The sequence below is a fragment of the Phascolarctos cinereus genome, unplaced genomic scaffold, assembly GCF_003287225.1.
Source record: "Phascolarctos cinereus isolate Bilbo 61053 unplaced genomic scaffold, phaCin_HiC Scaffold_4;HRSCAF=312, whole genome shotgun sequence".
Classification (NCBI taxonomy): domain Eukaryota; kingdom Metazoa; phylum Chordata; class Mammalia; order Diprotodontia; family Phascolarctidae; genus Phascolarctos; species Phascolarctos cinereus.
The window spans coordinates 700181555-700253643 of record NW_027555847.1 but is presented as its reverse complement, the minus strand read 5'-3'; the positions used below and the strand labels follow the sequence as shown (position 1 = coordinate 700253643).

Here is a 72089-nt window from a genome sequence, read left to right as displayed (position 1 = left end):
GCAGAATGACACTGTGAATAGAGTCCTGTATTTGTATTTAAGAATATCTGGGTTAAAATCCAGCTTTTGGCATTTGCTACCTCAATTCACAATTTATTGAGAAAATTGAGGACATGGGTCATGAAGTTTGCTCTTTTCCCCTTTGCAGCATTTCAAAACCCATTGGCATTATCCACCATTCTCTCTTCTTTTACTCCTGGGTCTGATGAAGAGGGGGCCTTTCTCCTCCGTAAGGCCAGTCCCTCTACATGTATCCTTGATCTCACCCTTCCCATCTCCTTCAGCAGGTCTCCCCCATAACCGTCACACCCTCCCTAACCTTCAATCACTCTATGAATTCCTTTCCACTTGACTGCAAACACTTTCATGTTGACCCCATCCTTAAAAAGTCCTAAACTTCTCCAGACCCAACCATCCCCCCAAATTATCCTCCTGTATTTTCCCTCCCTTTTGCAACCAAACTCCTAGAAAACATATTTATACTTGTTACCCCACTTCTCCTCTCACTGTGTTCTAAGCTCACTGTATTCTGGCTTCCAAGCTTAGTATTCAGCTGAGTAACTGTTCTTTCCCAAATCACCAGTGATCTATTAATTACCGATTCTGAATGGCTTTTTCTCATTCTTCGTTCTTCTTGACCTCTATACAACATCTGACAGCACTGATCACCCTCTCTTCTCATAGATGCTCTCTCCTCTCTGGGTTTTCATGACACCATTCTTTCTTGTCTGAACCCTGCTTCCTTTTCAATTCTCTTTGATGGTTCATCATTCATATCAATTGTGGTCTACCCCACAGCTCTGTTCTGGGACTCTTCTCTCTATGCTATCTCCCTTGGGACTTAATTAGCTCCTACCAGTTTAATTCTTTCTCTCTCTCCTTTCCTTCTCTCTCTCTCTCTCTCTCTCTCTCTCTCTCTCTCTCTCTCTCTCTCTCTCTCTCTCCCTCTCTCTCCCTTTCTCTCTCTCAATATATATGTATGTACACACACACACACACACATCTCAGATTTATTTATCAAGTCCTAGATTCTCTTCTAGGACATCTAGGTGGCACAGTGGATAGAGTTCCCAGCCTGGAGTCAGGAAGGTTCATCTTCCCGAGTTCAAATCCAGCTTCAGACACTTATTAACTGTGTGACCCTGGGCAATTCACTTCACCTTGTTTGCCTCAGTTTCCTCATCTGTAAAAATAATCTGGAGAAGGAGATAGCAAACCACTCCTGTATCTTTGTCAAGAAAACCCCAGATGGGGTGTGGGAGAGTCAGACATGATTGAAATGGCTGAACGAGTGTCACCTCTGAGTTACAATCCTCCATCACCGTCTATTGTACATCTTCAGCTCAGCGTGTCCAGAACAGAGCTCACCCATCATCTTTACTGCCATATTCTTTCCTCTTCCTAACTTAGCTGTTTCCATTGGGGATGCCATCGTTCTTCCAATCACCTCAGTTCACAGCCTGGTGTTGTCTTTGACTCCTTACCCTCTTTCACTCCACATATCCAATCTGTTGTCAAATCTTATCACTCCTGCCTCCACAATATCTCCCCTTTGTGCCCTCTTCTCTCCCCTCACTTCGGCTTTCATAACCTCTCCCCTGGATGGCTGCAATAGCCTTTTGGTTGCTCTTCCTGACCAATCCATACTCCATACAGTTGCTAAAGTGATCTTCCCAAAGTACAGATCTGATCAGGTCACTGCTTCACCCAATAAGCTCCAGTGGTTCCCTGTTGCCTCAAGGATAAAAATATAAACTACTATTTGGCCTTTAAAGTCCTTTATAACCTGGCCTTAAGTACCTTTCCAGCCGTATTATGCATTCCTCCCCTTCTCGTCCAAGGAAACTGGCCATGTAACCTTTCATCTCCAGCTTCTTGCCTTTGCACTGGCCATGCCCCATACCTGGAATGCCCTCCCTCTTTAAATCTCTAGTTTCCTTCAAAGCTTGAGTTCAAGACCCACCTTGTGCATATCGCCTGATGTGAGCCTCCCAGTGGCTTATACTCTGCCCAAATTTGGATAAATTCTGTATATACTATTTACATGCAAATCGTCTCCCCGATAGAACGTAGGCACCTCGAGGGCAGAGACTGTTCCATTTTTATCTTTGAATCTCCATCGCCCACCGCATGGCCCACCACATACTAGGTGCTTAATAAGTGCTTATTGACTTATTTTATTAACTGATTGGGGAAGGCTGGAAAAATAGGTTAGAGGCCAGCGCGGTGAAGAGTTTTAAATGCCAAACAGTGGAAACTGTATTTGATCCCAGAGTTGATAACTACCGGAATTTGCCTTGAGATGCCAGGACATTTTTTGCCTTGGTTGTTTTTTTTAAAAATTAAATTAAAAATTTCAAATGAACAAAAATCTAGTTTCTCTCCTTCCCACAGGGGTAAATCCCTTGTAATAAACATGCATAATCAAGCAAAACAAATTCCCACATTAGTCACGTCCAAAAAGTATATGATTGATGTGACATTGATCATCTGTCATCATTAGCTTCCAGAATCGTGATTGGTCACTGTGTTGATCAGAGTTCTTTAAGTCTCAAACTTGTTTATTTTAATGGTGTTGGTATTATTGTATAAATTGGTCTCCTGGTTCTGCTCGCTTCACTCTGCCTCTGTTCATACAAGTCTTCCTAAGTCTCTCTAAAACTATGTCCTTCATCATTTCTTCCAACACAGTCGTATTCCATTGTATTCACACACCATTGCTTCCATCTACCTTCGTCTTCCTTCTCCTCTCCAGGCCTTACTCACGCGGGCTCAGATGCTGTATAAGAGGTTCGTGAAATCTACTGGTTTCCTGGGGGATGAGCAATGGGCCTCGATCCGTGTGGTGGAGCACCGAGTGTGTTTCTATCCAGTCGCCTTCTTTTGCTGTTGGGGTCCAGGTGAGCAGCTCAGGGTTCGAGGAGTGCCAGGGAAGAAGGGCTCCAGCCCAGAAAAAGGATTTGGGGGGAACCAGCCTGACAAAGTCTCTGAGGCCTTGAAAACTGCACTGTTGTTGTTCCATTGTTTTCGACTCTTCGTGACCTCTTTTGGGGTTTTCTTGGCAAAGGCACTGGACTGGTTTGCCATTTCCTTCTCCAGCTCATTTTACAGATGAGGAAACTGAGGCAAATGGGGTTAAATGACTCACCCAGGGTCACCTAGTTAGTAAGTGTCTGAGGTCAGATTTTAACTTACTTCTTCCTGACTCCCTTCAACTATACTGGATCTATCCACATCCCCTGGTTTCTCCACCGCCCCCCACCCCCGCTATTTTCTTTTTTTTCAACCCACTATTTTTTTCCGCTGTGTGCCTGCCCCCTTTAAAGAGAAGCTGAGGCACAAGTTGTGGTATAGTAGAAAAACCAGTGGACCTGGAGTCAGAATCTGGGTTTGAATCCTAGCTGTGTGACTTTGGGCAAATTACTTTAACTTTCTGGGCCTCAATTTCCTCTCCTGTAAAAGAAGGACCATGGCTTCTTTAGTTTTAGATCTCTAAACTTAAACCTCTGACTCCCTAGCAAACAATCATCCAGCTTTTGCTTGGTAAACTTAGATTGGGGGAACAGTATCTTCTTATAGGGAATCCATCCACCATTAATGCCCAGTCTCCAGTGAAATACATCAGAAAGGCAGACAGAAGACCTGACAGGTTATTTGTATCTTCAGACTTGAGGCTACATGTCCATGAAGCTCCCAGTTTCTTTTCCAGCGATTCTGTAGCCCATATTTTTATGCTCTGGGGTACAAAGGAGGGCCATGGAAACTTACCAAAAATCATAGACTTATCAGAATGGAAAGTGTCCTTGATGGTCATCTAGTTTCCCATCTCCTTGAGCCAGTTTCCTACCTCTAGCCTCTGCCCAAAGGCCCATTCAATCTTTATTTGAAGACTTGGAATGAGGACAAGAGGAACCCATTCCCTTCTGAGGCGGCTCACTTCATTAGGAAGTTTTTCCCAACATTAAATCTGAATTTGTTTTTTTTGGGGGGGGGCAGGGGTGCTCAGATTTCCTGGTTTCCAGTTGCCTTCTGAGGCCAAGTGGAACAATGCTAAGCCTCTTCTAGATAATAATCGCCTTCAAATACTTAAAGACAGTAATCTGTATTCGCAGCTGCCATCTTGGTGATCATAAAGCTGACCAGGCCAGAGAACACCCAGCTGCACATGGCCCTCTATGTTCTCCAGGTAACTCATTCCTGCCTCGTCCTTGCCCTTCTGCCCCTGCTTTCCTTCTTCTGCCCTCTGCCCTCCAGCCTCCTTGGTCCATATAAATAAATGTTCCCCACTGGCTAAACATAAACAGAATTGGCACCCTAACCAATGAGGAGACTGCTTCGCCAAAATGCCCAAATACATTCTAAAGAGTGCAGGATCCAGTTGGTTTCATTGACAGAGGAGCCTTGCTGGCAGCATGATGTAGTAAAGAGAAAGCCAGATTTGGAGTCAGGAAGATCTGAGTTTAAATCTTGCCGCTGACCTATCCTAACTGGATGACCTCTGGCAAATCATTTAACTTCTCAGTGACCCAGGCAACTTTCTAAGACTATAAACAGCTGATTTGTATCAATGCAAAGCGTTTTTACACTTGGAATTTCCAACGACAATGAAATCACAGATCTGGATCCCAAAAGAAGAATCCAAAAAATATCAATGAAATCACAAATCTGGACCCCCAAAGTAGAAGAAAAAATACCAATGATATCACAAATCTGAACCCCAAGAGAAGAATAAAAAAAATACCAATGAAATTACAAGTCTGGACCCTAAAAGAAGAGTTCCAAAAAATACCAATGAAATCACAAGTCTGGACCAAAATTTAAAAAAAAAAAAGGCAAAATGGAGAGGTGGGGTGTACATAAGAAAAAACAAAAGCTCTAGGCTATACTTTCATGAAATTGGGTAGTAATTAATATAATTATTTTTGGGGGGAGATAAGAATATTTGGGAGGAATTTAACTTCTGGGAAGCTTGAAGGTGGTGGTCTGCTTACAGGTAATGATCCTTAGGGATCTACTAGTCCAGAACTCGAAGTTTGGATTCAGTCAAAAGGCTGCACTTGAGGACCCGGAGGGTCCTATAGGGCCTTGGGGCGGCAGGTTCCCACCCTGGTGCTAGTCCCACTCTGTCATTTTATAGAAGAGGAAACTGAGAAGCAGGGAGGGTCATGCAGCTGGTGTCTGTCCGGGGCAGGACCTGAACCCAGCTCTCCCTGGCTTCACATCAGGCCTTCTAGAACTGTCTTTCTGCTTTTATGTACAGCCTGGGAATTAATCGTCCCTGTGAAGATTCAGCTTGGTACAGAGGGTGCTAAGAAGCCATTGACAAATTGGCAAACCCCATTTAATCCAACTCTTTCAAACTTCTGAAGCCTGGGGATGGGATGAGGCTGCTAGAGGGCTGTCCCCTGCCTCTCTCTGACCAGCACCCTGGTAGCACTGAGGTGGCAACAGGAAGCGTCCACTATGAGTTAGGACAGGGAAGCTGATGCTAGGGCTCAGTGAGTGAGCTTGAGGAAATGTAAGACCTGTAACAAGGGTGGGATAGTCAGAGTACAGTCTTTTGGGTGCTGAAATTTAGAGTGTATCAACACCACCACTGTGCAATGTGTGTGTGTCCCCATCCCCTGGCTCACCTCTCCCCTGCCTTCTCAGCAGTGGCCAGCCTTTCAGCAATGTAGAAATCTTGCGGTGTCCCGAGGCAAGCTTCTTTTCTCTCCTTGTTGGCCATTCCCTATGTAACCTCCACTCAAGAAGAAAACTCTACAAAGTAGAAATATCCTTTGAAAAGGCAAAGGCTGATGGATGGCTGAGAACAGAATAGTCCTCATTGGGCAAGGGTTGCTTGTGGGAGACTGCAAAGTAGACATCTTTACCCCTCTGTTTCCCCTAGGCTCTCACAGCAGCATCGCAGGGTCTGCTCAACTGTGGAGTCTACGGCTGGACGCAACACAGATTCCACAGGCTTAGGCGGGAGGCTCGGAGGGATGCAGACACCCAGACTCCCCTGCTACGCTCCCAGAAGAGGTTTTACACTGGTGCTCTAGGTGCCCCTGAGTCTAGACCTACTCCGGCAGATGCTACCTCCACTGTCTTCTGAAGCTTGAGAGGAATTGGGGCCACCAAGATGGGGATACTCTGCAGGATGTGCCTACCAGGCAGTGATGGCGAGGAGGACCGTGGGATACTGCCACCATGAGCTGCCCCTCCCAGTCCCCCCAACACTCCCGCCCTCAGAAGATTACTGCTACTGGAGCATGGACATTAGTGACTGGGGTGGTTTTATGTTCTCTTCTCAGTTATGTTTCTCCTTCTGTCACTGTCCATTTCTAGTTGTAAAGATCTCAGTTCAGGGAGATAAGCCCACCCCCACCTCCTGGGTGGCTATCATTACCTCAAGGAGGCCCAGAATTGTGGAACTCCCTTGTGGAAACAATAAAACCCCAGATAATTATTTATAAATGTTATTGTTAGACATGCAACTCTGTGGTCTTGGAGGTGGGGAGGAATAAACACTTATTTCCTCCAACACCTAGTCTGAGATTAACTATAACAAAGGCCTGAGTTTCCTTGCCTTGGGGGTGGGGGCTTAGGGGGTGTATGAAAGGGGGGCCCTCAAGAAGTGTGAAAAAACAAGGTCAAGATTGACCCCAAACCTGACTTGTCTGGAACTAGGGGGCTTTCAAATACTCTTCTATTTTCTTATTCACTCTATTCTGACGCTTGACCAGCCTCTCAAAATCACTACATGGTTTTAAGTGATAAGAAATGATCAGGAATTCTAAAGGATCAGTAACTGGGCCTCACTTCTGGGCAAGTTGGTTTCATATCACAGAATTATAGGACTGGTGACCTAGGGCTGGACGGGACCCCCAAAGTTACCTAGTCCAAGCCCCTCACTTCATTGTTGTTGTTTTTTTTAGGCAATTGGGGTTAAGTGACTTGCCCAGGGTCACACAGCTAGTAAGTGTCAAGTGTTTGGTTTGAGGCTGGATTTGAACTCGGGTCCTCCTGACTTCAGGGCCGGTACTGTATCCACTGCGCCACCTAGCTGCCACCCTCACTTTATTGTTCAAAAGTTTCAGTCCTGTCGGACTCTTCATGACCCCATTTGGGGTTTTCTTGGCATAGATACTGGAGTGGTTTGCCATTTCCTTCTCCAGCTCATTTTACAGATGAAGAAACTAAGGCACACAGGGTGAAGTGACTTGCTCAGGGTCACCCAGCTAGATCTGAACTCTGCAAGATGAGTCTTCCTGACTCCAGGCCCTACACTACATCCACTGTGCCACCTAGCTTCTCTTCCCCGCTCCCCCATTTTAGTGATGAAAAGAATGAGGCCCAGAGAAGGGAACTGGCGAGTAGTAAAAGGAGTTGGTCTCTTGGGTCCCCAATAACGTTTCCTGTTCTCTATTGACCCATAACATTGGAGAGCTGATGTCTGGGGATCAGAGATGCAGAGCTGGAAGGTGACTCCAGAGGTCAGCTACTCCAGTGCCCCCGTTTCACACAAGATGCAGTACAAAGAAGACTGTACTTGGAGTCAGATGACACAGGTTCAAATCCTGCCTCTCACACTTATTGTCTGTATGATCTTGGGCAATAGCTCGCCTTTAGATATCACTTTAAGGTTTGTAAAGCACTTTACATAAATTATCTCATTCGATTCTAACAACTCTGGGAGGTAGCTGCTAATCTTGAGCAAAACTCAGGCAGACAGATGTTAAGTGACTTTTGCTCTGGGTCGCACGGCCAGTCAGTGTCTGAGTTAAGATTCACACTCAGGACTTCTGACTCCAAGCCCAATACTACGCATCATGTCACCCATGGAGATACTTCACTTTTCAGGGCCTCAGTTCTTCATCTGCAAAATGAAGAGCCTGGGAATCTTGGGTGGGAGTGGAGGGGCAAGAAAAGCCAGGTTGGGTCTTCTGAGCCTCATCAGGTGCTGGGAATGCCTAGCCCACCTTCTCCTGAGCTTTCCAGCGACTACAGCTTGGTGTCTCCAACTGCAGGGTCAACACAGCTCAAGAGACAAAACCAGGCTGGGGAAGATCACACCATGGCCATGGAGTTAGAGGCAGAGTGAGCCAGGTGACTGCAATAGGATTCTGTGGGAACTCCTGGAGTTTTAGGTGCTTGCTAAGGTACCTGGGATCCCTTCTCCTCCCAGGGGGATTAATAAGGAGGCCCAAAGGTCTCCATGCCAACAGGTTCTTGGGAGGAGGTTGGGGGAATTCAGGAGTGATGCTTAGAGTCCTGGACAGTGTCACCCACTCCCTACTCCTGACGTCAGGAGGATCATCGATTTGGAGCTGAAGGAGACCTTAGCGGTGACTGACTCCAACCTTCTCATTTAACAGAGAAAGAAACTGAGGATGAGGGAGATTAAAGACCAACAGCTGGGATTTGAACCCAGGGCTTCTGTTGGCTTGACATCTCTGTTTCCAGAATGGCTCTTGGGCCCTCACTATTGTCCCCCCTCAGGAGATCTCATTTCAGGTGGGAACCGAATCAGGACAAGTACCTCACTCAAGAACTGGGCTTCTACTTACTTTTCCTATTGATGGCAAGGGGGCAGCTAGGTGGCGCCATAGCACATAGAATACAGGACCTGGAGTCAGGCTTATGTTCTTGAGTTCAAATCTGTCCTCAGACACTTTCTAGCTGTGTGACCCTGGACAAGTCACTTAACCCAGTTTCCCTCAATTTCTTCACCTGTAGAATGAGCTGGAGAAGGAAATGGCAAACCATTACAGCATCTTTGCCAAGAAATCCCCAGACGGGGTCATGGAGAGTTGGACAAGACTGAAACGACCGAACAACAAATTCATGGCAATACCTCAAGGATACGTGATTGGTCAGTGTAGATGGTGACATACATTGACACCTATTCTTGTCTCTCTGTCTAAACAGATGAACTTCGTGAGCTGCTGTAGCTGAAAAATTCAACCCTTGGTGGCCAGCCTTCTGTTAGTGGTCATCTCCACATTTAGCCAGGCTGTCTGAGCAGGCATTGGAAAAAAATTAAATATATGCATGCATGCATGTATGAACACACAAACATATATACATGTGGACATGTATATATGTATGTGTATACACATACATATACATATACATATACATAAACACACAGACACAGACATAGAAACAGACATAGACATAAGATATAGACATAGACACAGATGCAGAAACAGAAACAGAAAGACATGGACATAGACATAGACATAGACTTAGACACAGACACGGACATGGACACAGACACAGCCATAGACATAGACATAGACACAGACATAGACATAGACATAGACTTGGACATGGACATAGACATAGACATAGACATAGACATAGACTTAGACATGGACACGGACACGGACACGGACACGGACACGGACACGGACACAGACACAGACTTAGACATAGACACGGACACGGACACGGACACGGACACGGACACGGACACAGACATAGACATAGACATAGACATAGACTTAGACACGGACACGGACACGGACATGGACACGGACACGGACACGGACACAGACATAGACATAGACATAGACTTGGACATGGACATGGACACAGACATAGACTTAGACACAGACATAGACACAGACACGGACACGGACACGGACACGGACACGGACACGGACACGGACACGGACACAGACATAGACATAGACATAGACATAGACATAGACACAGACATAGACATAGACTTGGACATGGACATGGACATAAACATAGACATATACTTGGACACAGACATAGACATAGACACAGACACAGACACAGACACAGACACAGACATAGACATAAACATAGACATAGACTTGGACACAGACTTAGACACAGACACAGACACAGACACAGACACAGACATAGACATAGACATAGACATAGACTTGGGCACAGACATAGACACAGATACAGACACAGACACAGACACAGACATAGACATAGACATAGACATAGACTTGGACACAGACATAGACTTAGACACAGACACAGACACAGACACAGACACAGACACAGACACGGACACGGACACGGACACGGACACAGACACAGACACAGACACAGACATAGACATAAACATAGACATAGACTTGGACACAGACATAGACTTAGACACAGACACAGACACAGACACAGACACAGACACAGACATAGACATAGACATAGACATAGACTTGGGCACAGACATAGACACAGATACAGACACAGACACAGACACAGACATAGACATAGACATAGACATAGACTTGGACACAGACATAGACTTAGACACAGACACAGACACAGACACAGACACAGACACAGACACAGACACAGACATAGACATAGACATAGACATAGACATAGACTTGGACATGGACACGTACTTGGACATGGACATGGACACGGACATGGTCTTGGACATGGACATGGACATAGACATACCAGACACTGGGATGGTTCCTAAAGTCCTTCTAGCGTGGCAGAGCCCGCCTGAACCTGGTGATTGTAAGATCTTGTTCTAGAGTTAAAAGTGTCCTTGGAAGACATTTGGTCTGCCTCCTTTTACAGATAAGGACACAGGGGGGCTAAGGGAGGTCCTTGTTCAATGTCCACACAGGTGGTCAGCATTTGAGGTGAGAATGGAAGCACTGGCCACTGACCCCTCCCTCCTGTCCCATCATTGTGCTTGTTTGCTGCCAACCCTCTGAGGACCTCCACATCCTAGAATCTTGAGTTCTCATCAGGGCTCAGTTATGGATCCCCCTCCTCTACAAGGCCTTGTCTCATCTCCCCTCTCCACTGCCATCTGCTAATGCTCTCCCCTCATCTCCAAGTCTTAGGTAATTTTATTTTGTTTGGTTTTGTCCATGAGGCTAGGGAACTCACAGTGTGGAAACAGGTTGGTATTTCATTTCATAGACCTCGTGCTAGAAAGGACCTCAGAAGTCATGTATTCCATCCCACTCACTTTACAAATGAGGAAACTGAGGCCAGGGAGGGGACATGACTTGCCCAAGGTGACCTAAATGTTAAGTCTCAGAGATGGAATTTCAACCCAGGGCCTCCAACTTCAGAGCTGGCAATATATAAACATCTTATTGAAGAGTGGCCCGAGAGGCTTAGGTAGCATGGTGCCTGATCCATAGTAGGTGCTTAATAAATGCTGACTGACTGACTGACTGGGGTTGCGTAGCTGAGCATGGGGTCAGGGTAGGACTGCCCCGATCTGGTATATCCATTCCACCACACTGACTCTCCCTTGTATTGAAGCTGTATATGTTTTGTACTGACTTCTTTAGGAGAATGTAACCTCTCTGAGGACAGGGATCATTTCTTTGTTGTCTCTCTATCCATCACACAGTGCCAACCAGGCAGTAGGATGTGTGATCATGGACCTAGCTCAGGGCTTCTTGATCTTGTGTCCTGGATCTCTTGGGCAGATGGACTGGAGAAGTCTGCAGACCTCCTCTCAAAATCAGGTTTTTAAATAATTGTTTTTAAGGCAATTGGGCTTAAGTGACTTGCCCAGGGTCACAAAGCTAGTAAGTGTCAAGTGTTTGGCTTGGGGCCGGATTTGAACTCTGGTCCTCCTGACTTCGGGCGGGTGCTCTATCCACTGAGCCACCTAGCTGCCCCTAGATTTTTAAATAATTAAAGGCAATTTTAGAGTTCAGTTTGAGCTTAATATAGATACCATTTTTTCCCCATACAAGTTGACATCTCCCCTTCTTCCCTCTGAAATCTATCCACAGGCCCCAATCTAGAGCTGGAAGGGCCCTCTGAGGCCATCTGGTTTAACCCCCTCATTTTACAGATGAGGAAACTGAGGCAGTGACTCGCACAGGTAGTGTCATAGGTAGCATTTAAGTACTTGGACTCCAGAGTCAGTGCTCTAGAAAGAACTTGGCACAGTGCTAGGCAAACAGTAAGTGCCTAATAAGTGCCTATGGATTGATTCCACCATAAAACGCTGTTTCCTTGTCCTCAGATAGCTGAAGTAATAACAATAAAAACCAACATTTATATAGTGGTTTGTGAAACACTTTACAAACATCATCTCATTTTATATTCCAAATAACCCAAACAAATGTTATCTCCATTCTACAGATAAGGAAAAGGAGGCAGACAGAGGTTAAGTGAATTTGCTCAGGGTCACACAGTCAGTGAAAGTCTGAGGCTGGCTTTAAATTCAGGTTATCCTGACTCCAGTGGGCAGCTAGATGGCGCCAGAGTGCAAAGAGTGCCAGGCCTAAAGTCAGGAAGATTCATTTTCCTGAGTTCAAATGTGTGACCTCAGATACTTACTAGCTGTGTGGCCCTGGGCAAGTCACTTCACCCTACTTGGACCTGGAGAAGGAAATGGCAAACCACTGCAGTATCTCTGCCAAGAAAACTCAAACAGGGTCACAAAGAGTTGAGCATGACTGACATGACTGGACTGAACTTCCTGCTTTGCAGCCCAGCCCTGTACCAACTCGCTAAAGGCTTGAACTGAATTGAAAACCTTCTGTCAGTCACTTCTACACCCCATGAGGTTTCAACAGGACTTTAGTGGAAGTGATATGCATTCATTTTTAATTAAAAAAGAAACTGGACGCATCGCCATCTTCCTAGCAGAGCCTGGTGTCTTGCGGGGAGGAGAGGGGCTGATGGCCTTGCCTTCTGCTGGACTGTTACGAGTGCGTACAGAAATGAAAGGGCCCTGTGAAGCCGGGGGCTTGTGCCTAGCCGACCTCTCTATCCACTGAACTACCCTGAACCTCCAGCTCTTTGGCCTGGGCCTTCTCCATCTTCCTCCAGAAGCAAATCCCCACAAAGGCAATAGGCGTGAGCAGCAGGGCAGTGGCCATCAGGAGCCAGAACAAGGCAGCCAGCTTCGGGTGGATGGCCCTGACCTTGGGGGAGGGACCACTGTCCAGGCTGCCGCCTTGGCCCTGGGATTCACAAGTGGGCGGGCTGTAGCCGTAATCACAGTGACAGTTTTTGAGGTTGTTGCAGACCCCCCTCTCATGACATCTGACCAGGCTGCAGTCATGGTGGAGCGTGGCCTCAGCATCCACGCATGACTGGTTGATACAGATCTTCCAGGGGCCGCACGAGGTGCCATCTTTTACTGAGCCATCATTGGGGACGTCCAGGGCATTGTGAAGATCCGCCCCCCAGCACCATGTGTCTTCCATGCGGAACTGGATGAAAGCATGGTGGCTCTTTATATGGGGAAGCCTCTGCACATTCTCACAGTACAAGCTCCCGCACATGATGTCCTTGGGTTGGCACTTAATGAAGACCCTGACTGGCCCTTGCCACTTGCTGCCACAGTTCCCAAACCGGTCACCACGGGTGTTCATGTGATAGCAGCGGGCTGGAGCGGCTCTGGAGCCCTCACCAAACACCTCCACACACTGGCTCTGCAGGCTCCTGCACCGCCCCTGGTAGCAGTAACCTCCGCCACTGCACGGGGTGCCATCTTGCTTGTAGGTGTCAGGCTGGCACCACATGGAGCTGCCATTACAGTATTCGGGGAGGTCACACTCATCCACGCTGGGACGACAGGGTGTGGCTGCCTTCAGAAACTTGCACTTTCTGCAGCACGCTCCAAAACCGCAGTCTGAGCCTTTCTTCAGCCGGCAGGAGGGCAGGCAGCACGGGTCCTTCATGCAGGCGTGCTGACTGCCGCAGTCACATGCCTCCCCTTCCTCCACAATCTTGTTCCCGCAGTACTGCCTTCCAAAGGGGCTCCTCGGCTCTGGCTTGTTGTACAGGCAGCCCCCTTGGCCCCTGCCCAGCTTCTCATAGAAGTTTTCCACACTGCAGTTGCTGAAGCTCCCCTCCGGGGTGATGGACACGTGCATGGAACAAAGGAGCGAATCTGGGCAGGTGCAGCCTGGATGATCATGCTTCATGCCCAGGTTGTGGCTCAGCTCATGGGCCAGGAGGGCTGCAAATCGAGGCACGTCTTCGTGATGGAAGACCTCCACACCTGTCATGTTCCCAGAGGTGCAGATGCTCCCCACAAACGCCTGGCCTTGGTGGCTCCCGAGATCCTGCCCAGTGACCAGGTGAGCAGCATCATACCTTGCCCTTTTGGGCAGTTCTGAAGCTTGCCATCGGTTAAAGCCATAGAGTGTTTCTTGCAGGTCCCAAGAGATCTGCACCAAGTCCCTCTCAGACCAGATCTCCACCCCGGCCAACACTACTTCCAAGTTGATCTGCTTCATGCGTTGGTTGACCAGAGTGAGGACATCCACGAGTGTCTGAGCGGTCGTGGTCACGTTCCTGTCCCACATCTGGAACCGAATGTTGTCTACCACCATAAAGATCTCCAAGTACTTAGTCTGTGACCAGGCATAGGGGAAGTGTGCTGGGGAGAGTTCCCTCGGGCCAAGGCCTTTCATGCTTGCCCAGAACTCGTGGCTTTCCCTCTCCTTGACCCCACAGGCATCACGTGATACCTTAGACAAGCGATACACAGCGTGTTCAAATTTTTTGGAGGATTTCACTGGCAGGATGCCAAAGGCAATCGTCTGGATGATAAGGATTCCCTTGAGTCCTGAGCAGGTACTGATGGATGCGGAGGACCCCTGGTCACCTACTAGGTACCCGTCATAGTAGCAATCATCTTGAATAAAAGGCATGTCCAGGCCTGGGATCCCACTGGAGTAGGTATAGACTGGGAAATTCTGGACAGAGAGCCCTCTTTTCTGCTTCAGGCTAATAACATGCCAACTCCCTTTCATAAGGAATGAATAGTGCATTTTCTCTGGCTGGTCTTCTCTCCTCCAGCTCACCAATCTCCTGGGGATGATGATTTCATAGAAAGAGAAATACACTGATCTCTGAATGCAGTACATGCCTGGAAGAAAGAGCTCCACCAACAGTAAGAAGACCCCCAACTTGACATGGGAGGGACTGGGTACAAATCCCAAGCTTTCCATCTGGGGACCCCTGGATGCAAACTCTTTCTGCTCCTCATCCATGGCCTCTTGACTCTCCAGGAGGGAGCATAGCTGGAGACGCAGCCACGGATATGACCTGAGAGAGGCAGTTAATGATACTGGACCTCTGTCCTTCAGCACCTTGACTCAGCCCCCGGTCCTCTGGGTGACATGGCCCTATCTCACCCCCAAGTCTATATAAGCTGCGTGCAGAAGAGTTGGCTCTCACCCCCAGAGAATCCCCAGGCTCTCAGATGACCCACTTCTCTGCCGATGACCCTAACACAGGATCTGCTTTTGTGATATCCCTATGGCAACAGCAACCAGGGCTCTTTGGATCTCCTCCCTGAATGAGCTCCTTCTGTCCTTACAGTGGGGGTTTTATCACAGTACCCTAGCCTTGGATGGGACCCAGTGTCAAAATAAAAATCATGTCTCCTCCCCTTATCCCTCAGAACCATGGAAACCCCCTCCCCCACCACTCAACCATCCGTTGCTCTGCTGGCTTTGAATCCAACAGTTCCAGAGGTGGGGGCCGTAGGTGTGAATGGGAATAGAGCTCTGCTCTATTTCCCAAAGCAAGACCACTCCCTGGTCTGTTCCCTTGTGTTTCCCTCTGGCGCACAGCCTCCTTTCTGGGCCATCGATGGACTGATGACCTTGGACCTTGTCTAAACCAGAGCAGCCTGGCCGTACGCTAGCCTTCTCACAAGGGACCAAGTTCTGTTATGGAGATGGCCTCCAAAGCAGCACGGAACTAACCACTTCCCTGTCCCACTCTCTCCTCCTCCCACTGAAATTCCCCTACCCTCTGAGTGATGGAGCCTGCCCCTCTGGGCTCTGGTACTCCTTCACAGGTTCACAGACTGAGAGCCGGAAAAGACTTTAGACAGCATCCAGTTCAACTACCTCATTTTACAGATGAGGAAACAGGTCCAGGGAGGCTGTGGGACTCGCCTGAGGTCACGTAGGTAGTAAGTGTTGATGGGATCTTAGATCTAGAGCAGAAAGGGTCCACCTCATGGAACAGGTAAGCAAACTGAGACCCTGAGAGTTGGAATAATTTGTCCAAGTGACAGAATGAACTTTCAAATGCAGGTTCTCTGATTCCAAGGTCAGTGCTCTTTCTGCTACACTGTGTGTGTGTGTGTGTGTGTGTGTGTGTGGAGGGGGGCGGGAATGAGGACAGTTGAGGCATTGCCCGTTCTACCTGACAGGTGTCACCAATCATGATGTTGGTGCTCAGGCTGGCAGGAAGTAGAAACAGTAAAGTCTGGAGTATTGCAGGGGGTTCCTCCAGGTAGGAAGACAATAGGACAGGGTCAAGGAAGAGACCATGCAGGGATCTGGTGCTTTGGTATGGGAAGAAGAGAATTGTTTCTGGTGATCAAAGATATATCCACTCACATTCAGTGCTCAAGCATCCTGCTCTGTTCCGAGACTTATACAAATTGTCTGAAGGGTCCTTTATTCTAAGCTTTGTGCAAACTGCCCTGAAGGGCCTGTCCAAGGAGAATCATGTCTTTTTCTTTTTTTTAAATGTTTTACGGATGCCTTTTGTTTTTATACCACCAGCATCTCCTGATATATTCCTTCCCTCTGCCCATCAACAACCCCCTCCATTTCTCAGCTCTGGGCATTTTCACTGACTGTCCTTCAAGCCTGGAACACTCTCCCTCTTCATCTCCTCTTCCTGGCTTCTCTGGCTTCCTTGCAGTCCCAGCTAAAATCTCCCCTCTGACAGGAAGCTCTTTCTGATCCCTCTCAATTCCTGCCTAGTTTATGTTAATTATTTCCTATTTTCCTGTATATAACTTCTTGCTTGTTTTCTCCCCCATTACATTGTGAGCTGCTCATGGGGAGGAACTCTCTTTTTGCCTCTGTTTGTATGTGAGCACTCAGCACAGTGTCTGGCACACAGCAGGCACTTAATAAATGCTTATTGGCTGGCACATACTAGGTGCTTACTAAGTGCTCACTGACTACCTGATGGGGGACTGACCAATAAGAGGCCAGGCCTTCAGAGTATGCAAAGCATGCTCTGCCTGATGCAGTCCCTAACATGGATATTTGCTGGGTCTGCTTCCAGGCGTGCACCATGGTGAAGGCCCTGCTCAATACTTCAGAGCAGGTACAGGTCATCTGACTGTTTCCTGTCCCCTAATTGTGCGGTGATGAGACTTTTTGATTGGCCATCAAAATGAAAACAGTGTATGCATACAGAAGCCCCAGTGACTCAATCTCTCATTCTTTCCTCCCTTGGAGAAAGAATTCTTTCCTAACTCTGTCCCTAGACAGGGGGGACTGCCTGCTGTCCACCTGCAGTGTTCATTCTAAGAGAGGCAAACAGAGCTAGGCTGTATGAGCATGTTTATTTCTCACACAGAGGCAGACATTCATGTTGAGAATCATTTAAGATCCACTGAGTCCCAATAAGGGTCAAAAACCTGAATTAATCTTTTCTTGTATTAGTGAACTAAAAACACCCCTTCCTGCATCAGCAAATTTCAGAAACAGATGGAACTGACCAGCATTCTTCCTGTTCTTCATCACTGAGCCCATGATGTCTGGGACCAGACACTCTCTTGATTAATGAGACTTTTCCTTTTTTTGTATCCTATGGACATATGTAGAGGAAACACTTATCCTGGATCTATAATTTTGATTGATACTTCGACGTCGTATTGTATTTACAATCTGTGCAATTAAGAAACTTCCTTTTTTATGCTGTATGTTAAGAAACATATGGAGGCTATGCTTTTTTTTTTTTTTTGTAACACTGACATCCTGAGTCTCATCACTCTAAACTCTATAAAACCTTTGTCATTTTACGTAATCTTGGAGTCAGAATGACGTTCTGCCCTGCATGTATACATGATTCACTAGCTAAAAGGGAATAAACTATATAATCACGTATCACCTAACTTGTTTGCCTTCTTTAACCAAACTTTCAGGTTGACAGTAATGGTGCCGTGACTCGGATTGGAACTGAAGGAATGGGAGAAAACTCCAGTCCACTCCAGCAACGCTTTAGTGGCTCAGGCACCTCAGGATCCATTTTTTCCTGGAGTCCTAACCTTGACCAGGTTGGTTAAGTTTCTCTTATTTCCAGATTCCATGGACCTCCCACCAGTTTGGTTGAAGTCTGAAAGAAAATTCCCTTTAAGTTAGCTCTGGGGTCAGGGATCAAGTCGAAGTTCAGAAACTCCGGCTACTGTATCATTTAAGTCCCCTCTGGTAAGGATCAATCTAGAGAAATTGGCTATGGATCAGTCAGAAACTAAAACCAGAAATCTGGCTAACAACACAACCTCTTATATGTGAAGCCATTGCTAATCTGGTGATCACAAGTACTGCTAGCACTGATATCAATTAACTAAAGATAGCCCCAAATTATGTTGGCCACAATATGGGGTTCTTTTGACTGGTCAAAGTTACTTTATCTTAAAACCAAATCAGGTTTAAAAGCCAACAAAACATCTAACCAGGAGTGGGAATGCTTTCATCATTGGGTTGCTGAGATGGCTGAGGGAGAAGGAAAGGCAGAAGCCTCTTCCCTTAAGGCTCGCAAAGCCTCTTCAGCACTCTTTCCTAGGCTCCAAATAATCCCCTTCCGTCTTCCCTTTCCCTTAAAGGCTATGGTCCTGACAGGGACTCAGATCATCAAACTTAACTTCATTGGGACTTGCCCTTTTAAACCTCAAGCTCAGGGGTACTCTGAGGAAGGCTTCCAAGATCCAGTTACACTATCAGGTCTTGGATCCTTGCAAATTCCCCAACCCCCTTTCCTCAGAATAATAATAATAACAACCAATTCGTGTTGGGGGTTTTCTAACAAGCCTCTAATTCCCTTTCTCTGTGTCATTAAGTGCGCACTATGTCATTATGTTTGTATTGTATTTGTCCTGTCAATTTGTCTGTCGGTGTGTATCTCTGTATCTATATCTTATAAGATTTTAAATGCAGCCAGAGACTTCTAAGGGCTGCAGCTAGGGAAACAACAAACTGTAAAACTCCTTTCTTTTGGGTCCAGGCCTGGCCAGCCTAGACTACAGTGAAAAGTTAGATACAGCTAAAGACTTCTTAGCAGATTCTAAAGGTTTTGAGATTAATCATTAAGAAATTGGGAAGTTGTTCATTTTGGGACTGTTGGAGAAAACTTCTGAGACTGGGGGTATTCCAGGAGCTCACCCTCTGCTAAAACACCTCCTTCCAATCCTGATTCCTCAGCATTCCCACTCCCCCCTCAGAGATAAGCATCTCAATAAGGGGACTGAAAAAGAGAATGCTGGAGAATTGTAGGGAAAACTTAAATCAGCCTTCCCATCTGGCAAAAGGAGGAGAGGGGCAGCTAACACAGACTAGCAGTGATAGTCTGCTATCAGCCCTATGCCCCTGGGCACCTTGCAGCCTACCCTTCTAGGCAACACCTGGGACTAACATCCAGGTTCAGTACATTCTGCCCAGCCTGCCCCAGCAGCTGCAAACGGCACCAGCCTCAGTAAATTATGCAGCTGTGGGAGGAGAGAAGTGGACAGGTCAGAACTATGATAGATCCATTGCCACCAAGAATTATCACCACTGGCAAAGCCCTGGTATCAGCCACCCAAACCCCTGGAAGGCCTGGCAATAGCATTATGAGGTGAGAAGCCAACTTCTACTCTTGGTAAGCCCCATACTTCTCTGTTCCAGTTTTGGAATTTATGGCAAGGTATTTTATCTCTGTTTGCCCTGATTCCTGATTTGTAAAGGGAAAAATAAATGGTTGTTGTTATGGGATCAAAACGATATAATGATTGCAAAGTGCTTAACACAATGACATATGTTAGACAACATTTATTATCTCTCTAATTTAATGTAATTGTTCCATACCTGATAACTTTGAAGTGGTTTTTAAATACTGAGTAATAAGATCAATAATTTCTATACGTGATAATCTGGAAATGCAACTGATGTCATCTGAAGTTTATTGTTTGTGTTGTTAGTATGTTTCTAAATTGTATTGTATTTCTAAAACTTTCTTAGATTGTAAAATTTGAGAGATCATTGTGAGGTAGAAATGGTACATATGGTTTGTCTTTTAAAAGGATGTGATAAAATTGGATAATTTGAAAACTGTTAACATTTAATGAGGTATATTTGGTTGTAAGCAGGTAATTAATTGGTTCTGTTTCAAGTTTTAAATACCTGATAATTGTTTATGGTATGTTATATTTCTGAGATTTTTTATATGGTGTAATCTGGTAAACAAATTGTATCAGCTATACTGTTGAAAAAAAAGCAATTTCTCTTATAATCCAGAGATGTTAGATCAAGAATTGTCACCCCTCCCAAAATAATAATAATAGGGGAGAATGAATGGTTTAGAATAAACTTCCAAGTTTTATTTGCTTTTAAGAGGAAGTTTCACCTAAAATTCTTATCAAATCTGTGTAAAAGTTTCCTGTGTTGTGAAATTCCTGAGTAAATGAGAATCCTTGAAATATGTTAATTTGAAGATTTATGGATTACCACATTCACTATCTTTGAGATTCCAGAATGTAATAGTTTTTCCTAATTTCCAGTGATATATTTAAAGACAAAGGAAAAAAAAATACTGAGTAAATTTTTAAAGCTTGATAATATTTTTTATTGTGATAAGGCTAATTTAAATGGGTATGTTCTTTATGCATTATAAAAACTGAATTTTTTTCTCCATTACAAACACCTTTTTGACTAAGGAACTTTGTGATATCTAGGAATTCTGTAACAACTAGGAATTTAGTTTGTTATAGTACTTTGGGAAGTTATTTATGTTACTTAAGGACATTTTATCAACTTAGTTTTAATGAATTCCAATTTAAAGGTTTATTTTTACTTTAAGGTGGAAAGGAAAGATATCTATCACTTTAAAAATTCCAAATGTTCTTCATAAAAGTTTAGTGATTATTCTTCTTAACATCAGGACAAATTTTAAACTGTTTTTAAAGAAGGGAAATACTTTTAGAAGAATGTCTTGTTTGATTTTTTTAGGCCTACAAAATTTTCATTTGCAAGATAACTTACTGCTAAATTATTGTAATGAGCTGTAAAGCAGAAGAGATCTTGCTGTTTTGATCTGAATCTGTAGTCATTCATGGCCTAAGCAAGAGTTAAATTAGTGTTTGAACTTATATGTATAAGATTCAAATCTGAAATATCTCATTCTTTCAGAGTGAGTATAATTAGAGAAGAATAAACAAGCTTGTGAACAAGGACATAAATCCATCAACTTGAGGTTAAAGTTAGTAACTCTTTGTTTTGTTTAAGGATTAGGATTCCAGTGTTAGTTAGTGAAGAGTAGTAATTTATGAGCTCTTTTGTGTTAACTTAATGGGAAATCTAATATTATTATTAATCTGGAATTCGAACATGTGCAGAAATTTATACAAACTTCTGAAGACTCACCTTAAGATGTTCCCATTGTTTAAAGGAATTATGACAGCAGTAGTATTTTTCTGTGATCAGTCTCTTACTGTTACCAATGTGAGATTAAATTCTTATTATCTAGGATATGTGATTTTATGGGACAGCAATTTACTATTGTTTTGAGCTTTGATTACCAGGATAATTGTCTGAGTTGTCATGAAGCCAATAGTAGGATGGCATGTGCTGCAGGCTGAGAACTGCTAGAGATGGACATCTGTGCCTTGGGCAGAGTTTTGAGGACGACCTTAGACACAGCCTAGGTAGGATCTTCCTGACTCTATTTCCCAATTGTGCTATTTCCTTTCTGAAAAGGAAAATTCCCCACCTGATTAATCCGAAGCCCTCCTTTTAACATCCAGTGACTACATGATTGGCTATCAGATATGACTCAAGCCTGGAATGAAATAGAGCCAAGGAAGTTCTCTCCTTCTGATATGATATATGACCTTGTCCCTCTGGAACATCTCTGAGTTACCATAATAGGATGCAAGTATGAATAGCTTACAACTTTAACTTACATTCATGGCCAAATAATAATAATATAGCAATAACACCCTCCTAAGGAGGAAATGTTTAGACGAAGTAAAAAGACAAAGATGTAATGCGATAGATGTCTAATTAAATAGGACAGCAAATTTTGAGAAAAGCAACAGGATTAGACTGATTCCTCCAAGAATTATATACAGATGTACATGATTGGTTTCCAAAATGTACCAATCATGGAAATCCAAGCTTTAAGCATGTTTTGATAAAAAGATCTCAAATTTGGATTTTTACTCAAAAATTGTATAGGATAGTTGTAAAAGTACGTGAAATTATTTCTCCTTCATTAAAGTATCTGATAATTTTAAAAGGCAGGAAAGCTCATTTTATGGTTGGATCTTCACATTTTAAACAATTCTTATACCAGGTACAGGGTGTAGATAAGAACAGAAGCAGCAGATGATATCAAAAATAGAGAACCAAATTTTAGTGATTGTACTAATTTATACTAAGTCAGAATTATCTGGGAACTTCTAAATCTAAACCAGAGAAGAGAGCTCCCTTTTTGAACTGCCTATGAATTAAGCCTATTGTACATGAGCAAGGAACTTAATGTTAGTTAACATTGGTAATAATGATTGTATTGATTTGTATGGTTCATATTTAAGGTTTTCTCGGTCATCCTGGTGACATGTAAATCTCCCTTCTCAAAACTAGTCTATTGTGAACCCTTCAAGTGATTTAATCTGTACCTGACTTGAAGTAATTATGCAATTTTGTGAATTATGAGAAAACTTTGTTGTATTGTTTGAACCTAGCCCTGCATGGCTGGAAAAACTGAACTATCTCTACGTGGCTTTAATTAAAGACTTATGTTACGCTATTTTCTCTCAATTATCGACTCATACATCTTCTAAGAGCCTCTATCAGCTCTATGTGATTACTCCAATAGCTGCCAACTTCTGCATGTGTACTCCAGGATCATCTGAAGATGCCTGTTGCAAGTGGACAACTCTTTCCATCCCCTGAGGAAGAGGAAGGTTTTTCCCCACACCTTTCTTGATCTACAGGTGAAGCCTTCAGCTTACCTTTGACCAAAAGGAGGAAATGACAATCATTTAAGATCAACTGAGTCCCAATAAGGGCCAAAAACCTGAATTAATCTTTTTATCTATGAGTGAACTAAAAACACCCCTTCCTGCGTCAGCAAATTTCAGGATCAGATGGAACTGACCAGCATTCTTCCTGTTCATCATCGCTGAGCCCAGGATGTCTGGGACCAGACACTGTCTTGATTAATGAGACTTTTCCTTTTTTTGTATCCTATGGTCATATGTAGAGGAAACCCTTATCCTGGATCTATAATTTGATTGATACTTTGATGTTCGTCTATTGTATTTACAATCTATGCAATTAAGAAACTTCCTTTTTATGCTATATGTTAAGAAACATATAGAGGCTATACCTTTTTTTTTTTGTAATACAGACATCCTGAGTCTGATCACTCTAAACTGTATAAAACCTTCCTCATTTCACTTAATCTCAGAACCAGAATCATGTTCTGCCTTGCATGTATACATGATTCGCTAGCTAAAAGGGAATAAATTATATAATCATGTATCACCTAATTTCTTTGTCTTCTTTAACCAAACTTTCAGGTCAACAATGCACAACATCCATGTGAGTTCATTGGGAAATGAGCTCAAAGAAAGGCCATTTGAAGGACACCATATACCCATACAGCAAGGAACTGTTTTCTCCTCCCTTTCCCCTGTGTCCTTTGTCAGTAAAATTATACTTTCCATAGAACAAGACAGTGCCCCTAGGGTGCCTGGTTTCTGTCAGCCATAAACAAGAGAATGTCATAAAATAAGAGAGCGTCACGGTAGGATAGGGTCCCTAAAACAATGAGATGAGAGAAATACCATTCATCAAGATAGTGTCAGGTTCACAGTGACTGGCCCTCATCAGTCATAAACAGGAGAATGCTCTGGTCAGCTTCATCTAGCAGGAAAACTCTGGATTCACTCAGAGAGCATCCCAAAGGATTATGGCATGTTAACTCAGACTGGGACAAAATGTCCCCTTGTGATTGACCAGTCCGGGTTTTCAACCTCCTTGGGGCGAGGAAGGGCTCAAACAGGTCTCATGCTACCTATCAAGGGTCAGGCCAAAACCTTTTGGCATGGAGGGAGCTCTGAATCAGAGACAGAGATAGTATTGGCAGTGTGAAACAAAAGTAATAATACTGGCTTTGGCCAAAGGAGAAAGCCAGCCAACTGAGAGCCACCCCCAGGGACCTTTGCCCCACCCCACCCCAGCTCTGTAACTCTGGGATACAAAGGGTGGGAGAGGGGTTGCCATTGTGATGGAGGATAAAAGGGAGGGGAGCCATTTTTTTTCCTTCTCTCCAGGGACAAGATACTAGGAGGCCATCTGCAGTCAGTGCATCCAGTGTGGAGGCTGAAGAAACTTATCTAGAGACCAGAGGGATTTACAGAGGGCCCAGGCTGCTGCTGCTGCCATAGGAAGACACAGACTGGAACCCTAAGGGCCCAAGATGGGAGGGAGTCAGAGGGCCACTTGACATCCTAGGATTGCTCTGGGAGGGCAATGAACAGCCTACACAGCTTTCAAGATCATGTCACTCAGAGGACCAGGGTCCAGGTGAGGAGTTAAGGGCAGAGGCCCAGCAGCATCAGTTGCTTCTCTGGGGTCAGGGCTGGGGACATAGCCCGAGCTGTGTCCCCTGACTCCCCTCCTGTGCAGCCAAGTGGCCATGGATGAAGAAGAAAGAGAGTTTTCTTTCAGAGTGCCCCCCATGTGGGAATGGGGTCTTGGGCTGGGGTCCTCCCATGCCAGCTGGGGGTTCTTCCTTCTGTTGATAGCAGTACTCCTTCCAGGCACTCATTGTGCCTTGGGATCAGTATATTATGCTTCCTATGAAGTAGTCATCCCCAAGAGATTAATGAACAGGGAAGGAGAAGGAGCAGGAAAAATCTCCTATTCAATATTTATGAGAGGCAAGAGGCAGGTGATTCATCTGAAACAAAAGAGAGGGCTATTTGCTAAGAACTTCCCTGTCTACACTTACTACAAAGGGAAGCTAGTTTTGGACATGCCTTTTCTCCCAGATGACTGCTACTATGATGGATATGTGGAAAATGATCTGGGCTCCCTAGTGTCTCTCAGTACCTGCTCTGGCCTCAAGGGCATAATAACCATAGAGAAAACAGTCTACAACATTGAGCCCATTGATGCCTCAAGTAAGTTTGAACACGTCCTGTACAAAATGAAAAAGGACACGTTCATTACCTGCAAGGGGCCTAAGAGGGAACCTCTTCAATTCAGGAGCCATTTAAAAGGGAAACAAGATGTAGCTGATATGGATGAGAGAGAGAGGGAACTTCAGAGAGCCTCTATGGATTACATCTGGTCACACACCAAGTATGTGAAGACGTACATTGTGGTCGACAAGAAAAGGTTCGAAATGTGGGATGAAAATGTGACCAAGACAACCGAGAAGGTGATGGACGTCGTCTCACAGCTAGACACCTTCACCCATGAGTTCAACACCAGAGTCGTCCTGATTGGTTTGGAGATCTGGACAGAGGGAAATCTGATCCATATTTCACTGAATATAAGGTTCGCCCTTATGGCTTTCAATAGATGGAGGACTGATTACGTCTTCCGTAGGGTGATTCACGATATTGCCCATCTGATCGTAGGGCATAATACCGGAAGTGCGATGGGCGATGCCTATTTCAGAGGTACTTGTACATACTACAAAGCTGCAACAATTGATTCATTCTACCATGAAGACATAACCCGCTTCACTAACCTCCTGGCCCATGAGCTGGGCCACACCCTAGGCATGATGCATGACCATTCAGGCTGCAGATGTGGTGAACAATCTTCCTGCATCATGAATGACGCTGTCACCCATGAGAGTCGTTACAGTAACTGCAGTATTGACAACTACTATGAATACCTGAGGACACGCGGTGGGATCTGCCTCTATGAAAAGCCAGACCCCAGCAGAATAATGAGGAAGTCAGTCTGTGGGAACCGAGTGTTAGACAGAGGGGAGGAGTGTGACTGTGGCAGTGTTGAGACCTGCTCGAAGGACCCTTGCTGTCTTCCCACATGCAAGATGACTAAAGGTTCTGTGTGCGCCTTCGGGCCCTGCTGTGAGGGCTGCCAATTTCGGTTAAGGGGGCAGTGTTTGCCGTCCCAGTAAGGATGAGTGTGACCTCCCTGAATATTGCAATGGTACCTCCATGTGGTGCCAACCAGATGTCTACAAACAAGATGGCACCCCATGCACAGGACAAGGGCATTGCTATGGAGGGCACTGTCGGGACCTGAATAAACAGTGTGTTGAGATCTTTGGCAAAGAAGCCATATCTGCCCGAGATGGTTGCTATCGGTTCATGAATTCCAAAGGGGACCGGTTTGGGAACTGTGGCAGTAGATTTACTGGGCTGTACAAAGGCTTTGTGAGTTGTGCTGCCCATAATGCCAAGTGCGGGAAGGTTGTATGTGAGAAGGTGCTGAACGTACCGCACGGTAAGAACCACCACACCTTTATCCAGGTGAGGTATGATAAAACTTGGTGCTGGGGCGCAGACCTCTTTGAGGAGGTTGATGTTCCTGATAGAGCACAAGTGTCTGATGGTACCAGATGTGCCCCGAACAAGGTCTGCATCAACAATGTCTGCTCATCTGCTGCAAACTTCCTCATGCTTCAGTGCAATCCAGTTACCAACTGTCACAGAAGAGGGGTGTGTAACAACTTGAGACACTGCCACTGTGATTCTGGCTATGCCCCCCCAACTTGTGAGACAATAGGTCATGGGGGCAGTATGGATAGCGGGCCTGTTGTTCCAATTATAATCATCACAACACCCCAGACCACGACCACTCCCACCACTCCCACCACCACCAACACTATCCCCACCACAATCCCCACTACCACCACCCCCTCCACCCCAATCCTCATCCATACCACTACCACCCCCAACACCACTGTGACCACTCCCACATCTTCCCTAACCACCCCCTCCACCACTACCCCAAAGACTACCACCACCCCCACCAACACCCCGCCCCCAACCACCACTACCCCCACAACTACCACCACTCCTACAACTAACACAACTACTACCCCCACCACTACCATCCCCACCACCACTCACCAGACCACTACCACCACTACCACCAGAACCAGCACCACCACCACCACACTTCCTCCTCCAATCAGAACCACCTCCTCACAGAACCAACCTACTGAACCCCAAGGGATTAAACATACTCCTTCTAGCAAGCACCCAACAGAAAAACATAGTGAAAAACTACTGGCCATCCTCTTATTCCTGGTTACCCTCATCCTCCTTGTGAACAGTGTAATCTGGTACCTCATAATCCTGGCCTATGCCCAGAAAAAGAAGAGACGAAAACAGAAAGCCACACAAAACAGAAAAGCCCATGTAAGAAGGATCTGAAGGAGAAGGATTGGGGCATCTCCCAGGACCTCTTGCATGTCACCAACTCATGCTTTGGAAGCATAGCTGTGATTTGGAACAGGAATCATTTGAATAAAAAGATAAGTGAAAAATACAACTGTGTTCAGGAGAGATGTGGGTTTCAGCTTGGGGCTACACACACAGAACTGGGGTCTCTCTTGAGTTGTGCGAACACGTAGGGGCTCAACGAGGAGACTAGGACTGCGAGGCAGACCCTTTGAGAGGGCTGGGATCATTGGCAGACGAGAAACGCAATCTCCAGAGAGGATGGGGACTTCAGGGACAGGGCAGGGTGTCTGGGCTCAGGATGCTATATTTTCTTTCTTTTTCCCTTGGAACATTTCCAATGTAGCTCTAAATTCTCTGGATCAGTCACCACTCAGGTCCTCCCACCTTTCAGACCTAAGGGTTAAATTAGTTTCCTTCCCAGTATCTCCCTGGTCCCTTGGTGGCTTGGGTCCCAGGACTTCCTTTTTATCTTTTCTTCTCCTTCCCTTAAAAAAAAGTCTCTGAGGTTGGGGAATGTTGACCTAAGGAAACACCTCAGGTGCCTGAACCCACTAATCTATAGCCTTATGCAACCCTACCTGAGAAAGAACACATGAGAACCAACAAGTGTCCATCCAGGCTTTGAAGATTTCCAACGATGGGGAGCTCACCACCTGTTGAGGCGACCCATGCCGCTCTGGGATGCCTCTCGTTGTTAGAATGTATTTTCCTTGGATCAGGGTGAAAAATGCCTCTTGGCACCTTTCTGCCCACTGCTCCTGGTCCTGTCCCTGGGCCCAAGCTTTCACACACCAGCCCTTTGGATGTTCAAAACACATCTTGTCCCACCCACAACTCCTAGAAGCCATTCCTTCTTCAGGACAAACATGCCATGTTTTCTCACTCATGCAATCCTAGAACTAGAACAGGAAGTGACCTCAAAGGTAATCTAGTACAACTCCTTCATTCTACAGAAGAGCAGAGGCCCAAAGACACTAGGTTACTCGCCCAGTGTAACAGGGTAATAAGAATGAGAGGCAGCATTAGAACCCACGGCCCCTGACTGCAGGGCTTTCCCTTTTTCCACTGTTCCACAATGCTTTCCTGCCAGAGTTCACACACCATCCTATCAGTCCCTCCTGAGATATGCCTTAGAGTGAGGTAGGTGGTTCTTCACATGAGCAAGTAACTCTGGGATACCTGTTCCCAAGAGAAGCTGTGACATTCTTGATGACTGACTTGAAGGTGGAGTCTAGGGTGCCTGGGTCCAGGTCCTCATCACCTCTGGTCTCTGGATGAAGGCTGGAGGTTCAAGCCAGTGCTCCTGCCCCTGATTTCTCCCCTCCCAACCATCCGCTACAGAAATGCCCACTGCCAGACGACCGTTTGCTCCTTCTATGCTTCAGGCATCCATGCCTTCCCCAGCGGGCACCTTTCTTCCAACAAGGCAGACTCTGGACCCTCAGTGGCTCTGTGGAGCCTTTGAAGAGTTGTCACGGCCAAAAGAACTCATCACCTTGGGACCAGCCTGGTCATGGAACTGCAAGGGTAATCCTCCTAAACAGCAACTTGACTGTGTTAGTCTCCCACAGTCAACAACTTTTACTGGTTCGTCATCCTCCAGGGGTTAAGGGGGGCAGAGGGAGGGCACAAACATTTACTAAGCACTGACTACCTTCCAAGCACTGTGGGGAACACGTTACAAATATCCTCAAAACAGCTCGAGAAGGCAGGTACTCTAATGATCCCCCACTTACAGTGGAAGAAATCGAGGCAGACAGTGGTCAAGTGACTTACTCATGGTTCACACAGCTGCTAAGTGTCCAGTGTAAGATATGAACCCAAGTCTTCCCATGTGATGTAATCACACCTACATGACCCATATTCATAACAATGCTTCTCAAGGCCCACTTCATTCTCCAGACTGTCTGGCTCTAGATCAGTACCCTCACCACCCTGATTATCTGTGACGTTCACATCTTTCCTGTGTCATTCTTCTGTGTATTCTTGTCACCTCTTTTTAATCTCTTCTGCTTCTGTTAAATCTCTACCCTTTTGGTCTTTTATCATGCCATTTTTGCATGAAAATTTCCCTTCATATCTCTAATTTTCTTGAAGAGACCTCTTGTCTTTCCCATTTCATTATCTTCTATTTCTTTGCATTGCTCAGGGCTGTGGGCTCCCTCCCATGCTTTTTAGCATGATGTTTCCAGCTATGTCATCAGAAGTCTTCCATGGGGACTGACACAGCATCAGTGCCAACAACCACACTTACAGCAAATTGTTCAACTTCAGAAGGCCACAAGCCAAGACTAACGTGGCATGAGAGTTGGTGTGTGATCTTTTGTTCACAGAGGATTGTGCTCTCAATGCAGCCTCTGAAGCTGAGGTGCAACAACGTGAGGATAGATTCTCTGCTGCTTCTGCTAATTTTGCCCTAACAATTAACACCAAGAAAATGCAGGTGCTCCAGCAGCCAGCACCATACCAACCATACATGGAACTGTCTGTCCCAGCAAATGGAGAGATTTTCAGTGCCATGGATCACTTCACTTACCTGGGCAGTATACTCTCTAGAGATGTACACCTTGATAATGAGATTGACCCACACACTGAAAGACCGAGCTCAGTGTCTGGGAGGCACCGAAGGAAAGTGTGGCAGAGAAGAGGCATTAGGCTGTCTACCAAAGTAAACGTCTGCAGAGCCCTGGTACTGACCTCAGTGTCGTATGCCTCTGAAACCTGGACGGTCCACCAGCAAGATGCCAGGAAAATGAATTGCTTCCATTTGAACTGTCTTAGGAAGATTCTGAAGATCATCTGGCAGGATAAGATACTGGACACTGAGGTTCCTTCCTGAGTTAAACTGCCGAGTATTCAAACTCTACTGCAGAAAGCACAACTCAGATGGACTGGCCATAGTGAAATGCCAAATGTACGCTGCCCTAAAACACCATTTTGTGGAGAACTCACGCAAGGAAGGTCTTCACGTGTTGGTCAGAAGAAGCGATACAAGGACACTCTTAAGGTCTCTTTGAAGAACTTTGGAATAAATGGCAGGACATGGGAGACACTGGCACAGGACTGTCCAGCATGGCAAGCTGGCATCAAAGAAGGTGCTGTGCCCTGTGAGCAAAGCACAACTGTAGTGGTTCAAAAGAAACATGAGATGCCCAAATTTACAGATATGTCCATCTAATTGTTCAGATGGACTGTTTGCCTGCACTCTGATACTGAGCTCACACTGATCTCATCACCCACAGCTGGACACACTGCACCTTGACCCCAGGACAGTGACGTCATTTAGGTCCTCTTCCACGATGAAGGACAACAACCGAGTTATCCCTCCCTGCTATTCTCTGGAATCCTCCATTAAGTGGGGTACATCTTTCCCTTTCTCTTCCCCTTTCCCTTTCCTTCCTTCCTTGGCTCATTGTAAAGCCTCCCCACACATAGCTGTTCTGCTTTTTTCTCTTCTTTTTCGCTGGAATGTTTTTTGGTTGCTGCCTCCTGTACACTACCGCACACCTCTACCAGACCGAATCCCTTAAATCTATCACTCAATTCCACTTCTTTTTAGGTCACACCTATATGGTCTTATTAAAAAACACAACAGTGTCCACTGGATTGGAAAAGATCAGTTTATGTCCCAACCCTTAAGAAGGGCAATGCCAAGCAATCTTCAGATTCCTGAATAACTGCATTCATGTCACACACCAGCAAGGTTATGCTTGAGATTCTGCAAGCGGGGCTTCAGCGACATGTGACCCAAGACTAGCCAGAAGAGCAGGCTGGTTTTGGAAGAGGCAAAGGAGCTAAAGACAAAAATGCCAACATTCCTTTGATTAGGGAGGAAGCCAGGAAGTTCCAGAATAACTTTTAGTTCTGCTTTCTTGACTCCTTCAAAGAAAGAAAAAGCAATAAGAGGAAAGTGAAAAAATGTGCTCTTGGAAGCTATTTTAAAGGATGCAAAGAAGAGAACACAAAGAGGGTCAGAAGGAAACACAGAAGCAAGACAGCTTTGAAAGGCACGGGTTGAATTCATCATACCCTTACAAGGAAAAGCAAACTAGTCATTGAGATTCCTTGACGACACTAAAGCCTTTGACTGTGTGGATCCCCAAAATGTGACAAGGCCTCAAAGAGAGGGGAGGACCAGATCGTCTGACTTGTCTCCTGAGGAACCTGTGTGTGGACCAGGAAGCAACAGGGAGAACTGAACATGGAACAACTGAGTGGTTTAAGAATGGAAAAGGAGTGTGACAAGGCTGTATGTTCTCACCTCATGTCACTTATATGCAGAGTATATCATGTGAAATGCCAGCCTGGATGATTCAAAAGCTGTAATTAAGGTTGCCAGGAGAAATCTCAACAATCTCAGATATGCAGACAATACAACTCTCGTGGCAGAAAGAAGAATTAAGAAGCCTCTTGATGAGGGTGAAAGAGGAGAGTATAAAAGCTGGCTTGAAGCTTAACATTAAAAGGCCAGAGATCTTGGCAACTGGTGCCATCACTTCCTGGCACAGAGAGGCAGAAGAAATGGAAGCAGTGTCAAATTTTATATTCTTGGGCTCAAAGATCAACGCAGATAGCAACTGCAGCCATGAAATGAAAAGATGCCTGCTCCTTGGAAGGAAAGCTATGGCAAATCTGGACAGTGTACTAAAAAGCAGAGACATCACCTTGCCAACAGCCCAAGGTATGGTTTCTCCAGTAGCAATGTATGCCTGTGAGGATCAGACTATAAGGAAAGCTGAGTGCCACAGAATTGGCCCTTATGTAAGCATGTCCTTTTGGTTTTTTTTAAGGCAGATGGGGTTAAGTGACTTGCCTAGGGTCACACAGCTAGTAAGTGTCAATTGTTTGGTCTGAGGCCAGATTTGAACTCAGTTCCTCCTGACTCCAAGGACTGTGCTCTATCCACTGTGCCACCTAGCTGCCCCAGAATTGGCACTTTTGAACTGTGGTGCTGGAGACTTTTGAGAGTCCCTTGGACAGCAAGGAGGGCAAGTAAGTCAATATTTAAAGAGTTAATTCCAGGAGCTCAAATACTGAAGCTGAAGCTTAAATACATAATGAGAGGATGGGACTCACTGGAAAAGACCCTGGTGTTGGGAAGGATTCAAGGCAAAAGGCAAAGGAGGCAGCAGAGGATGAGATGGACAGAAGGTGTCATGGAAACCGTAACCATGAGCTTGGAGATGGCGAAGGACAGAAGGGCCTGGCGTGCTGTGGTCCACGGAGTCAGGAAGAACTGGACATGGCTGAACAGCTCAACGACAACAACAATGGCGTCCTGACTCCCAGCCCAGCACTCTACTGACTCTGATCACGTGAATTACCACACATTGTCACCTAAGCTGCAGCGCGACACTGCTATCTGGGTGCCATTTGCTCTTCCCAACTTACACACCAACCACTCCCCAGAAACTTCTAATCCAGCCAGTGAAGTCATCTCACTTTGGAAAGAGAACTGAATTTGGAGGACCTGGGTTCAAAATCTGCCTCTGCTCATTACTGCTGTAAGCTTGGAGGGAAATCACTTAACCTCTCTGGGCCTCAGCTTCTTCATCTGGAAAATGAGAGGACTGGACTAGGTCTTTCTTAGTTCTGAATGCATGCTCCTATGACCCAGATCTATGCACCCAGCCTTTGTCTCTCTCTGAGTTTCAACCCCACATCACAAAGTACCTGTCGGACATTTCAAACAGGAGGTCCCAAGTGACATCTCAGACTCATCCACGCGCAAAACAGAACTCATTCTTTTTCTGCCCCCCAAACCTCTTCCAAACTTCCCTAATTCCACTGAAAGAGAGAGGGAGTAGGGAGAAGGAAAGACAGGGGGAGTCAGGTCATTAAGTCTACTGAGAAGGCCACTCCTTCTGGCTCCCTCTGACAGCTTTTTCACAACATTCCCTAGCTCTTTTGGCCCTTATGGGGTAGAGGAAGCCAAGGACTACTCACAGTTTGCTTTGCCATCCCAAGCAGCAAACTTGTGAGGTTGTTACATGTTGCCCAGAAATGGCCTGGGCCCACTCCGGGGTGTATATTCTAGGTAGAGCAGACCACAGGCCTGCTGTTTGCCTCCCTCTAGTATCAGCTCAAACCTCACTTCTTCCACGAATCTTTCACAAACTGCTCAGACTCACACTGACTCCCAATTCAATTGAATTTAACACACCAAGTGCCTACCATGTACGAGGCAGTGTATTAGCTCTGGAGATAAAAAGACCAAAATTAAATGAGTACTGGGGTTCAATTCCTAGAGCATTTCAGGTCTGCAGGATTTCTTTTCTTAGTCTTGGTATTTTATATTTTTTAATATTTATTTCATTTTGTTAGAGTATATTTCATGAAACAGTTTCAATTTCCTTTCCTTGCACTTTCTCTGCTGTGATTTCTCTTTTTTTGGTCATTTTGTTGCGTTGTGGTTTTTTTTTTTTTTTTCAAATGTATTGCCTCATAAGAATTGGAAATTGAGAGGTTGCCCATCAATTGGGAATGGCTGAGCAAGTTGTGGTATATGAATGTAATGGAATACTATTGTGCTATAAGAAATGATGAACAGGCTGACTTCAGAAAAACCTGGGAAGACTTATATGGTCTGATGCTGAGTGAAGTGAGCAGAACCAAGAGGACTTTGTATACAATAGCAGCCACGTTATGCAATGACTAAGAATGTTAAACTGAACCCTTCTCAGCATTACAAGGATCTAAGACATCTCCAGAGGCCTCGGGATGGAAAATGCTGTCCACATCCAAAGAAAGAACTATGGAAGTCGAATCGCTATCACTTATTTTTACCTTCAGTTGAGTTTTATTTCATCTTTCTGATGGTTCCTCCTGTTGGTTTTAATTTTTAGTTACAACTTCACTAACATGAAAACATGTTTAATGGATATGTAAATGTAAAGCCTCTGTCAGATTGTGCGCCGTCTTGGGGAGGTGGGGGGGGAGAAAAAGGGAGAAAAAATTTTCAACTCAAAAGCATATGGAAAAAAAAATTACAAAAAAAAAAAATTACAAAAAACCCCAAAACAAATCTATTGCCTCATTTATTATTTTTTTAAAAATAGTGCATTTTCTTAATTTGATAGTTCTTTTAAATTTTTAAATCTCATCTTTGTCAGAATTTCTTTTTCAAAAATTGGTTTTATGAAAGAAAATTAGAACATCACAATATACCCAAACTTGTGGGATGTAAGCAAAAGAAATATTAAGGGGAAATGAATACATCTCTAAACAGAGTTATCAATAAAAGAGCAAAGAAAAGCCAAGAATGGAGAAGAACAAGCCCTGATGATCGGCCTGCCTACAGCACCCAGCCTAGGAGTGTAACAACTTTGTGGCTAAGGTGCCATGTTTTTTTACAGCAAGACAGAAGTCCACCCAGCGGCCACAACACACCAGGAGTGAACTTGGTTGGGGGAATGTCTGTAACATGCACTCTACCTTTATGCTCACTCTTCCCAGGGCCCAAGGTGGTAAGGGGAGAGTGAGTGCCTAGTTTGGGGGGACATTGTTAACTTCAGATCTTACTGTATCTTCAGTAAATGTCCCTTCTAAAATCTAATTGATATTGGTTGCTTACTGATAACACCAAGGAGATATCAACTGTTTAAATGACACTGGAGTGGGGCTATAAATTTATCCAACCATTCTGGAGAGCAATTTGGAACTATGCCCAAAAGGCTACAACATTCTGCATACCCTGTGACCCAGGAATATCACTTCTAGGGCTCTATCCCAAACACATCATAAAAATGGGAAAAAGACCCATGTGTACAAAACTATTCATAGCAGCTCCTTCTGTGGTGGCAAAGTATTGGAAATTGAGGGGATGCCCATCAGTTGCGGAATGGCTGAGCAAGTTGTGGTATATGAATGTAATGGAATACTATTGTGCTATAAATGATAAGCAAGCGAATAGCAGAAGAACTGGAAAGAGTTCTATGAACTGATGATAAGTGAAATGAGCAGAACCAGGAGAACACTGCACACAGGAGCCACACTGTGCAATGACTGACTTTGATAGACTTGGCAGTTCTCAGCAATGCAAGGACCCAAGACAATTCCAAAAGACTCACGATGAAAAATGCTATCCACATCCAGAGAAAGAACCTTGGAGTTGGAATGAACATGGAAGCGTACTATTTGCTCTCCTTTTCTTTTGGTGTTTTGCTCCTTCTTTCTCTTGGTTCCTTCCATTACCTCTAATTCTTCTTTACATGTGAAAATATGTTTACACGAATGTAGAAGAAGAGGCCATATTAGATAATATGACGTGTTGGGGAGGGAGGAGGTGAGACAAGGGGACAAAGTTTAAAACTCAAAATCTTAAATGGAAGTGAATGTCGAAAATTAAAATAATACATCAATTTTAAAAACAATTGATACTGGAGAGATAGTAACTGGAACCAGGCATTTAGTACTGGGAGGAATATATACTAAGACTGGCACTTGACTTGATCCACTGACTCCTTCCCTATTGCCCAAGACTACTCCCAGGTCTCCCCCATTCTGCTGGATAGCTTCTCTTGAACCTGGATCCCTTCCAGCTGTCATCTTACTTAATTACCCTTCCCTTCCTAGCCTGCTGGAGTGATGAATTTGGAGAGAGAAGCCATGGGTTTGAATTCCACCTTTAATATTTACTACCACTAAGAGCTTGGACAAGTCATTGGATTACTCTGGATCTCAGTTTCCTCAAATGTAAAATGAAGTTCCACTCAATGACCTCTAAGAATCCCTTCCAACTCTAAAGCAATGGTTCTCTTATCCTAGAAAAGCTGTCTACATTTGTGGCTTCTACTCCCCCTCTCTCACTTCCTATTTCTCAAGTCCTTGCAATCTGGCTGCCATTTCCACTCAACTGAAATTGCTCACTGAGAGGTGACCAGTGACGTCGTTATTGCTAAAGCCAAAGGTTTTCCTCAGTGTTCTAGGCTTCTATCTAGCTTCTGACTCTGATGACCAGACCTCTTCATGGCTGTCCTTCCATGACATTATTCTGTTATGGTTTTCTTCCTACCTATCTGAACTTTCCTTCTCAGTCTCCTCTGCAGGGTCATTGCCCATGTCCCACATCCCTATGCAATGGTAGAATCTAGAGCTATCTCTTCTCTCCGCTCTCTTCATCAACTCCCATTGATTCAACTGTCCCCATCATTCAGGCACCTCGCAAAACCACATGTCCAGCTTTCAGTTGCCTCCCAACTTCCAGTGCTAAATCTCAAACAACTTGATGGACATCTTCGCAATGGATTACCAGGAATGTTCCAAATTAGCACAAAAAAAACCAGAATCCTTTCTCCATGAACATACTCTCCTCTTCCCTTTTCCATCTAAGACTCCTCCATTCCTCCAGACACCCAGATTTGCAACCTAGGAGTCATCCGTGTTTCCCTCTCCCTCATCCCTCCAGTTGCCAAGTCTTCTTGATTTGACTTCCACAATATTTCTTGTATCTGTAGCTTTCTTTCTACACACATTACAGCCCTCCTCATTCTGACCTCATCATCTCTTGCCTAGATTATTGCAACAGCCTCCACTTTGGCCTCTTAACCCTAAGTTTCTCCCTTCTCTAAAAGCCTGCATGACCTTCATGGATTCTAAGTCATCCTGTCAATCCCTTGTTGAAGAAGCTTCAAGGACTCTCTTTGCCCATCTGAAGGAATCCAAATTCTTCATAGTAGGCAGAGCATTGGATTTAGAATCAGGAAAGCCTGGTTTCAAATCCTGCCTTAGACACTATTTGACCGTGGGCAAGTTGATGCTTAACTTCTTAGTGTCCAAGCTTCCTTCTGTATGAAACGAGGTTACGTTCAATGACCTTCTAAGGCATCTTCCAGCTCTAAATCTATGATCCTTGGATGACAAGCCCTCCACCATCTGCCCCTAGCCTGTTTTCCAGACTGATTTTATATGATTCTCCCTTATTTACTCTCTTTCTAGCCACATGGTTCTACTTGTTCTCAGAGCATGGAACCTCACCTCCAGCCTCTGGACCTTTGTCCTGGCTGTCTCCACTGCTTGGAATTCCCTCCCTCCTCAACTCTTCCTCTTAGCCCACGGCCCAGCACAAGGGCCACCTCCTTCAAGACACCTTTTCTGCTTGCCCAGGTGTTACTCCTTCACCCTACAAAAAACGATTTTGTATTTCTTTGGTATGGATTGTGAATAGATTGTACTCCCCACTGGAATGTAAGCTCCTCGAGGGCAGGGGCTAGTTAGCTTTGGTCTTTGTCTTCCCAGCATGAGGCACTTCTTTTTGTTAAGTCATTTCAGCCGTGTCCAACTCTTCCTGACCCCTTTGGGGTTTTCTTGGCAAAGAGCCAGAAATGGTGTGCCATTTCCTTCTCCAGCCCTTTTACACATGAGGAAACTGAGGCAAACAGAATGAAGTGACACAGCTACTAAGTGTCTGAGGTGGGATCTGAACTCATGAAGATGAGTCTTTCTGACTCCAAACATGGTATTCTGTGTACCATGGTGCCATCTAGCTGACCACATTAGGTACTTAGTAGGTGCTTAATAATTGCTTGCTGATTGATATGGCTGATTTGCCATAGAATTTAGAGTTGAAAGGATCCCAGGATCCCAGATTTAGTATTAGAAGAAGCCTTAGAGGCCACTCAGTCCAATCCCCTCCTTTTGCAGATGAGGAAACTAAGACCTGGGATGGGGGAAGGGAAACGGTTGGGAAATGGTTGTCAATGACTTGCCCAAGGTCTGAACCCAGCTCCTCAGACTTCAGAGCCAGGGTTTGTAGCATGCTACCTTAAAGGCATTTGGTGCAATCCCTTCATTTCACAGGCACAAAACCTGAAACCCTGAGGCGAGAGTGTGCTGGAGACAGTTCTAACAGGCTTAGCATTGTTCAGTTTTCAGTGTGAGCATTTACCCCTCAGAAATCACTACAAATGAGGCCTGCTTTATTGCTTGTCTAGAATTGAGACTTTGTGAAGTCTACTGTCTGCATTTAAGAAGGTGTTGACAATGTAATTAAACTTCAAAGTGTAGGCGCCTCCAATTTCTTCCCTGAAAAAGGCCTGGTTGTTAAACTTTTATCAACACACCCTTGGCCAGAGGAGAGGAAGTGACAACTCGACAGTAAATAGCAGAGCTGACAATGGAGTCTAATCATAGTCAGAGCTCCAACTCTTAAGTCCACAAGGGAGCACTACTGTTAGTGAATGGACTGCCTTAGCAGGGAGGGAAATCTCTAGTGGAGGTCTATACAGCAAAGTGTGAATGACCACTTGTTGACAATGTACTGGAGAGGGGTACTTATTGTAGTTATGGATGGACTCAGCCACCTCTGTGTTTCTTTCTTTTTTTTTTTTGTTAGGCAATTGGGGTTAAAGGACTTGCCCAAGATTACACAGCTAGTGAGTGTCAAATGTTTGGTCTGAGGCTAGATTTGAACTCAGGTCCTCTTGACTTCAGGGCCAGTGCTCTACCTACTGCGCCACCTAGCTAGGTCACCTGACTTCTCTGATTCTTCAATTAATGAACGGCTTTTTTTCAACTCTACTATGGTACCTCTTTAGCCTGAATTAATTCAGACAAAAATATTTGATGGAGGAGGGGTAGAGAGTCAGATTTGGCCTAGATGTCACCTTCCTTTCCCCTCACCCCTTACCCAAGCTATGACTCTGGGTACTGACCCTCCCAGAGAATACCCTTGGGCCACATTTGGGCAGGCTTCCTGTCACCTCAATTCCTAACATTACTCTTAGCTTAAAATAAAGGGCTGTGCAAACATTCTATTGCATTCAAAGCTTTTGTCTTTAATATGTTCCTAGTTTTCCCCTTATGACCATGTTTTCTCCTGCTTTGCACCTGGCCTCCCTGGGACTGGGATGGTACAAACAGTAGGGATTGAATAAATACTTGTGGATGGTTGATCAGATTCTTATCTCCAGTTACAGAACACGAGATTTTCCACCTGAGCACAGATGGGCACTTTCCTCATCCCCTCCTGTCCTCCCCTGGGGCTCCTCCTACATTTCTCTTCCCAACAATTCCCTGGGCAAACAGAGCCGTTTCCTGGAGCTGTGACCACGGACACTGTTGCTCACAGATGTCTTGCCCCCAATTCCCACAGCTTTACACTTTATTATTTGATTCTAATTTCTCATCCATTAACAGCAGCATGCTCTGGACAAGTCACAGCTCAGTGGGATCTCTGAATGTGTCTGTCAGCTCTCCAGGCTCACTCGGGCAGAGCACATGCCAGGTTACACACTCAAGCTAGCCAGGGTCACCTTCAACTTGTAGAGAGGAAGATTTTGTCCAGGTGGCACAAACAGCTTCCTAACAATGGCTCTGAGTGCCTCTTGTTTTCCTCCAGTAGAATGAAAGCAGGATCACAGATTTGAATTTGGAACACACCTCAAGAAAACATCTGGTAAACCCCCGGTTTGACACATAGGACACTGAGACCTACAGTGGCAAACTGGTTTACCCAGGGTCACAACATAGGGCTGGCAATTGAACCCAGGTCCTCTGACTCCCTTTTTTTCCATTTGCTTCCCATTCCTATGGGCTATCAATCACGAAGCAGGTATTTGTTGAATGAATGGGTCAAGCTCCAAATTCAGAATTGTCTGCCTTTGGAAGTAGTGACCTCCTGCACACTGGAGGTATCCAGCAAAGTTTGGAGGAGCATTTCCTAGGTGAGTTGCACTGAGGATTCCTGTCAGGACTGCAGCTGGGCTGGATGGCCAGTGGGTCTATTATGGGACTCTGTGATTGTGTCATGTGGAAAGCATCAACCTCGAAGTAAGTGCTTTATAATTCTTTCACATTGTGAGGGAGTTCATGCAATCCCTTTTTCATCTCCAACAGGAGACTGATGGCTTGGCAAGCTCTCTTCCACAGGTGGGACTGCTCATCTTAATGTAAGCAGACTGCTGGATTATTTAACCTCATAAGCCATAATCAGCATTTTCCTGAACAAAAAAGCTCCACACAATCACGACAAAATGCTCACGCCTTTGAGTGAAGACCTCAGTGAGGGGAGCCCACTGCTTCCTGAGGTAGCCTGCCCCTGTGTGGATTCTTGGGACATTTGTCCTTCCATTAAGCCTCTATAATGCAGTCTGCCTTTAGCCTACCATTCATTCCAGGCTTGTTATATATTTAATATACTGGCTCCAACTCCCATCTCCACACCTTTGTCCAGGATGTGCCCTAAGCCCATGCCTGGTATACATCTCATCAGAGAGTCCCTAGCTTCCCTTGAGGTTCAGGTCAAAGACCACCTCCAATAGCAAGTGCTTCTCACAATGCCTGGCACATAGTAGGTGCTCAATGATTGTTTCCTTCCTTCCTCTCCTGATCCCCACAGTTGCTAGTGCCCTTTCTCCACCAAATTGCTTCACATTTATACTGTGTTCACTTTCCAAACTTGGAAAAATATCTTTTATTTAATTTTTGTGTCAGTTTGCTTTTCCTTAGTAATTCAATCCATTTATTAAACTCATACAGTGGGTCAAGCAGCACTGGGGATGAAAACAAGAAAAAAGAAAGACAATCCCTGCCCTCAAGGAGTTTACACTCTAATGGGGGAAGACAGCACACAGAAGGAAGATGACAAGGGGATGTACCAAGGGGCACCCAGCACAGGGCTGGGGGACTGAGCCATGATATTCCATGGAGTCAAAACCAGGCAGACCAGCTGAGACTTACCTGGGAAGTTCACATCTGAGCCTTCTAGGCGGGAAGGATTTGGGAAGAGCTTATTGCTCCACCTTCCAGGCCTCCAATCAGAGAGGACAGGCAACTGAGGTGGCTGAGAGGGTATCAAAAACTGAATCAGTTTCCTGGCTCAAGAGAACCAGGGACAGCTTTGTGCTTGTCTTTGTATCACCAGCTCTTGGCATGGTGGATGGAACACAGTAGCATTTATAGAGCACAAGAAAGTTTGCAAACTGCTTTGGGAATGTTATCTCATTTGAACCTCACAACTAGCCTGGAAGGTAGGTGCCATTATCAGCCAAAACTATCATGCCCAGCACTGAGCTGAGCACAGAACTCTAGATGTTGTCTGGCTGGGGCAGAGCATGGTGTGACTCTCACCTCCAAGGACCTGGAAGCTTAAGACAACATTAGCTATCTGGACCTCAGATCTCCAGCTATTTTGGGAGAAAGTAAGTGGAGGAAAGCAACCTGCAAGGGGATACTTCTGGAAGATGTGTCGCCCAGACACACAAATTGAGTTCTCTCTCACTGAAGACTGCAGTGTTAAAACTTGACACTCCAAAAATAATCCTCATGCAACTCCTACCCAGTATTAACCAAGATGCTGCAGACATTCAGGGGGCAGGTCCTCATTTTGTTCCTGTTTTCTCAGCTAAGGAGGATGTCCTCTGGACTGGAAAGGACAGAATGAAACGGCTAACAGGAACTTGGTAGCCAAGATGATTAGGGAGATGGTAAGAGAGTCCCTACCTGTCCTTCCTGAGTTTGACACCTTGCCCCATGAAGACCAAAGAACTGATAGATGCCACGGGGTTGCTCAGCTATGGTTATGAGTCAGTCTTTGAGAGATCATGGGAAGTGGGAAAGCACCACAGGATTGGAGAAGGGGAAATATTGTCCCAATGTTGAAAAAAAGGCAAAGAATGGAGACTAGAGGCCAGACAATTTGCCTTTGATTCTTGGCCAAATTCTAGGGTAGATTAGGAAAAGGACGGTTACTGAACATGTAGAAAAGGAAGCAACAATCACAGAATGATGAGCACCTGGCTACATCAATTACAGATGGTGGCAGCCTCATTTCACTTCCTGCCTTGACAGGGTTGCTAAACTGGGAAAGGCTGTGGATGCAGATGATAGCAAAACATGTGAAAAAAAAAGTTCTGATGAAATTCTTGTTGGGGAGAAGGCAGGAAAGGAAAATATGCATGTATTAAGCTCCAAATACGTGCCAAGAACTGAGATTAGTGCTTTACAAACATGAACTCATTTCAGCTTTACAACAACCCTGGGAGGTAGGTGCTATTATTATTCCCATTTTATAATAGAGGAAACTCTGGCAAAGAGAGGGTAAGTGATGTGTCTGAGGTCACACAGCTAAGAAGCGTCTGAGACCAGACTGGAACTTAGATTTCTACAGAAGAGTAGATTGAGGCCCAGAGACATTAAGTGATTTGCCCAAGGTTGTACAGTAAACATCAGAGCCAAGACTTTGATCCAGCTCCTATGATTTCAAGTCCAGTCCCCTTTTCCCACATAACACATTTCCCTCCTAGGGCAGAGCAAAGTTGCAAAAAAAAGTTTGCCAAGCAAAAACACTGGGCTTAATCAAGTAAAAAGAAAATTAATTAGGATAACATCAAATCTTACACTTGGTTTCAGAAAGTCTATTTCATGAGTCCAAAATGGAGTAGCACAATGATGCATGTGAGAAGAGGATGTCAAACTCATCCGTACCACTGTGTTGCCAACAACAGTTAATCCCATCTTAGGCTACCTTAAGAAAAATCGGGTTTAAGGGTACAGAGGCAATGGGCCCTCTGCACTCTGCCCTGGTCAGAATCCATCTGGAGAACTACGTTTGGTCACGGCTGCCCAATTTCAAGAAGAGTATTGATAAATCAGAGTGCATCCTCAGGAAGGTGGCCAGGTTGGTGAAAGGCCTTGAGTCCATGTCATGTGAAGACAGTAGGGATGCTGAAAGGCCTGGAGAAGGCCCATGTGAGACATGAGAGGTATCTTCAGTATTCATAGGGATTGTCACATGGGATTATTCTCTTCCTTGACTTTTGCTCTAAATCAAAGGTCTTATCCCTGCTCCTTCCTTCCATCACTCAAAACAAATGGCCTCAGCTCCTATTTGACTGAAAACATATCTGAGGGCCTTCCCATGCTGAGAGGGAATGCCATCAATTTTCTCCCTACTCACATCTGTTGCCCTGAAGTCCACTTCACCTGTCTTCTTGAGTTGTCGTCGTCTCCTGTTCCTCTTCTGTCCCTGGGTTCTTTTCCTCTATGTCCTTAATTTCGACATTGCCCAAGGCTCTTATCTCAGGCCTCTTCTCTTTCTACAGTTTCCCTCGGGGATATTTTCCCCCCAGTCCCATCATTTCATTGTCGATCTTGGAGGACTTCTATATCGATCTAGTTTTCATGACACTGCTCTCTCCTGGATTTCCTCTTACTTGTTGGACCACTTCTTCTCATTTGCCTTTGCTGGATGTTTGTCCAGGTCATGTCCACTCAATGTGAGTGTCTGCTGAGGAAGTCTCTGCCTGGATTCCACTTCTCTGTCTACAGGTGATCTTGTCAGCCTCAATAGTCATCTCGATGCTGATGATTCTGGCATCTATTTTCCAGCCCTAAACTCTCTCTTAACCTCCAGTGTCACATCGACAACTAACCACCTGTTCAACATCTCAAACTGGATGTCTCCTAGACATCTTAAACTCAACATCTCCAAAACCAGGCCCATCAGCATCCCCCCAACCCTCCCCTCTTCCTCATGTCCTATCACTGTTGAGGGCATCATCATGATCCCAGTCACCCACACCACCAAACCAAGTGTCATCCTGGACTCCTCATTCTCTTTCATTCCCTGTACCTAATCTGTTGCCAAATGTTGAGCATTCTGCCTCTTGGCACCTTTTCTATACATACACTTCTCTCCTCTGTCACTGCCACCAAGCTCTCTCCACTCTAATCAATCCTTCACTCAACTGTCAAGCTCATCTTCCTAAAGCACTACTCTGATCCTATCATCTCTCTATTCAGTAAACTCCAGGGGCTCCTCGGGCCCTCCATGATCGAATGTAAAACCTTGTGTTTGCTGTTAAAACCCCCTTGTAACCTGCCTCCTCCTTCCAATCTTCTCACGCCTTCCTCTTTCTTCCCTACTCTGTGATTCCATGACAATGGCCTCCTTTGGTCAAGACACTCCACCTCCTGACACTAGGCATTTACACTGGCCAGCCCTCATGCCTGGAATGCCCTCCCTCCTCACCTCTGCCTCCTGGTCTCCCTGGCTTCCTTCAGGTTTCAGCTAAAATCCTACCTTCTACAGGAAGCCTTTCTCAACCCTTTGTAATTCTAACTAATTCTTAATACATAAATTCTCTCTCTTCATTCTTCCTAATTTCCCTCTAGTGACGATTTCAAATTTATCTCTGTATGTTTTGTTTGTACATAGTTGTCATTAGCCTGGTAGCACCTTCAGCGATGGGACCACCTTTGCCCATCTTTGGGTCCTAAGTGCTTACCAAAGTGCCTGGTACTTAGCTGGTGCTTAATAAATGCCCACTGACTTGCTCTCTGCCCCCTGGGAAAGTCACTTAACATACCTGACTGTGCCTCAGTTTACTCACCCCCTGTCTATTCTATTTCAACAGCTGCTTAATTGGTGTCCCTGCCTCCAATCTCTCAGACTTCAGTCTATGCTACTCTCTGCTGCCAAAGGAAGCTTCCTCAAGCGTACAGCTGATCACTTCATGTTCAGTGTCGATGCTCTCCTATAGTCCGTAGGATCAAGTAGAACCTTCTCTGTTTAGCTTTTAAGGTTCTGACTAATATGGCCCCAACCTATCTCTCCAGCCTCATTATACATTATTCTGCTTCTCCCACTCCATGATCCAGCCATAGTAGCCGTCATTGTCTTCCCTGCATAGAGCACTGAGTCTCCTTCCTCCACACCTTTGCACTGGCTCTGCCCCGTGCCTAAAATGCCCTCCCTCCTCAACTCTGACTCATGGAGCTTCTCTCCTTCTTTAACTCAAGCACCATCTTCCCCATTCAACTTTTCCTGATCCCACCAGGTACTAGTCTTCTCCCTCCCTAACCACCTTGCATTTAACTGCTTTGAGTATATTTGTATTGATTCACAATTTATTTATACTATTTATTTTTACATATAAAGGTATATATGTCTTTATATATTTTTGTTGTTGTCTCACTAGTATAAGGTCCTAACAGTTCCATTCTTCTGTTCTTTGCACTTCTATTTCCAGGGCCTAGAACATAGCAGCTGCTGAACACTTTTGGGATAATGGATTGGTCAATTATAATGGATGATTGAAGGGGCACCTAGGTGTCAAAATGGATAGAGCACCAGTAGCAGAGTCAGGAAGACCCGACTTCAAATCTGGCCACAGAAGCTCGATACTTAATAGCTGTGTGACCCTGGGCAAATCACTTAACTCCAACTGCCTCCCTGATAATAATAATGATGATGAGGAATAACTGAATAATGGATGGGGGTCCACTACCACAGACTGTCAGAGTTGGATGGCACTTCGAAGGTCACCTAATGCAACCCATTCTTTCCTGCAAACTCTTTTCAGTAGTTTTGGAAGTTCTCTTCACTTCCTGCAGAAAGACGCCTCCCCTTTCTTTCACAAGTAACACCACTTCTATGCTTGAGTTTACAAATTGTCCTGAAGGGCCTATCGAAGGAGAATCATTTCATTTTTTTTTTCATGTTTTACTGATGCTTTTTGTTTTTATACCACAGGCATCTCCTGATATATTCCTTCCCTCTGCCCATCAACAACACTCTCCATTTCTCAGCTCTGGGCATTTTCACTGACTGTCCTTCAAGCCTGGAACACTCTCCCTCTTCACCTCCTCCTCCTGGCTTCTCTGGCTTCCTTGCAGTCCCAGCTAAAATCTCCCCTTCTACAGGAAGCTCTTTCTGATCCCTCTCAATTCCTGCCTAGTTTATGTTAATTATTTCCTATTTATCCTGTATATGACTTCTTGCTTGTTTTCTCCCCCATTACATTGTGAGCTGCTCATGGGGAGGAACTCTCTTTTTGCCTCTGTTTGTATGTGAGCACTCAGCACAGTGTCTGGCACACAGCAGGCACTTAATAAATGCTTATTGGCTGGCACATACTAGGTGCTTAATAAGTGCTTACTGACGACCTAATGGAGCACTGACCAATAAGAGGCCAGGCCTTCAAAGCATGCAAAGCATGCTCTGCCTGATGCAGTTCCTAGCATGGATGTTTGCTGGGTCTGCTTCCATGCATGTACCATGGTGAAGGCCCTGCTCAATACTTCAGAGCAGGTGCAGGTCATCTGACTGTTTCCTGTCCCCTAACTGTGTGGTGATGAGACTTTTTGATTGGCCATCAAAATGAAAACAGTGTATGCATACAGAAGCCCCTGTGACTCAGTCTCTCATTCTTTCCTCCCTGGCAGAAAGAATTCTTTCCTACCTCTGTCCCTAGACAGGGGGCACTGCCTGCTGTCCACCTGCAGTGTTCATTCTAAGAGAGGCAAACAGAGCTAGGCTGTATGAGCATGTTTATTTCTCACACAGAGGCAGACATTCATGCACAACATCCAGGGAGTTCATTGGGAAACGAGCTCAAAGAAAGGCCATTTGAAGGACACCATATACCCATACAGCAAGGAACTGTTCCCTCCTCCCTTTCCCCTGTGTCCTTTGTCAGTAAAATTATACTTTCCATAGAACAAGACAGTGCCCCTAGGGTGCCTGGTTTCTGTCAGCCATAAACAAGAGAACGTCATAAAATAAGAGAGCGTCACGGTAGGATAGGGTCCCTAAAACAATGAGATGAGAGAAATACCATTCATCAAGATAGTGTCAGGTTCACAGTGACTGGCCCTCATCAGTCATAAACAGGAGAATGCTCTGGTCAGCTTCATCTAGCAGGAAAACTCTGGATTCACTCAGAGAGCATCCCAAAGGATTATGGCATGTTAACTCAGACTGGGACAAAATGTCCCCTTGTGATTGACCAGTCCGGGTTTTCAACCTCCTTGGGGCGAGGAAGGGCTCAAACAGGTCTCATGCTACCTATCAAGGGTCAGGCCAAAACCTTTTGGCATGGAGGGAGCTCTGAATCAGAGACAGAGATAGTATTGGCAGTGTGAAACAAAAGTAATAATACTGGCTTTGGCCAAAGGAGAAAGCCAGCCAACTGAGAGCCATCCCCAGGGACCTTTGCCCCACCCCACCCCAGCTCTGTAACTCTGGGATACAAAGGGTGGGGGAGGGGTTGCCATTGTGATGGAGGATAAAAGGGAGGGGAGGCATTTTTTTTTCCCTTCTCTCCAGGGACAAGATACTAGGAGGCCATCTGCAGTCAATGCATCCAGTGTGGGGGCTGAAGAAACTTATCTAGAAACCAGAGGGATTTATAGAGGGCCCAGGCTGCTGCTGCTGCCATAGGAAGACACAGACTGGAACCCTAAGGGCCCAAGATGGGAGGGAGTCAGAGGGCCACTTGACATCCTAGGACTTCTCTGGGAGGGCAATGAACAGCCTACACAGCTTTCAAGATCATGTCACTCAGAGGACCAGGGTCCAGGTGAGGAGTTAAGGGCAGAGGCCCAGCAGCATCAGTTGCTTCTCTGGGGTCAGGGCTGGGGACATAGCCCGAGCTGTGTCCCCTGACTCCCCTCCTGTGCAGCCAAGTGGCCATGGATGAAGAAGAAAGAGAGTTGTCTTTCAGAGCGCCCCCCATGTGGGAGTGGGGTCTTGGGCTGGGGTCCTCCCATGCCAGCTGGGGGTTCTTCCTTCTGTTGATAGCGGTACTCCTTCCAGGCACTCATTGTGCCTTGGGATCAGTATATTACACTTCCTATGAAGTAGTCATCCCCAAGAGATGAATAACCAGGGAAGGAGAAGAAGGAGCAGGAAAAATCTCCTATTCAATATTTATGAGAGGCAAGAGGCAGGTGATTCATCTGAAACAAAAGAGAGGGCTATTTGCTAAGAACTTCCCTGTCTACACTTACTACAAAGGGAAGCTAGTTTTGGACATGCCTTTTCTCCCAGATGACTGCTACTATGATGGATATGTGGAAAGTGATCTGGGCTCCCTAGTGTCTCTCAGTACCTGCTCTGGCCTCAAGGGCATAATAACCATAGAGAAAACAGTCTACAACATTGAGCCCATTGATGCCTCAAGTAAGTTTGAACACGTCCTGTACAAAATGAAAAAGGACACATTCGATCCCTGCAAGGGACCTAAGAGGGAACCTCTTCAATTCAGGAGCCATTTAAAAGGGAAAGAAGATGTAGTGATATGGATGAGAGAGAGAGAAATTGAGAAAACCCCTATGTATTATATATGGTCACACACCAAGTATGTGGAGACGTACATTGTGGTTGACAAGAAAAGGTTGGAAATGTGGCAAGAAAATGTGACGAAGACAACCCACAAGGTGATGGATGTCGTCTCACAGCTAGACAGCTTGACCTATGAGTTCAACACCAGAGTCGTCCTGATTGGTTTGGAGATCTGGACAGAGAAAAATGTGATCGATATTTCAGAAACAGATATAAGGAAGGCCCTTATCTTTAATAAATGGAGGACTGACGAGATCTTCCACAGGGTGATTCATGATAGTGCCCATCTGATCGTGGGGCATCATCCTAAAAGTGCAATGGGTGATGCCTATTTCCAAGGTGCTTGTACAAAGGACAAAGCTGCAACGATTAACTCCTTCTATCATGAAGACATAACCCGCTTCACTAACCTCCTGGCCCATGAGCTAGGTCACACCCTAGGCATGATGCATGACCATTCAGGCTGCAGATGTGGAGAACAATCTTCCTGCATCATGAATGAGGCTGTCACCCGTGAGAGTCGTTACAGTAATTGCAGTATTGACAACTACTATGAATTTATAAGGACACGCCGTGGGACCTGCCTCTACAACAAGCCAGACCCCAGCAGAATAATGAGGAAGTCAGTCTGTGGGAACCGAGTGTTAGACAGAGGGGAGGAGTGTGACTGTGGCAGTGTTGAGACCTGCTCGAAGGACCCTTGCTGTCTTCCCACATGCAGGATGACCAGAGGTTCCGTATGCGCCTTCGGGCCCTGCTGTGAGGGCTGCCAATTTCGGTTAAGGGGCAGTGTTTGCCGTCCCAGTAAGGATGAGTGTGACCTCCCTGAATATTGCAATGGTACCTCCATGTGGTGCCAACCAGATTTCTACAAATTAGATGGCACCCCGTGCGCAACTGACGGGTATTGCTATGTAGGGCTCTGTCGGGACCTGAATAAACAGTGCGTTGATATCTTTGGCAAAGAAGCCATATCTGCCCGAGATAGTTGTTATCAGTTGTTGAATACCAAAGGGGACCGGTTTGGGAACTGTGGCAGCAAAATTTCTGGGCTCTCTAAGCACTTTCTGAAGTGTGCTGAGAAAGACGTCAAGTGTGGGAAGATTGTATGTGAGAAGGTTCTGAACGTGCCCCAAAGTAGGGACCACCACACCTTTATCCAGGTGATGCATGATGAAACTTGGTGCTGGGGCGCAGACCTCTTTGAGGAGGTTGATGTTCCTGATAGAGCACGAGTGTCCAACGGTACCGGCTGTGGCACGAACAAAGTCTGCATGAACAATGTCTGCTTATTTCATCCATTTTTCCTCTTTTTGGAAGAGTGCAATCCAATTTTCAAGTGTAACAGTAGAGGGGTGTGTAACAACTTGAGAAATTGCCACTGTAATTTTGGTTATGCCCCCCCAAGGTGTAGGAAAATAGGTTATGGGGGCAGTATAGATAGTGGGCCCGTTGTTCCAACTACAATCATCACCACTCCCCAGATCACCACCAAGACCCCCACTACTACTAACACCACCACAACCCCCCCCAACAAATCCCCCTACACCCCCACGCCCACCACTACCAGCACCACCCTCACCCCCAAGACCACCACCACCACCCCAACCCCACGACTAGCCCCACAAACACCACCCCCACCCCCACACCCTCCCTAACCACCACCACCACCACCAGCACTCCAAAGTCTACCACGACCCCAACCACCCCCACCACCCCTACCACCACCACCACCCCGACTACCACCACTGTGACCACTCCCACACCATCCCTAAGAACCACGACCACCACCCCCAGTACCCCCAAGACTACCACCAACCCCACTACCACCCTCATCCCCACCCCCAGTACTCCCAAGACTACCACCAACCCCACTACCACCCTCATCCCCACACCCAGTACTCTCAAGACTACCACCAACCCCACTACCACCCTCATCCCCACCACCACTACCCCCACAACTACCACCACTCCTACAACTAACACAACTACTACCCCTACCACTACCATCCCCACCACCACTCACCAGACCACTACCACCACTACCACCAGAACCAGCACCACCACCACCACACTTCCTCCTCCAATCAGAACCACCTCCTCACAGAACCAACCTACTGAACCCCAAGGGATTAAACATACTCCTTCTAGCAAGCACCCAACAGAAAAACATAGTGAAAAACTACTGGCCATCCTCTTATTCCTGGTTACCCTCATCCTCCTTGTGAACAGTGTAATCTGGTACCTCATAATCCTGGCCTATGCCCAGAAAAAGAAGAGACGAAAACAGAAAGCCACACAAAACAGAAAAGCCCATGTAAGAAGGATCTGAAGGAGAAGGATTGGGGCATCTCCCAGGACCTCTTGCATGTCACCAACTCATGCTTTGGAAGCATAGCTGTGATTTGGAACAGGAATCATTTGAATAAAAAGATAAGTGAAAAATACAACTGTGTTCAGGAGAGATGTGGGTTTCAGCTTGGGGCTACACACACAGAACTGGGGTCTCTCTTGAGTTGTGCGAACACGTAGGGGCTCAACGAGGAGACTAGGACTGCGAGGCAGACCCTTTGAGAGGGCTGGGATCATTGGCAGACGAGAAACGCAATCTCCAGAGAGGATGGGGACTTCAGGGACAGGGCAGGGTGTCTGGGCTCAGGATGCTATATTTTTCTTTCTTTTTCCCTTGGAACATTTCCAATGTAGCTCTAAATTCTCTGGATCAGTCACCACTCAGGTCCTCCCACCTTTCAGACCTAAGGGTTAAATTAGTTTCCTTCCCAGTATCTCCCTGGTCCCTTGGTGGCTTGGGTCCCAGGACTTCCTTTTTATCTTTTCTTCTCCTTCCCTTAAAAAAAAGTCTCTGAGGTTGGGGAATGTTGACCTAAGGAAACACCTCAGGTGCGCTGAACCCACTAATCTATAGCCTTATGCAACCCTACCTGAGAAAGAACACATGAGAACCAACAAGTGTCCATCCAGGCTTTGAAGATTTCCAACGATGGGGAGCTCACCACCTGTTGAGGCGACCCATGCCGCTCTGGGATGCCTCTCGTTGTTAGGAATGTATTTTCCTTGGATCAGGGTGAAAAATGCCTCTTGGCACCTTTCTGCCCACTGCTCCTGGTCCTGTCCCCTGGGCCCAAGCTTTCACACACCAGCCCTTTGGATGTTCAAAACACATCTTGTCCCACCCACAACTCCTAGAAGCCATTCCTTCTTCAGGACAAACATGCCATGTTTTCTCACTCATGCAATCCTAGAACTAGAACAGGAAGTGACCTCAAAGGTAATCTAGTACAACTCCTTCATTCTACAGAAGAGCAGAGGCCCAAAGACACTAGGTTACTCGCCCAGTGTAACAGGGTAATAAGAATGAGAGGCAGCATTAGAACCCACGGCCCCTGACTGCAGGGCTTTCCCTTTTTCCACTGTTCCACAATGCTTTCCTGCCAGAGTTCACACACCATCCTATCAGTCCCTCCTGAGATATGCCTTAGAGTGAGGTAGGTGGTTCTTCACATGAGCAAGTAACTCTGGGATACCTGTTCCCAAGAGAAGCTGTGACATTCTTGATGACTGACTTGAAGGTGGAGTCTAGGGTGCCTGGGTCCAGGTCCTCATCACCTCTGGTCTCTGGATGAAGGCTGGAGGTTCAAGCCAGTGCTCCTGCCCCTGATTTCTCCCCTCCCAACCATCCGCTACAGAAATGCCCACTGCCAGACGACCGTTTGCTCCTTCTATGCTTCAGGCATCCATGCCTTCCCCAGCGGGCACCTTTCTTCCAACAAGGCAGACTCTGGACCCTCAGTGGCTCTGTGGAGCCTTTGAAGAGTTGTCACGGCCAAAAGAACTCATCACCTTGGGACCAGCCTGGTCATGGAACTGCAAGGGTAATCCTCCTAAACAGCAACTTGACTGTGTTAGTCTCCCACAGTCAACAACTTTTACTGGTTCGTCATCCTCCAGGGGTTAAGGGGGGCAGAGGGAGGGCACAAACATTTACTAAGCACTGACTACCTTCCAAGCACTGTGGGGAACACGTTACAAATATCCTCAAAACAGCTCGAGAAGGCAGGTACTCTAATGATCCCCCACTTACAGTGGAAGAAATCGAGGCAGACAGTGGTCAAGTGACTTACTCATGGTTCACACAGCTGCTAAGTGTCCAGTGTAAGATATGAACCCAAGTCTTCCCATGTGATGTAATCACACCTACATGACCCATATTCATAACAATGCTTCTCAAGGCCCACTTCATTCTCCAGACTGTCTGGCTCTAGATCAGTACCCTCACCACCCTGATTATCTGTGACGTTCACATCTTTCCTGTGTCATTCTTCTGTGTATATTTGTCACCTCTTTTTAATCTCTTCTGCTTCTGTTAAATCTCTACCCTTTTGGTCTTTTATCATGCCATTTTTGCATGAAAATTTCCCTTCATATCTCTAATTTTCTTGAAGAGACCTCTTGTCTTTCCCATTTCATTATCTTCTATTTCTTTGCATTGCTAGGGCTGTGGGCTCCCTCCCACGCTTTTTAGCATGATGTTTCCAGCTATGTCATCAGAAGTCTTCCATGGGGACTGACACAGCATCAGTACCAACAACCACACTTACAGCAAATTGTTCAACTTCAGAAGGCCACAAGCCAAGACTAACGTGGCATGAGAGTTGGTGTGTGATCTTTTGTTCACAGAGGATTGTGCTCTCAATGCAGCCTCTGAAGCTGAGGTGCAACAACGTGAGGATAGATTCTCTGCTGCTTCTGCTAATTTTGCCCTAACAATTAACACCAAGAAAATGCAGGTGCTCCAGCAGCCAGCACCATACCAACCATACATGGAACTGTCTGTCCCAGCAAATGGAGAGATTTTCAGTGCCATGGATCACTTCACTTACCTGGGCAGTATACTCTCTAGAGATGTACACCTTGATAATGAGATAGACCCACACACTGAAAGACCGAGCTCAGTGTCTGGGAGGCACCGAAGGAAAGTGTGGCAGAGAAGAGGCATTAGGCTGTCTACCAAAGTAAACGTCTGCAGAGCCCTGGTACTGACCTCAGTGTCGTATGCCTCTGAAACCTGGACGGTCCACCAGCAAGATGCCAGGAAAATGAATTGCTTCCATTTGAACTGTCTTAGGAAGATTCTGAAGATCATCTGGCAGGATAAGATACTGGACACTGAGGTTCCTTCCTGAGTTAAACTGCCGAGTATTCAAACTCTACTGCAGAAAGCACAACTCAGATGGACTGGCCATAGTGAAATGCCAAATGTACGCTGCCCTAAAACACCATTTTGTGGAGAACTCACGCAAGGAAGGTCTTCACGTGTTGGTCAGAAGAAGCGATACAAGGACACTCTTAAGGTCTCTTTGAAGAACTTTGGAATAAATGGCAGGACATGGGAGACACTGGCACAGGACTGTCCAGCATGGCAAGCTGGCATCAAAGAAGGTGCTGTGCCCTGTGAGCAAAGCACAACTGTAGTGGTTCAAAAGAAACATGAGATGCCCAAATTTACAGATATGTCCATCTAATTGTTCAGATGGACTGTTTGCCTGCACTCTGATACTGAGCTCACACTGATCTCATCACCCACAGCTGGACACACTGCACCTTGACCCCAGGACAGTGACGTCATTTAGGTCCTCTTCCACGATGAAGGACAACAACCGAGTTATCCCTCCCTGCTATTCTCTGGAATCCTCCATTAAGTGGGGTACATCTTTCCCTTTCTCCTTCCCCTTTCCCTTTCCTTCCTTCCTTGGCTCATTGTAAAGCCTCCCCACACATAGCTGTTCTGCTTTTTTCTCTTCTTTTTCGCTGGAATGTTTTTTGGTTGCTGCCTCCTGTACACTACCGCACACCTCTACCAGACCGAATCCCTTAAATCTATCACTCAATTCCACTTCTTTTTAGGTCACACCTATATGGTCTTATTAAAAAACACAACAGTGTCCACTGGATTGGAAAAGATCAGTTTATGTCCCAACCCTTAAGAAGGGCAATGCCAAGCAATCTTCAGATTCCTGAATAACTGCATTCATGTCACACACCAGCAAGGTTATGCTTGAGATTCTGCAAGCGGGGCTTCAGCGACATGTGACCCAAGACTAGCCAGAAGAGCAGGCTGGTTTTGGAAGAGGCAAAGGAGCTAAAGACAAAAATGCCAACATTCCTTCGTTTAGGGAGGAAGCCAGGAAGTTCCAGAATAACTTTTAGTTCTGCTTTCTTGACTCCTTCAAAGAAAGAAAAAGCAATAAGAGGAAAGTGAAAAAATGTGCTCTTGGAAGCTATTTTAAAGGATGCAAAGAAGAGAACACAAAGAGGGTCAGAAGGAAACACAGAAGCAAGACAGCTTTGAAAGGCACGGGTTGAATTCATCATACCCTTACAAGGAAAAGCAAACTAGTCATTGAGATTCCTTGACGACACTAAAGCCTTTGACTGTGTGGATCCCCAAAAATGTGACAAGGCCTCAAAGAGAGGGGAGGACCAGATCGTCTGACTTGTCTCCTGAGGAACCTGTGTGTGGACCAGGAAGCAACAGGGAGAACTGAACATGGAACAACTGAGTGGTTTAAGAATGGAAAAGGAGTGTGACAAGGCTGTATGTTCTCACCTCATGTCACTTATATGCAGAGTATATCATGTGAAATGCCAGCCTGGATGATTCAAAAGCTGTAATTAAGGTTGCCAGGAGAAATCTCAACAATCTCAGATATGCAGACAATACAACTCTCGTGGCAGAAAGAAGAATTAAGAAGCCTCTTGATGAGGGTGAAAGAGGAGAGTATAAAAGCTGGCTTGAAGCTTAACATTAAAAGGCCAGAGATCTTGGCAACTGGTGCCATCACTTCCTGGCACAGAGAGGCAGAAGAAATGGAAGCAGTGTCAAATTTTATATTCTTGGGCTCAAAGATCAACGCAGATAGCAACTGCAGCCATGAAATGAAAAGATGCCTGCTCCTTGGAAGGAAAGCTATGGCAAATCTGGACAGTGTACTAAAAAGCAGAGACATCACCTTGCCAACAGCCCAAGGTATGGTTTCTCCAGTAGCAATGTATGCCTGTGAGGATCAGACTATAAGGAAAGCTGAGTGCCACAGAATTGGCCCTTATGTAAGCATGTCCTTTTGGTTTTTTTTAAGGCAGATGGGGTTAAGTGACTTGCCTAGGGTCACACAGCTAGTAAGTGTCAATTGTTTGGTCTGAGGCCAGATTTGAACTCAGTTCCTCCTGACTCCAAGGACTGTGCTCTATCCACTGTGCCACCTAGCTGCCCCAGAATTGGCACTTTTGAACTGTGGTGCTGGAGACTTTTGAGAGTCCCTTGGACAGCAAGGAGGGCAAGTAAGTCAATATTTAAAGAGTTAATTCCAGGAGCTCAAATACTGAAGCTGAAGCTTAAATACATAATGAGAGGATGGGACTCACTGGAAAAGACCCTGGTGTTGGGAAGGATTCAAGGCAAAAGGCAAAGGAGGCAGCAGAGGATGAGATGGACAGAAGGTGTCATGGAAACCGTAACCATGAGCTTGGAGATGGCGAAGGACAGAAGGGCCTGGCGTGCTGTGGTCCACGGAGTCAGGAAGAACTGGACATGGCTGAACAGCTCAACGACAACAACAATGGCGTCCTGACTCCCAGCCCAGCACTCTACTGACTCTGATCACGTGAATTACCACACATTGTCACCTAAGCTGCAGTCCGCGACACTGCTATCTGGGTGCCATTTGCTCTTCCCAACTTACACACCAACCACTCCCCAGAAACTTCTAATCCAGCCAGTGAAGTCATCTCACTTTGGAAAGAGAACTGAATTTGGAGGACCTGGGTTCAAAATCTGCCTCTGCTCATTACTGCTGTAAGCTTGGAGGGAAATCACTTAACCTCTCTGGGCCTCAGCTTCTTCATCTGGAAAATGAGAGGATTGGACTAGGTCTCTCTTAGTTCTGAATGCATGCTCCTATGACCCAGATCTATGCACCCAGCCTTTGTCTCTCTCTGAGTTTCAACCCCACATCACAAAGTACCTGTCGGACATTTCAAACAGGAGGTCCCAAGTGACATCTCAGACTCATCCACGCGCAAAACAGAACTCATTCTTTTTCTGCCCCCCAAACCTCTTCCAAACTTCCCTAATTCCACTGAAAGAGAGAGGGAGTAGGGAGAAGGAAAGACAGGGGGAGTCAGGTCATTAAGTCTACTGAGAAGGCCACTCCTTCTGGCTCCTCTCTGACACCTTTTTCACAACATCCCCTAGCCCTTTTGGCCCTTATGGGGTAGAGGAAGCCAAGGACTACTCACAGTTTGCTTTCATCCCAGAGCAGCAAAACGTTGTGAGGTTGTTGCATGCTTGCCCAGAAATGGCCTGGGCCCACTCCGGGGTGTATATTCTAGGTAGAGCAGACCACAGGCCTGCTGTTTGCCTCCCTCTAGTATCAGCTCAAACCTCACTTCTTCCACGAATCTTTCACAAACTGCTCAGACTCACACTGAACTCCCAATTCAATTGAATTTAACACACCAAGTGCCTACCATGTACGAGGCAGTGTATTAGCTCTGGAGATAAAAAGACCAAAATTAAATGAGTACTGGGGTTCAATTCCTAGAGCATTTCAGGTCTGCAGGATTTCTTTTCTTAGTCTTGGTATTTTATATTTTTTAAGTATTTATTTCATTTTGTTAGAGTATATTTCATGAAACAGTTTCAATTTCCTTTCCTTGCACTTTCTCTGCTGTGATTTCTCTTTTTTTTGGTCATTTTGTTGCGTTGTGGTTTTTTTTTTTTTTTATCAAATGTATTGCCTCATAAGAATTGGAAATTGAGAGGTTGCCCATCAATTGGGGAATGGCTGAGCAAGTTGTGGTATATGAATGTAATGGAATACTATTGTGCTATAAGAAATGATGAACAGGCTGACTTCAGAAAAACCTGGGAAGACTTATATGGTCTGATGCTGAGTGAAGTGAGCAGAACCAAGAGGACTTTGTATACAATAGCAGCCACGTTATGCAATGACTAAGAATGTTAAACTGAACCCTTCTCAGCATTACAAGGATCTAAGACATCTCCAGAGGCCTCGGGATGGAAAATGCTGTCCACATCCAAAGAAAGAACTATGGAAGTCGAATCGCTATCACTTATTTTTACCTTCAGTTGAGTTTTATTTCATCTTTCTGATGGTTCCTCCTGTTGGTTTTAATTTTTAGTTACAACTTCACTAACATGAAAACATGTTTAATGGATATGTAAATGTAAAGCCTCTGTCAGATTGTGCGCCGTCTTGGGGAGGGTGGGGGGGGAGAAAAAGGGAGAAAAAATTTTCAACTCAAAAGCATATGGAAAAAAAAATTACAAAAAAAAAAATTACAAAAAAACCCCAAAACAAATCTATTGCCTCATTTATTATTTTTTTAAAAAATAGTGCATTTTCTTAATTTGATAGTTCTTTTAAATTTTTAAATCTCATCTTTGTCAGAATTTCTTTTTCAAAAATTGGTTTTATGAAAGAAAATTAGAACATCACAATATACCCAAACTTGTGGGATGTAAGCAAAAGAAATATTAAGGGGAAATGAATACATCTCTAAACAGAGTTATCAATAAAAGAGCAAAGAAAAGCCAAGAATGGAGAAGAACAAGCCCTGATGATCGGCCTGCCTACAGCACCCAGCCTAGGAGTGTAACAACTTTGTGGCTAAGGTGCCATGTTTTTTTACAGCAAGACAGAAGTCCACCCAGCGGCCACAACACACCCAGGAGTGAACTTGGTTGGGGGAATGTCTGTAACATGCACTCTACCTTTATGCTCACTCTTCCCAGGGCCCAAGGTGGTAAGGGGAGAGTGAGTGCCTAGTTTGGGGGGACATTGTTAACTTCAGATCTTACTGTATCTTCAGTAAATGTCCCCTTCTAAAATCTAATTGATATTGGTTGCTTACTGATAACACCAAGGAGATATCAACTGTTTAAATGACACTGGAGTGGGGCTATAAATTTATCCAACCATTCTGGAGAGCAATTTGGAACTATGCCCAAAAGGCTACAACATTCTGCATACCCTGTGACCCAGGAATATCACTTCTAGGGCTCTATCCCAAACACATCATAAAAATGGGAAAAAGACCCATGTGTACAAAACTATTCATAGCAGCTCCTTCTGTGGTGGCAAAGTATTGGAAATTGAGGGGATGCCCATCAGTTGCGGAATGGCTGAGCAAGTTGTGGTATATGAATGTAATGGAATACTATTGTGCTATAAATGATAAGCAAGCGAATATCAGAAGAACCTGGAAAGAGTTCTATGAACTGATGATAAGTGAAATGAGCAGAACCAGGAGAACACTGCACACAGGAGCAGCCACACTGTGCAATGACTGACTTTGATAGACTTGGCCCTTCTCAGCAATGCAAGGACCTAAGACAATTCCAAAAGACTCACGATGAAAAATGCTATCCACATCCAGAGAAAGAACCTTGGAGTTGGAATGAACATGGAAGCGTACTATTTGCTCTCCTTTTCTTTTGGTGTTTTGCTCCTTCTTTCTCTTGGTTCCTTCCATTACCTCTAATTCTTCTTTACATGTGAAAATATGTTTACACGAATGTAGAAGAAGAGGCCATATTAGATAATATGACGTGTTGGGGAGGGAGGAGGTGAGACAAGGGGACAAAGTTTAAAACTCAAAATCTTAAATGGAAGTGAATGTCGAAAATTAAAAATAAATACATCAATTTTTTAAAAACAATTGATACTGGAGAGATAGTAACTGGAACCAGGCATTTAGTACTGGGAGGAATATATACTAAGACTGGCACTTGACTTGATCCACTGACTCCTTCCCTATTGCCCAAGACTACTCCCAGGTCTCCCCCATCCTGCTGAATAGCTTCTCTTGAACCTGGATCCCTTCCAGCTGTCATCTTACTTAATTACCCTTCCCTTCCTAGCCTGCTGGAGTGATGAATTTGGAGAGAGAAGCCATGGGTTTGAATTCCACCTTTAATATTTACTACCACTAAGAGCTTGGACAAGTCATTGGATTACTCTGGATCTCAGTTTCCTCAAATGTAAAATGAAGTTCCACTCAATGACCTCTAAGAATCCCTTCCAACTCTAAAGCAATGGTTCTCTTATCCTAGAAAAGCTGTCTACATTTGTGGCTTCTACTCCCCCTCTCTCACTTCCTATTTCTCAAGTCCTTGCAATATGGCTGCCATTTCCACTCAACTGAAATTGCTCACTGAGAGGTGACAGTGACGTCGTTATTGCTAAAGCCAAAGGTTTTCCTCAGTTCTAGGCTTCTATCTAGCTTCTGACTCTGATGACCAGACCTCTTCATGGCTCCTTCCATGACATTATTCTGTTATGGTTTTCTTCCTACCTATCTGAACTTTCCTTCTCAGTCTCCTTTGCAGGGTCATTGCCCATGTCCCAATCCCTATGCAATGGTAGAATCAGGCTATCTCTTCTCTCCGCTCTCTTCATCACTCCCATTGATTCAACTGTCCCATCATTCAGGCACCTCCAAACCACATGTCCAGCTTTCAGTTCCCTCCCAACTTCCAGTCTAAATCTCAAACAACTTGATGGACATCTTCGCAATGGATTACCAGGAATGTTCAAATTAGCACAAAAAAACAGAATCCTTTCTCCATGAACATACTCTCCTCTTCCCTTTTCCATCTAAGACTCCTCCATTCTTCCAGACACCCAGATTTGAAACCTAGGAGTCATCCGTGTTTCCCTCTCCCTCATCCCTCCAGTTGCCAAGTCTTCTTGATTTGACTTCCACAATATTTCTTGTATCTGTAGCTTTCTTTCTACACACATTACAAGCCCTCCTCATTCTGACCTCATCATCTTGCCTAGATTATTGCAACAGCCTCCACTTTGGCCTCTTAACCCTAAGTTTCTCCCTTCTCTAAAAGCCTGCATGACCTTCATGGATTCTAAGTCATCCTGTCAATCCCTTGTTGAAGAAGCTTCAAGGACTCTCTTTGCCCATCTGAAGGAATCCAAATTCTTCATAGTAGGCAGAGCATTGGATTTAGAATCAGGAAAGCCTGGTTCAAATCCTGCCTAGACACTATTTGACCGTGGGCAAGTTGATGCTTAACTTCTTAGTGTCCAAGCTTCCTTCTGTATGAAACGAGGTTACGTTCAATGACCTTCTAAGGCATCTTCCAGCTCTAAATCTATGATCCTTGGATGACAAGCCCTCCACCATCTGCCCCTAGCCTGTTTTCCAGACTGATTTTATATGATTCTCCCTTATTTACTCTCTTTCTAGCCACATGGTTCTACTTGTTCTCAGAGCATGGAACCTCACCTCCGGCCTCTGGACCTTTGTGCTGGCTGTCTCCACTGCTTGGAATTCCCTCCCTCCTCAACTCTTCCTCTTAGCCCACGGCCCAGCACAAGGGCCACCTCCTTCAAGACACCTTTTCTGCTTGCCCAGGTGTTACTCCTTCACCCTACAAAAAACGATTTTGTATTTCTTTGGTATGGATTGTGAATAGATTGTACTCCCCACTGGAATGTAAGCTCCTCGAGGGCAGGGGCTAGTTAGCTTTGGTCTTTGTCTTCCCAGCATGAGCACTTCTTTTGTTAAGTCATTTCAGCCGTGTCCAACTCTTCCTGACCCCTTTGGGGTTTTCTTGGCAAAGAGCCAGAAATGGTGTGCCATTTCCTTCTCCAGCCCTTTTACACATGAGGAAACTGAGGCAAACAGAATGAAGTGACACAGCTACTAAGTGTCTGAGGTGGGATTTGAATTCACGAAGATGAGTCTTTCTGACTCCAAACATGGTATTCTGTGTACCATGGTGCCATCTAGCTGACCACATTAGGTACTTAGTAGGTGCTTAATAATTGCTTGCTGATGATATGGCTGATTTGCCATAGAGTTTAGAGTTGAAAGGATCCCAGGATCCCAGATTTAGTATTAGAAGAGGCCTTAGAGGCCATTCAGTCCAATCCCCTCCTTTTGCAGATGAGGAAACTAAGACCTGGGATGGGGGAAGGGAAAGGGTTGGGGAATAGTTGGCAATAACTTGCCCGAGGTCTGAACCCAGCTCCTCAGACTTCAGAGCCAGGGTTTGTAGCATGCTACCTTAAAGGCATTTGGTGCAATCCCTTCATTTCACAGGCACAAAACCTGAAACCCTGAGGCGAGAGTGTGCTGGAGACAGTTCTAAGAGACTTAGGATTGTTCAGTTTTCAGTGTGAACATTTACTCCTCAGAAATCACTACATATGAAGCCTGAAGTATTGCTTGTCTAGAATGAGACTTTCTGAAGTCTACTGTCTGCATTTAAGAAGTGTTGACAATGTAATTAAACTTCAAAGTGTAGGCGCCTCCAATTTCTTCCCTGAAGGCCTGGTTGTTAAACTTTTATCAACACACCCTTGCCAGAGGAGAGGAAGTGACAACTCGACAGTAAATAGCAGAGCTGAATGGAGTCAATCATAGTCAGAGCTCCAACTCTTAAGTCCACAAGGGAGCACTACTGTTAGTGAATGGACTGCCTTAGCAGGGAGGGAAATCTCTAGTGGAGGTCTATAAGCAAAGTGTGAATGACCACTTGTTGTAATGTAGGGAGAGGGTCTTTCGTAGTTATGGATGGACTCAGCCACCTCTGTTTCTTTTTTTTTTTGTTAGGCAATGGGGTTAAGGACTTGCCCAGTTACACAGCTAGTGAGTGTCAAATGTTTGGTCTGAGGCAGATTTGAACTCAGGTCCTCTGACTTCAGGGCCAGTGCTCTACCTACTGCCACCTAGCTCACCTGACTTCTGTGATTCTTCAATTAAAGAACGGCTTTTTTTCAACTCTACTATGGTACCTCTTTAGCCTGAATTAATTCAGACAAAAATATTTGATGGAGGAGGGGTAGAGAGCCAGATTTGGCCTAGATGTCACCTTCCTTTCCCCTCACCCCTTACCCAAGCTATGACTCTGGGTACTGACCCTCCCAGAGAATACCCTTGGGCCACATTTGGGCAGGCTTCCTGTCTCCTCAATTCCTAACATTACTCTTAGCTTAAAATAAAGGGCTGTGCAAACATTCTATTGCATTCAAAGCTTTTGTCTTTAATATGTTCCTAGTTTTACCTTATGACCATGTTTTCTCCTGCTTTGCACCTGGCCTCCCTGGGACTGGGATGGTACAAACAGTAGGGATTGAATAAATACTTGTGATGGTTGATCAGATTCTTATCTCCAGTTACAGAACACGAGATTTTCCACCTGAGCACAGATGGGCACTTTCCTCATCCCCTCCTGTCCTCCCCTGGGGCTCCTCCTACATTTCTCTTCCCAACAATTCCCTGGGCAAACAGAGCCGTTTCCTGGAGCTGTGACCACTGACACTCTTGCTCACAGACGCCTTGCCCCCACCTGCCTCAGCTTTACACTTTATTATTTGGTTCTAATTTCTCATCCATTAACAGCAGCATGCTCTGGACAAGTCACAGCTCAGTGGGATCTCTGAATGTGTCTGTCAGCTCTCCAGGCTCACTCGGGCAGAGCACATGCCAGGTTACACACTCAAGCTAGCCAGGGTCACCTTCAACTTGTAGAGAGGAAGATTTTGTCCAGGTGGCACAAACAGCTTCCTAACAATGACTCTGAGTGCCTCTTGTTTTCCTCCAGTAGAATGAAAGCAGGATCACAGATTTGGATTTGGAACACACCTCAAGAAAACATCTGGTACAACCCCGGTTTGATAGATAGGACACTGAGACCTACAGTGGCAAACTGGTTTACCCAGGGTCACAACATAACATAGGCTGGCAATTGAACCCAGGTCCTCTGACTCCACCCTGTTTTTCCCATTTGGTTCCCCATTCCCTAATGGGCTATCAGGCATGAAGCAGGTGTCTTGTTGAATGAATGGGTCAAGCTCCAAATTCAGAATTGTCTGCCTTTGGAAGTAGTGACCTCCCTGCACACTGGAGGTATCCCAGCAAAGTTTGGAGGAGCACTTCCTAGGTGAGTTGCACTGAGGATTCCTGTCAGGACTGCAGCTGGGCTGGATGGCCAGTGGGTCTATTTGTGAGACTCTGTGATTGTGATGGGAAAGCATCAACCTCGAAGTAAGTGCTTTATAATTCTTTCACATTGTGAGGGCATTCATGCAATTCCTTTTTCATCTCCAATAGGAGACTGATGGCTTGGCAAGCTCTCTTTCACAGGTGGGACTGCTCAATCTTAATGTAAGCAGACTGCTGGATTATTTAACCTCAGAAGCCACAGATGAGTATTTTCCTGAACAAAAAAGCTCCACACAATCACGACAAAATGCTCACCCAGCCTTTGAGTGAAGACTCTCAGTGAGGGGAGCCCACTGCTTCCTGAGGTAGACTGCCCCTGGGTGAATTTGTGGGACATTTGTCCTTCCATTAAGCCTCTCTATAATGCAGTCTGCCTTTAGCCTACCATTCATTCCAGGCTTGTTATATATTTAATATACTGGCTCCAACTCCCATCTCCACACCTTTGTCCAGGATGTGCCCCTAAGCCCATGCCTGGTATACATCTCATCAGAGAGTCCCTAGCTTCCCTTGAGGTTCAGGTCAAAGACCACCTCCAATAGCAAGTGTTTCTCACAATGCCTGGCACATAGTAGGTGCTCAATGATTGTTTCCTTCCTTCCTCTCCTGATCCCCACAGTTGCTAGTGCCCTTTCTCCACCAAATTGCTTCACATTTATATTGTGTTCACTTTCCAAACTTGGAAAAATATCTTTTATTTAATTTTTGTGTCAGTTTGCTTTTCCTTAGTAATTCAATCCATTTATTAAACTCATACAGTGGGTCAAGCAGCACTGGGGATGAAAACAAGAAAAAAGAAAGACAATCCCTGCCCTCAAGGAGTTTACACTCTAATGGGGGAAGACAGCACACAGAAGGAAGATGACAAGGGGATGTACCAAGGGGCACCCAGCACAGGGCTGGGGGACTGAGCCATGATATTCCATGGAGTCAAAACCAGGCAGACCAGCTGAGACTTACCTGGGAAGTTCACATCTGAGCCTTCTAGGCGGGAAGGATTTGGGAAGAGCTTATTGCTCCACCTTCCAGGCCTCCAATCAGAGAGGACAGGCAACTGAGTGGCTGAGAGGGTATCAAAAACTGAATCAGTTTCCTGGCTCAAGAGAACCAGGGACAGCTTTGTGCTTGTCTTTGTATCACCAGCTCTTGGCATGGTGGATGGAACACAGTAGCATTTATAGAGCACAAGAAAGTTTGCAAACTGCTTTGGGAATGTTATCTCATTTGAACCTCACAACTAGCCTGGAAGGTAGGTGCCATTATCAGCCAAAACTATCATGCCCAGCACTGAGCTGAGCACAGAACTCTAGATGTTGTCTGGCTGGGGCAGAGCATGGTGTGACTCTCACCTCCAAGGACCTGGAAGCTTAAGACAACATTAGCTATCTGGACCTCAGATCTCCAGCTATTTTGGGAGAAAGTAAGTGGAGGAAAGCAACCTGCAAGGGGATACTTCTGGAAGATGTGTCGCCCAGACACACAAATTGAGTTCTCTCTCACTGAAGACTGCAGTGTTAAAACTTGACACTCCAAAAATAATCCTCATGCAACTCCTACCCAGTATTAACCAAGATGCTGCAGACATTCAGGGGGCAGGTCCTCATTTTGTTCCTGTTTTCTCAGCTAAGGAGGATGTCCTCTGGACTGGAAAGGACAGAATGAAACGGCTAACAGGAACTTGGTAGCCAAGATGATTAGGGAGATGGTAAGAGAGTCCCTACCTGTCCTTCCTGAGTTTGACACCTTGCCCCGATGAAGACCAAAGAACTGATAGATGCCACGGGGTTGCTCAGCTATGGTTATGAGTCAGTCTTTGAGAGATCATGGGAAGTGGGAAAGCACCACAGGATTGGAGAAGGGGAAATATTGTCCCAATGTTGAAAAAAAGGCAAAGAATGGAGACTAGAGGCCAGACAATTTGCCTTTGATTCTTGGCCAAATTCTAGGGTAGATTAGGAAAAGGACGGTTACTGAACATGTAGAAAAGGAAGCAACAATCACAGAATGATGAGCACCTGGCTACATCAATTACAGATGGTGGCAGCCTCATTTCACTTCCTGCCTTGACAGGGTTGCTAAACTGGGAAAGGCTGTGGATGCAGATGATAGCAAAACATGTGAAAAAAAAAGTTCTGATGAAATTCTTGTTGGGGAGAAGGCAGGAAAGGAAAATATGCATGTATTAAGCTCCAAATACGTGCCAAGAACTGAGATTAGTGCTTTACAAACATGAACTCATTTCAGCTTTACAACAACCCTGGGAGGTAGGTGCTATTATTATTCCCATTTTATAATAGAGGAAACTCTGGCAAAGAGAGGGTAAGTGATGTGTCTGAGGTCACACAGCTAAGAAGCGTCTGAGACCAGACTGGAACTTAGATTTCTACAGAAGAGTAGATTGAGGCCCAGAGACATTAAGTGATTTGCCCAAGGTTGTACAGTAAACATCAGAGCCAAGACTTTGATCCAGCTCCTATGATTTCAAGTCCAGTCCCCTTTTCCCACATAACACATTTCCCTCCTAGGGCAGAGCAAAGTTGCAAAAAAAAGTTTGCCAAGCAAAAACACTGGGCTTAATCAAGTAAAAAGAAAATTAATTAGGATAACATCAAATCTTACACTTGGTTTCAGAAAGTCTATTTCATGAGTCCAAAATGGAGTAGCACAATGATGCATGTGAGAAGAGGATGTCAAACTCATCCGTACCACTGTGTTGCCAACAACAGTTAATCCCATCTTAGGCTACCTTAAGAAAATCGGGTTTAAGGGTACAGAGGCAATGGGCCCTCTGCACTCTGCCCTGGTCAGAATCCATCTGGAGAACTACGTTTGGTCACGGCTGCCCAATTTCAAGAAGAGTATTGATAAATCAGAGTGCATCCTCAGGAAGGTGGCCAGGTTGGTGAAAGGCCTTGAGTCCATGTCATGTGAAGACAGTAGGGATGCTGAAAGGCCTGGAGAAGGCCCATGTGAGACATGAGAGGTATCTTCAGTATTCATAGGGATTGTCACATGGGATTATTCTCTTCCTTGACTTTTGCTCTAAATCAAAGGTCTTATCCCTGCTCCTTCCTTCCATCACTCAAAACAAATGGCCTCAGCTCCTATTTGACTGAAAACATATCTGAGGGCCTTCCCATGCTGAGAGGGAATGCCATCAATTTTCTCCCTACTCACATCTGTTGCCCTGAAGTCCACTTCACCTGTCTTCTTGAGTTGTCGTCGTCTCCTGTTCCTCTTCTGTCCCTGGGTTCTTTTCCTCTATGTCCTTAATTTCGACATTGCCCAAGGCTCTTATCTCAGGCCTCTTCTCTTTCTACAGTTTCCCTCGGGGATATTTTCCCCCCAGTCCCATCATTTCATTGTCGATCTTGGAGGACTTCTATATCGATCTAGTTTTCATGACACTGCTCTCTCCTGGATTTCCTCTTACTTGTTGGACCACTTCTTCTCATTTGCCTTTGCTGGATGTTTGTCCAGGTCATGTCCACTCAATGTGAGTGTCTGCTGAGGAAGTCTCTGCCTGGATTCCACTTCTCTGTCTACAGGTGATCTTGTCAGCCTCAATGGTCATCTCGATGCTGATGATTCTGGCATCTATTTTCCAGCCCTAAACTCTCTCTTAACCTCCAGTGTCACATCGACAACTAACCACCTGTTCAACATCTCAAACTGGATGTCTCCTAGACATCTTAAACTCAACATCTCCAAAACCAGGCCCATCAGCATCCCCCCAACCCTCCCCTCTTCCTCATGTCCTATCACTGTTGAGGGCATCATCATGATCCCAGTCACCCACACCACCAAACCAAGTGTCATCCTGGACTCCTCATTCTCTTTCATTCCCTGTACCTAATCTGTTGCCAAATGTTGAGCATTCTGCCTCTTGGCACCTTTTCTATACATACACTTCTCTCCTCTGTCACTGCCACCAAGCTCTCTCCACTCTAATCAATCCTTCACTCAACTGTCAAGCTCATCTTCCTAAAGCACTACTCTGATCCTATCATCTCTCTATTCAGTAAACTCCAGGGCTCCTCGGGCCCTCCATGATCGAATGTAAAACCTTGTGTTTGCTGTTCAAACCCCCTTGTAACCTGCCTCCTCCTTCCAATCTTCTCACGCCTTCCTCTTTCTTCCCTACTCTGTGATTCCATGACAATGGCCTCCTTTGGTCAAGACACTCCACCTCCTGACACTAGGCATTTACACTGGCCAGCCCTCATGCCTGGAATGCCCTCCCTCCTCACCTCTGCCTCCTGGTCTCCCTGGCTTCCTTCAGGTTTCAGCTAAAATCCTACCTTCTACAGGAAGCCTTTCTCAACCCTTTGTAATTCTAACTAATTCTTAATACATAAATTCTCTCTCTTCATTCTTCCTAATTTCCCTCTAGTGACGATTTCAAATTTATCTCTGTATGTTTTGTTTGTACATAGTTGTCATTAGCCTGGGAGCACCTTCAGCGATGGGACCACCTTTGCCCATCTTTGGGTCCTAAGTGCTTACCAAAGTGCCTGGTACTTAGCTGGTGCTTAATAAATGCCCACTGACTTGCTCTCTGCCCCCTGGGAAAGTCACTTAACATACCTGACTGTGCCTCAGTTTACTCACCCCCTGTCTATTCTATTTCAACAGCTGCTTAATTGGTGTCCCTGCCTCCAATCTCTCAGACTTCAGTCTATGCTACTCTCTGCTGCCAAAGGAAGCTTCCTCAAGCGTACAGCTGATCACTTCATGTTCAGTGTCGATGCTCTCCTATAGTCCGTAGGATCAAGTAGAACCTTCTCTGTTTAGCTTTTAAGGTTCTGACTAATATGGCCCCAACCTATCTCTCCAGCCTCATTATACATTATTCTGCTTCTCCCACTCCATGATCCAGCCATAGTAGCCGTCATTGTCTTCCCTGCATAGAGCACTGAGTCTCCTTCCTCCACACCTTTGCACTGGCTCTGCCCCGTGCCTAAAATGCCCTCCCTCCTCAACTCTGACTCATGGAGCTTCTCTCCTTCTTTAACTCAAGCACCATCTTCCCCATTCAACTTTTCCTGATCCCACCAGGTACTAGTCTTCTCCCTCCCTAACCACCTTGCATTTAACTGCTTTGAGTATATTTGTATTGATTCACAATTTATTTATACTATTTATTTTTACATATAAAGGTATATATGTCTTTATATATTTTTGTTGTTGTCTCACTAGTATAAGGTCCTAACAGTTCCATTCTTCTGTTCTTTGCACTTCTATTTCCAGGGCCTAGAACATAGCAGCTGCTGAACACTTTTGGGATAATGGATTGGTCAATTATAATGGATGATTGAAGGGGCCATAGGTGTCAAAATGGATAGAGCACCAGTAGCAGAGTCAGGAAGACCCGACTTCAAATCTGGCCACAGAAGCTCGATACTTAATAGCTGTGTGACCCTGGGCAAATCACTTAACTCCAACTGCCTCCCTGATAATAATAATGATGATGAGGAATAACTGAATAATGGATGGGGGTCCACTATCACAGACTGTCAGAGTTGGATGGCACTTCGAAGGTCACCTAATGCAACCCATTCTTTCCTGCAAACTCTTTTCAGTAGTTTTGGAAGTTCTCTTCACTTCCTGCAGAAAGACGCCTCCCCTTTCTTTCACAAGTAACACCACTTCTATGCTTGAGTTTACAAATTGTCCTGAAGGGCCTATCGAAGGAGAATCATTTCATTTTTTTTTTCATGTTTTACTGATGCTTTTTGTTTTTATACCACAGGCATCTCCTGATATATTCCTTCCCTCTGCCCATCAACAACACTCTCCATTTCTCAGCTCTGGGCATTTTCACTGACTGTCCTTCAAGCCTGGAACACTCTCCCTCTTCACCTCCTCCTCCTGGCTTCTCTGGCTTCCTTGCAGTCCCAGCTAAAATCTCCCCTTCTACAGGAAGCTCTTTCTGATCCCTCTCAATTCCTGCCTAGTTTATGTTAATTATTTCCTATTTATCCTGTATATGACTTCTTGCTTGTTTTCTCCCCCATTACATTGTGAGCTGCTCATGGGGAGGAACTCTCTTTTTGCCTCTGTTTGTATGTGAGCACTCAGCACAGTGTCTGGCACACAGCAGGCACTTAATAAATGCTTATTGGCTGGCACATACTAGGTGCTTAATAAGTGCTTACTGACGACCTAATGGAGCACTGACCAATAAGAGGCCAGGCCTTCAAAGCATGCAAAGCATGCTCTGCCTGATGCAGTTCCTAGCATGGATGTTTGCTGGGTCTGCTTCCATGCATGTACCATGGTGAAGGCCCTGCTCAATACTTCAGAGCAGGTGCAGGTCATCTGACTGTTTCCTGTCCCCTAACTGTGTGGTGATGAGACTTTTTGATTGGCCATCAAAATGAAAACAGTGTATGCATACAGAAGCCCCTGTGACTCAGTCTCTCATTCTTTCCTCCCTGGCAGAAAGAATTCTTTCCTACCTCTGTCCCTAGACAGGGGGCACTGCCTGCTGTCCACCTGCAGTGTTCATTCTAAGAGAGGCAAACAGAGCTAGGCTGTATGAGCATGTTTATTTCTCACACAGAGGCAGACATTCATGCACAACATCCAGGGAGTTCATTGGGAAACGAGCTCAAAGAAAGGCCATTTGAAGGACACCATATACCCATACAGCAAGGAACTGTTCCCTCCTCCCTTTCCCCTGTGTCCTTTGTCAGTAAAATTATACTTTCCATAGAACAAGACAGTGCCCCTAGGGTGCCTGGTTTCTGTCAGCCATAAACAAGAGAACGTCATAAAATAAGAGAGCGTCACGGTAGGATAGGGTCCCTAAAACAATGAGATGAGAGAAATACCATTCATCAAGATAGTGTCAGGTTCACAGTGACTGGCCCTCATCAGTCATAAACAGGAGAATGCTCTGGTCAGCTTCATCTAGCAGGAAAACTCTGGATTCACTCAGAGAGCATCCCAAAGGATTATGGCATGTTAACTCAGACTGGGACAAAATGTCCCCTTGTGATTGACCAGTCCGGGTTTTCAACCTCCTTGGGGCGAGGAAGGGCTCAAACAGGTCTCATGCTACCTATCAAGGGTCAGGCCAAAACCTTTTGGCATGGAGGGAGCTCTGAATCAGAGACAGAGATAGTATTGGCAGTGTGAAACAAAAGTAATAATACTGGCTTTGGCCAAAGGAGAAAGCCAGCCAACTGAGAGCCATCCCCAGGGACCTTTGCCCCACCCCACCCCAGCTCTGTAACTCTGGGATACAAAGGGTGGGGGAGGGGTTGCCATTGTGATGGAGGATAAAAGGGAGGGGAGGCATTTTTTTTTCCCTTCTCTCCAGGGACAAGATACTAGGAGGCCATCTGCAGTCAATGCATCCAGTGTGGGGGCTGAAGAAACTTATCTAGAAACCAGAGGGATTTATAGAGGGCCCAGGCTGCTGCTGCTGCCATAGGAAGACACAGACTGGAACCCTAAGGGCCCAAGATGGGAGGGAGTCAGAGGGCCACTTGACATCCTAGGACTTCTCTGGGAGGGCAATGAACAGCCTACACAGCTTTCAAGATCATGTCACTCAGAGGACCAGGGTCCAGGTGAGGAGTTAAGGGCAGAGGCCCAGCAGCATCAGTTGCTTCTCTGGGGTCAGGGCTGGGGACATAGCCCGAGCTGTGTCCCCTGACTCCCCTCCTGTGCAGCCAAGTGGCCATGGATGAAGAAGAAAGAGAGTTGTCTTTCAGAGCGCCCCCATGTGGGAGTGGGGTCTTGGGCTGGGGTCCTCCCATGCCAGCTGGGGGTTCTTCCTTCTGTTGATAGCGGTACTCCTTCCAGGCACTCATTGTGCCTTGGGATCAGTATATTACACTTCCTATGAAGTAGTCATCCCCAAGAGATTAATAACCAGGGAAGGAGAAGAAGGAGCAGAAAAATCTCCTATTCAATATTTATGAGAGGCAAGAGGCAGGTGATTCATCTGAAACAAAAGAGAGGGCTATTTGCTAAGAACTTCCCTGTCTACACTTACTACAAAGGGAAGCTAGTTTTGGACATGCCTTTTCTCCCAGATGACTGCTACTATGATGGATATGTGGAAAGTGATCTGGGCTCCCTAGTGTCTCTCAGTACCTGCTCTGGCCTCAAGGGCATAATAACCATAGAGAAAACAGTCTACAACATTGAGCCCATTGATGCCTCAAGTAAGTTTGAACACGTCCTGTACAAAATGAAAAAGGACACATTCGATCCCTGCAAGGGACCTAAGAGGGAACCTCTTCAATTCAGGAGCCATTTAAAAGGGAAAGAAGATGTAAGTGATATGGATGAGAGAGAGAGCGAAATTGAGAAAACCCCTATGTATTATATATGGTCACACACCAAGTATGTGGAGACGTACATTGTGGTTGACAAGAAAAGGTTGGAAATGTGGCAAGAAAATGTGACGAAGACAACCCACAAGGTGATGGATGTCGTCTCACAGCTAGACAGCTTGACCTATGAGTTCAACACCAGAGTCGTCCTGATTGGTTTGGAGATCTGGACAGAGAAAAATGTGATCGATATTTCAGAAACAGA

General features: G+C 45.4%; 4 protein-coding genes across 7 annotated transcripts in view; 3 read left to right on the top strand and 1 right to left on the bottom strand.

The window, feature by feature from the left end:
* The window catches only part of TMEM116 (transmembrane protein 116), a 47207-nt gene extending 40681 nt beyond the window's left edge, over positions 1-6526 (top strand). For 3 of the 4 annotated variants that reach the window (XM_078154315.1, XM_078154314.1, XM_078154318.1), the window contains 3 exons: positions 2756-2900; positions 4113-4186; positions 5891-6526. In XM_078154315.1, coding sequence (XP_078010441.1) covers positions 2756-2900; positions 4113-4186; positions 5891-6097 — 426 coding nt within the window. In that variant the 3' untranslated portion in view covers positions 6098-6526. The remainder of the gene's footprint in view (positions 1-2755; positions 2901-4112; positions 4187-5890) is intronic. The other variant, XM_078154317.1, reaches the window with a different exon arrangement.
* Positions 6527-12531: 6005 nt separating this feature from the next.
* LOC110203878 (disintegrin and metalloproteinase domain-containing protein 1-like) lies at positions 12532-15534 on the bottom strand. Its single transcript, XM_020980277.2, has one exon. The coding sequence runs from the start codon at positions 14976-14978 to the stop codon at positions 12726-12728; it is 2253 nt and encodes a 750-aa protein (XP_020835936.1). The 5' UTR covers positions 14979-15534; the 3' UTR covers positions 12532-12725.
* A 1464-nt stretch (positions 15535-16998) lies between these two features.
* LOC144456600 (uncharacterized) lies at positions 16999-50447 on the top strand. The gene is given in 10 exon segments (XM_078151838.1): positions 16999-17067; positions 19360-19474; positions 19629-19647; positions 24587-24636; positions 24639-24683; positions 24686-26067; positions 26069-27355; positions 28786-28927; positions 48171-49747; positions 50142-50447. Coding segments are annotated over 10 exon segments (4992 nt in total).
* A 20865-nt stretch (positions 50448-71312) lies between these two features.
* Positions 71313-72089, top strand: part of LOC144457129 (disintegrin and metalloproteinase domain-containing protein 1a-like) — a 2861-nt gene continuing 2084 nt past the window's right edge. The window contains 1 exon segment of the mRNA XM_078154313.1: positions 71313-72089. This exon segment is cut by the window's right edge and continues 566 nt beyond it. Within this exon segment, the coding sequence (XP_078010439.1) occupies positions 71464-72089 (626 nt within the window). The 5' untranslated portion in view covers positions 71313-71463.

Coding starts and splice junctions, on each gene's coding strand:
- LOC110203878 (XM_020980277.2), bottom strand. CDS start 14,978: ATGGATGAGGAGCAGAAAGAGTTTGCATCCAGGGGTCCCCAGATGGAA.